Source organism: Hetaerina americana, unplaced genomic scaffold (genome assembly GCF_022747635.1).
Source record: "Hetaerina americana unplaced genomic scaffold, ioHetAmer1.1.p SCAF_10, whole genome shotgun sequence".
Taxonomy (NCBI): domain Eukaryota; kingdom Metazoa; phylum Arthropoda; class Insecta; order Odonata; family Calopterygidae; genus Hetaerina; species Hetaerina americana.
The window spans coordinates 72,282,234-72,354,322 of record NW_027286070.1 but is presented as its reverse complement, the minus strand read 5'-3'; the positions used below and the strand labels follow the sequence as shown (position 1 = coordinate 72,354,322).

The 72,089-nt window shown below is 41.4% G+C and overlaps 2 protein-coding genes across 2 annotated transcripts in view; both read right to left on the bottom strand.

Annotated features, from left to right (window-relative positions):
- The window catches only part of LOC139700365 (pancreatic triacylglycerol lipase-like), a 43,006-nt gene extending 18,230 nt beyond the window's left edge, over nucleotides 1-24,776 (bottom strand). The window contains exons 1-2 of the mRNA XM_071599005.1: nucleotides 24,602-24,776; nucleotides 12,854-13,025 (exon numbers count right to left, since the gene is read on the bottom strand). Of these exons, the coding sequence (XP_071455106.1) occupies nucleotides 12,854-13,025; nucleotides 24,602-24,776 (347 nt within the window). The remainder of the gene's footprint in view (nucleotides 1-12,853; nucleotides 13,026-24,601) is intronic.
- A 17,690-nt stretch (nucleotides 24,777-42,466) lies between these two features.
- On the bottom strand, nucleotides 42,467-64,310 carry LOC139700364 (pancreatic triacylglycerol lipase-like). The gene is made up of 7 exons (XM_071599004.1): nucleotides 64,256-64,310; nucleotides 62,005-62,182; nucleotides 60,286-60,434; nucleotides 53,423-53,671; nucleotides 47,145-47,342; nucleotides 44,110-44,410; nucleotides 42,467-42,530 (listed from the first exon to the last, which is right to left on the bottom strand). The coding sequence occupies exons 1-7, from the start codon at nucleotides 64,308-64,310 to the stop codon at nucleotides 42,467-42,469; spliced, it is 1,194 nt and encodes a 397-aa protein (XP_071455105.1).
- Between the last annotated feature and the right edge of the window lie 7,779 nt (nucleotides 64,311-72,089).

The following is a 72,089-nucleotide window of genomic DNA, read 5'->3' as shown; positions in this document are numbered from 1 at the left end:
GGTGAAATATTCGATGGCAATTTTCTGCATAAAATAACAAATTCCGAACGTAATTAACGTTCTACAATCCTTAGCTAACTAGCTCCTACGACTTTTTCCGTGCAACAAATCTTTGAATTAAGACGTTACGCCTCGGGAGTGCAATGCTCTAACGATGTCTCGTTGCTTACATCTGTTGTAAACGCAATATAAACTGTGTGCATTGCATAGTCCGCCTCAGCTAACCGCTAAGAATATTTTGTGGATTTCATCTTTTTGCTTCCATCTTTCAATTCCGTCCTCGACCAAACCTCCTGAAACCAACAGTTGGAACATTAAAATAACTGACCTCCTGCCACTTATACAGCTTGAAGAGCACTAAGACTGATTTTGTGGCAAAGCTCAACCCACCTAATCCGAGTGATTTGATCCTACTCCAACCAATAGGAGCGCCGCGGAAAATTCAATTGCATTACTTGTGGAACGTACCCTGTAGGTCGGAGAAAAGATTGTTCTGGGAACAAAAAATGTCAATTGCCTGCCGCTCTTCTAAAACTACTGTCTCCGCCGCATTGTGCGAAAATTGTGGAAATCTTGAAATCTTGTAGGACCTTTTTATCGATGTGCACCCGCAGAATCCAAGCTCAGCAGGACCCTTCAAGTGCATATCGATGAAAATTACATTTATTACTTTTCAATGTTAATAAACTAGCTCTCTCTTAGTATTTTAAGTAGGTTTTTCACGCCCCGCTTCAAGTGGAGGTGCTTTCCCACCGTGGTTTTGTCGAAGGATATCATCATTATAAAATCCTTACGTTTTCCACGAACCCATATATTTTGTACTTATATATTTTTTTAGGGTAATCTACCGGTTAAGGTAGGTTTTTGGATGGACACAACTACCAAACAAATATTTTATTACTCCTAACAAAACACAAAATCCATCATCCTACTCTATATCAGGTCCCTCTTCATCTCTGAGTACTTTCTTCCTCCCTTCATCCCGTCCAACATCCCTATCCTGTTCCTTCCCTTTCCTCTTTTGCCCAAAATTCTACCCTCTATCACAGTCTTCAACATCCCACTGCCGGTCAATACCCCCTTCATCCACTTTTCCTGCCTCCATAGGATTTCTCCCAACAAACCCCTCTCTTCTCCCACCATACCAAGTACTTCCTCATTTGTTTTCTTCTCTGTCCATTTCACCTTCTCCATTCTTCTCCACACCCACATTTCAAAAGCCTCCAATCTACGTCTATCCTCCTGCTTCAATGACCACGTTTCCGCACCGCACATAGCTACGCTCCATATCAGTGTTTTTACGAGTCTTTTCTTAACATCCTTACTCAAAGTCCCCGTCATCAACTCCCTCCTCCTTGTGAAAGCCTCTTTGCCTAGCGCAATTCTTCTCCTTACGTCCCTACTACTTTGACCGTGTTGGTCCAAAACACTTCCGAGATACGTAAACTGCTCTACCTGCTCTAGTTTTTGCCCTCCTATTTTAATGTTAAGCTTGGCCTTTTTCTTTCTAGAAAATCGCATAACCTTTGTTTTATTAATATTGATTCTCATCCCATACCTGTCGCACTTTTATAGGAACACACATAAAGGACGAACAGAAGAGCATCCGCCCGGCAAGTGGAAAGATCCGAGGTTCGAGTCCCGGTCAAGGAAATATTTTTACTCTTGTGATCCGTTCGATTCCGCCTTCACCACCTCTATTGTGTTCGTCCTTTATGTGTGTTCCTATCCCTTTTCCTTATATCTGTTTCTGTATATATGAGTATTTATTCGCCGTTTGACGGGATTTCGTGTTTGAATGTATATATATATATATATATATATATATATATATATATATATATATATATACGATACGATACGATAATATACGATATATATATATATATATATATATATATATATATATATATATATAATTGATTTTTGTGTTAATTCCAGTTTATATCGATTTATATTTAAAAAATATATATTAGTCCGTTCATCAAAGGATTTTTTCATGATAAGTTACAGAAAAAGGGCTTTGGTGGAAGAAAGTCCTATTTAGTCTCAATCTCGTCCCAATAAAGTCATTTTCTCAAAATCATTCATTTCCTACTTCCGGCAGGCACTCTCCACCCCTCCTTCCAACCCACCCAAGCCCTTTCTGCGTTTTTCTTTCTGATCTCGGTGTGTTGTCGCAATTGCATATTGAAGTTGTATGCTGAATGGGAAAGGAAATATATTTAAAATATTCCGATGCAAATCAATCCTCATTTGAATATTTTGCGCGGTCTCTCTCTCCATGATTCACGCAAGTTTTCTTCTTCATTATAAAGTTTTTTTATACTGACATACCTGTATATAACAGCGGCTGTTTTTCGCTCTTTAGTAGGATTGCATAACTTAAAAGAGAACAAAGGAAAGTATTTGCACAAAATATGCGCAGGTGAAATGCAATTTGGTCCATTTAAACTTTTTCACGAGCCCAGGAAATGGCGATGTCGACCATCTTCGAGCTTACTTGCCGTCTGCGGATTCAGACAATGTTTTTCTAGCCAAGGTTCTCCGCTTTCTCTGGTCTTCTTGACCAAAAGAAAATTTAATACGCCCATGCGAGATAATTAGCGTCGCCAAGGCTGTTTACACACGAATGATTCATTATTTTTTTATGAAAAGCCTGCGAATACATATTGGTGAAAGTTCCAAATGAAAGTCCTTCGAGGCATGGCCCTAAATACAAAGGGCCAGGATTGCTTCAGAGTTATCTTTTGTTTTCCAAATTGGCGAGCGAATCACTTAAAAAACATGACTCCGGCTATATGTTTGATATTATCCTTACCGAATTATGTATACTAATGGATAGGCAGATATGTTTTTTAATATATCACATGGTGGACCATAATCAACTAATATAATTCCTAAGATTGTTTTGTAAGTACTTTCCAGGGCAATCTTGTTACCTGATAGTATCATCTTCTTCGTAGTTTTTTCCTCTGACGTCCACCATTTGCTGCCACCCTTTATTTATCTTTGTTCCTCCCAAGGAAATCTTTCCATCTTCAGTGATGCGAAGGAAATCTATTAAATCTGACGTTTCCAATCATTTTCCCCTTCTTCCCGAGTCATTCATTCATTGGCTTCTCTCTTCACCCACTCCTCGGACGAATTCACATTCTATTCCTTTTCTACCCATTTTAGAATAGTCAACACCGTATATGGTAGGTGTATCCAATAAATATGCGAACTGGTGCAATCTTGTGGCAATGAAACGGACCATAGCACCACCCAATAGCGGTGCTGAGGCCCAATGAGCCGTCTGTGCTCGGCGGATCGTCGATCTGTGCGCATGGTGCCAGTTAGGTTAATTTCCGTTGTCGCTGTTTGTCGAAAATGGAAATTCACGAAATCGTGAAGTAACGAATCAACATAAAGTTTTTTGGTCAAGTGCGGTAGAATTTATCAAGAAATTGCTGAAATGTTTACAGCTGTTTACGGAGATAATGCTCAGAAGAAAACATCCGTTTACAGGTGTATTAAATCAAACCAAAAAATCAAGAAAAAGCCGATCGAAAATCAAAGTCATGCTCCTGGTTTTCTATGATACCGAAAGTGCTGTTCATCGTGAATTCCTTCACCATGACAATGCACCAATGCACATTCAGCATTGATTGTTCGCCAGTTTCTGGCAACAAATTCAATCACCTTGATCCTTAATCGTCCACCTTATTCACCAGATCTCGCCCCCCCCCCCTGCGACTTTTTCCTATTCCTCCAAAATGCAAAAATGTAATGATGGGACATATCACTGGGAATATGTGGAAGACACAATAAAGCAAGAAACAACGAGAAAACTAAAAAGCCTAACTGCCAAGAGGACTTCCAAGGGTGCTTTAATAAACAGTAGAAAAGAAGAAGATGAAATAAGTGCATAGCCATACGAATGGAGAGTACTTTGAAGAAGGGGACAAAATCGATGTAGACTAAATTTTGCGAATAAATTTTTTATGGCCTCAGTTCGCGTATTTATTGGGCAGACCTCGTATATGTGAGTTTTTGTGAACCGCTTTCTCATGGCTGTATACTCTGGTTACACTATTCCGGAGAAAACTGGAAGAGGCCCAAAGGTCTTGCCTAATTGCAATATCCGGGAGCTACAATACGGTCTGTAATGAAGCTCTACAAATAATAAATGGGATACAGCCGATAACGTTCTCAATAGAGGAAAGAAGAATCAAGGTACGGATGAAACAGATGGAAGAGGCTACTCTGGGAGATGTAGCATTGTCTCCAACTGAGAAATGGAGCAGGAACAGGAATTTTATAAGAGCGTATTTCCTGGATATGTGGGAACGGGAATGGGAAACATTAGAAAAGGGTAAAACAACCAGACAATTTTTACCTAGCGTGAAGGAAAGAATGAAGATCAACTTTAAAACTTACAACGGTATTACGCAAATTTTAACGGGCCACGGGGAGTTTAGATCATACCTCAAGAAAATAGGGAAAAAAAAGGAGGGGACGTGTGAATGCATGATGGAGGAGGACACGGCAATACATAAGAGTCCTTTATTGCCCAATTTATGCCGAGGAAAGACGCGAACTGGAAGCTATCCTTGGATATTTGCATAACGTCCAACAAATTGGGAAATATCTACACGAGGAACCGATTAGGAAAATATTGGAAAGATTTATTAACAAAAGATAAAGTAAGAACGGGGAGAGTAACGGAAAGGAATGGCATGTAACTCATATTTTGTATTTTGTAAAATTAACGAAATTGTATTGGGGGTTTAAACATAAGGCACCCCAAAAAACAAATTGAAACAATAAATGCCCGATCGTGCTCGAACGGGCCCAATTATTATTATTATTATTAGTTTCTTGCCCGAGAAAGGCTTCTTTACTTTTGCTATTCTAAATGTTATGATATATTCCGCTAGCTTCATCGTTAGAGTTAATGGTGTCTAAATAGCACAATTATTCAACTTATTCCAACGTGTTTTTTACCCATTCTATGTGGTGATTATCTCCCTTACTTCGACTCTAGACTTTTACCTTGCTTTTTATTCTTGTTAATCTTGAGATTGTTATCGTTCACTTCCATTCTCCACTGAGGTTAGTGTCCTTGTTCGGGTATTCCCTCCGCTCTGTCGTCCGCACCATAAATATCATTTTTCCATGACGTGCGCCAGTTTTTACCTTTCCCCTGATCTTATTAGTTGCGCACTCAATGGTGACCTTGAAGATCAGGGTCACAAACGAGCAACCCTGCCTTTTCTTTCTATTTCCTCCCTCTGCTCTGCTTCCTCTCTGCTCCCACCACTGAGTCTCTCTTTCATGAGTTTGTGTTTAATCTCCTGTCTTTGTCCATTCCACTTTTTTATAGGATACGGAGACATTATATCCCATTTCACGTCACCAAAAGCTTTCTCCGGATCCACAATTGCAGTAAGGTCGGTTTATCCTCCTGTTTCATATTCTCTACGATTATTTTGGGAACGAAAACATCTTGTCTTTTCTTGAGCTACTTCTGAATCCAAATTGGCCCTCGTTTAGATAATTTAGGAAAAAAGTAGAACTTTTCTCTCCATTCTTTGGTAAATTATTGTTGCCATAATCTTCGACGCATGGACTCTCAGGTTAACTGCTTGAAAGTTTGCCTATTTGTCTAGTCTTTCCTTTTTTGGTATACGAACGACTGTATTCATAATTTAGACCATCGATATTTCTCCTACTTTACGTATTAAGATCATATCGTATTAAGTACTCGTATTAAGATCATAAGTTGTAGATTGGTCTTGTTTCCTGATTAAAAAAAATAAATTCCGTCGGCGTTTCGTCGATCCTATGTTGCTCTGTTCTCCCCTCATTCCTTCATTTCATCCTCAAATGAAAACAAAGTACGTTATGCATCTCTCAATTCCTCATGAGTAATATTTTATTCTTCCAGTATCCTGACCATCATAGTTTTTGTGTATGTGATAAAATAACTCCCATTCATTCTTCCAGGTTAGGCCGAAAACATTTCATCTTTGCATATAACTTTAATTTTTCAGTTTGGAGCTACATACCCACCAGTGGTTAGTTCTAAGCTTGAATGGATGCTGCCATCCACCCACGCATTCTATTGGCTAACACATACAGGCACATTTATTCTCTTTGCTTTTGCCATTGCTAGTTGATTGAGCAAAAGATGAGATTCCATTGCACATTTCTAAGTCATACGCCAGCGGAGAATATAATTTTCTTACTTTTGGTATAGTGATTGAAATTAATATCTCCTGTATCAGCGAAGCATTGAAGTAAACAGCGGTGAGGTGGGGGACAAGTACTAGAGTTTTGTCGGTGATGATGCCGGTGCTCTCATCTCGGTGACCGAATCCATAAATGTAAATTGGTGCCATAACAATTCGCCTTGTGCCGCAGGAAAACTCGGGTGCTTGGTACCTATATGTGCAAATCTTGCCTGCTCTCTTATTCAATAGTGGGGCTGCCAACCCAACGAAACCCAACTCTTACCCCAACCGAAAACAGATCTCTACAACTCAATTAAAATCTTTCCTTTCAACAATTTATTGTCTCAAGACTTTCTATTTCATGGTTTAATTTTACCCCGGAACGACCCCGAAATTTTTATTAACCGAATTTTTACGAGACACGGATATAAAAAGTCTTTGCGGTCCGAAATTTAGATCTACTTCAGGAAATGAGATCTTACTTCCCAGTCCGTCGATACTATTCATGCGATGTTTGACTTATATATCTCCTAGTAAAAATGTAGCTTCCATTGTAAAAAGTTGAAAATACATACTGAACTTACTCGAACTATTATAATGTTTATGAGGGTCGGATTTATAACAAGGTAGCTTAGTAAATTACGATCTGCGGTAGTGAATGGTCTTATTCGTTGGAAACATCTGGTGCCTCAGTATGATTTTAGCTTTTTCCCCAGATTTCTTACTTACAAGCCAGCATCTTCTTAGTAGTAATGGATATTGGTAGTTGATATGCCTACGGTTACATGGGTAGTTTTTAAATGAAACATACATGCTTAATTATGAAGTCTCTTTTACCTGCATTACTTGTTTTGGGGACTTCAGAATAATACACGTTAACTTGCGGTCAAGACATCCCGGATACTCTGCTGGTTTTACCTAAACACGCCTAACATCCTGAGTATTTATATACAATCCGCAACCATTCCTCACTCTGATCCCATTCCCCGGAAGCACATCAGATGAATTTTTTGTGCTCGTGAGCTCGTTTGATGCAAGTAACAGATTTTGGTACGCAATGCGGACGATGCGAATGAAAAGCGTTTCAATTATGCGACCTTTTTGAATCCTTATTCAGAGTAAACTTAATAATTCCGCGTGGTTATTTTCTTCATCCGCGTCTTGAAGACATCCCACGTTGACGCAAACCCTTTTGCAGGCGATTCACTCGGTTTATTTTTTCCCACGAAGGATTTGTGGCATTGTTTTGTAATAACTAAAGTTAACTTGTGGATTATTGTCGATGATAGCTCGGCGTTTATGAGCATTCAATCCTCAAGGCCTTGGCCGCATTTGGCTCATATCAATAGGTCCCGATTTCGTCATGGCACCATAGGTAATACTCAGTGCCTCTTGGTAATATATGTTTACTCAAATCTCGTGGTGTTGCGTAATTTGTCACGTTGTGGTGGGCTCTGTGGTCTCAATTACAAAAAATCACCGGAAAAAAAAGCAATTTGGTCCCATGTATATTCATATTCCAGAAGCCGGCAAGGACTAGAATGACGAGATGATTAGTTTTCTTACTGAATCTCTCTACTGTCAATTGTTTAGTTTAAATGTTCGTACACTATAAAAAAATTAAGTGCGTAATAAGTGTTGTATAGTGGAGGGGATAGAATTTTTTTACTTCTCTATGTGTATGGACCATTCAAGTGTTGTAAATGATTAGAACGTAGTTCTACCGATGAATATACGAGGGTGGTCTGAAAAATTTCCGACTTAACAAAGATACAAGACATTTTTTCCGAAATTTCCTGAGTCGGAAATTTTTCAGAACACCCATGTATGTAATATGAAATTAGAATTTGCAAATACATGCTTGTAAGGTATTTTTATCCACCTGAAGAAAAGAGAAACTCTTGTTCATGAGCAACCATTGCATGCCATTGTGTATCGTAAACGTATGTTATGAAATTTAACGTCTTCAAGTTATGAACTGGTTCAGAAGAAGCCAACAGGTGCTGGCGATAATATCGCATATATATATATATATATATATATATATATATATATATATATATATATATATATATATATATATATATATATATATGTATATATATATATATTTTTTTTTTCTTGAAGAACCTCAGTTTCGTAAAATGATATCTGAATTTATTCTTAGGTTAAAAACCATAAACACAGTAATCAACCCGAAGGTCGGTTTAGTAGGTGATGGTAGAGTTCACCCAGTACTAAGCCCGGTGTATGAAATTCACACATCAGGGTAGGGGGGCCAAATCCTTTCCCTGTGCCTATGGTTTCCCAGGAAGACCTGGTACCCGAAAAATCACTTTAGCTTGGGTGGAGCTGCGTGTGTACCCAAAGAGTGCCTTATTGGCCGGGAATCGAACATTCTTAGGTTATGAACTTGTATTTGCTAAACCTATTTTAGCAAAAATTAACAAAAAAAAGTTCATGATGCATACTTGTGACCTCAATAGTTGCAGACGCAACTATTAGGTCACCGGGTACACCTTCCGTTACTTCAACCCGTTTCGCATTATATTAAAAAATAGCATTGAGTAATTACTCACGTTTTTGAAGCTATTTAAGGGATTCACATTTTCACGTAACACCATTAAAAAAATTATTATCTATGCTTGATCGCTTGAAATCCTGTAACCTCACCTTGAACGAAATGTAATAGTATAGACAATTACACTGGTTCGATTTAGTAGATTTGTCAACGTGAGTGTAGTAAAAAGGAGTATGCCGACCCCACTTGACAAACACGTGATAGACTCAAAGAACGTTGTTCTATTCCCGAGACGGTTATGTTTAATTTCAATGATAAAATGACCTCGACTGGAAAGTCTGTCCTCGTTTCGAAAGATGCCACGGCTACTCTTCATTTTCATTTCTATTATCGCCGATGTACATTATTGAGCATGTAAACGCAAGAGAGGTGGAAATGACAGATTTCATTTGAAATTCCTTTTTTAGAGGTTGACCGATATACTTACGTCCTATATTCTGCTCGCCATTTTGGTTTCCACTCAAATTCGAGGCATGACTGAATGGCGCAATTTTGATTTTCTGAATTTTGGTGAAAGAATAAGGGAGAATGACGATTTCACCGACGACCCAATTTGAGTCACCGCTATCTTATGTTTCCCTGCTGAAAAGAAATTACTTCTCTCAGGGAGATTGACTTGCGGTGGCCTCACGGGATCCATTCACAACCCGCACACACGGTCGAGGAAGATCGCTCAAGAGTCGCAGGTTCAATGCGTGATTTTCCGATGCATTACGATTCTCACTCGCGTACACACTCCCCACGAAGCAGTGCAAGCACCTGATGCGTGATAAATATTGTCGTTTCTGATCCGCACGCACTCTCTTCAAGTGAAAGCTTTCTTATGTGGAAAAGTGACCATGCATCGTACAAACTCTGGCCTACTTCGGCGAACCTTATTTTGGCGTAGCGATACTCCGTCGGGCATTGGGTTGAAGGGTTGTTTAAGTGTAGACCAGCATTACGAAGTGCTTCTCTCCGGATGAGTGGAATTATGCACAAGTGAGGGTTGTAGGTGGAGAATTGGGTTGGGCACAATAATTGGTTGAGGAGTGAGGGCTCTTCGGCCGAGCGCCTAAAATATGATACGCCGATGGAATTGTTTTGGGGCATGAGAAAGGCTGGGGGGGGGGGTGAAATTGAAAGAATTAAGTTATTAGATTTTACGTTTAATAACGGCATTGTTGCATAATTTACGACGCAAGTAAAATATAAGAGAAGATTTGATTACGAAGATTAATGTTGCCTGGTTTTGGTAACTCTTTTAGGAAAGAGGTTAGGTTGTAAGTAGAAGTAAGTAGCTTTTGAGGAGTATTTATGGAATTTATAGAAGAGAATAGGATTAAAATTGAGGAAGACAAATGTAAGGTTATAATATTAAATAGGGAAATTTAGTTAGTTGTTGGAAAATATGAAGGATACCGAGCTAGTTATTACCGGAGCGAAATATTTACTGAAGAAGAACGGTTCTCTGGAATATATTATTATATATTTTATTGTTTTATTGAAAAACACAAAAATATATAATCTGAGAAGTCTTAGTCCGGATTACGCTCGGAAAAGTCTCGAGTTCACCAACTCAAGATGTGCGTGGTCCTAACACCTTTTGTGTCCACGGCGACGCGAGAACCGCCATTTTTAAGCTGCAATGTTGTTTTATCATAAAAATCGAATGATAGTATGCGTACTTTACAACTCTGGTGTCTCATGCAAACTAATTACATATAATTAAGAGGACCGGAAAACATTTAATCAGGCGCTAATTACCAATGTGTTGACGAACCTTGTAAACTTACGATCGACCAACCAACCATTAGGAACGAAAAACACCAAAGCAAACAATAATTAAAATGAAATTTTCAGCTTGGGTTTCTTTGAAGTAAATGCCGCCATCGTACCCGTTCTCCATTGGCTCATACCTGATTATTTAAAAAAATCTTTTAAAATAAGTTTTTCTCTAAAGCCTTCAGAAGAAAAGGTGGCCGGGTAGTAATCCATTTTCATATTCTAATTTTCTCATTGCCTCAAGGTAAATAGGAAATCCTTTTAAGACCTTCTAAAGAAAAATATCTTTCTTGTGAGCATACCGAGGGAAACGCCAGAGTCACTTTCATTAGTTTACGAATGCTGTGGGAGACTGAACCTCTTTCCAAAGAGGGTTACGCACATTTCTGTTGCCATGGGGAGGAATACAGCACAGGTATATGCGGTGTGCGTGAGTACTTCCAACTTCCAAAGAGAGTAAGTATTTCGCAGAGGGTATAAGCCCATTGGTTGGCCCATTATTCACGTTCCGCGGAGCGTGGCTTGTCTCGGCCTATTCGGACCGCATTGCCCATTAATCGTTCGCGCGGCGTGCTCCTCTGCCCAAAGCGGTGGCGCGTGTCCGAGTTCTCTTTCCGTCGCTTCATCTTCCAATTTTATTTTCAAAATAAAACAATTGCTGATTGGAACACCTTGCCTGCAAAACTATTCGATCCCTTTCCTAACAGAGTGCATACTTTTAAGAAAAGATGCAAGGAACATATGTAATAATTTGGTTGATGTGTGATGTAAAATTATATGTACGAGCAGTATATGCGTGTATATGTCTGCTCGTAGCAGTTTAATTTTTTTTATTTATCTTTTTTTTCTTGTTGATTGATTGATGTTAATGAGATGGGGATTTTCTTGTTCCGTGAAAGTGATTTGTGTTTGGAAGTTTCCTTTAAGTGTACTTTTGTTTTACCGACTGATTTTATCTATTATCTTTTGTGATTACTTGGGACTTGTGTGCCACCTGACACTGTCTATCTGCACATGTGGATTTAATAATAATAATAATCATAAAATGCGTTTAAGTTATTTTTTGTCATTACACATACATTAGTTGAATACAGGGTGGCACCCAAAAGTGGTAGGACTGATTTTCTCTGGCGCGAACGGAGCGGTGGAGGGGGGTCTGCCTGGCAGCGTAAGGTGGAGGGGGCTCTTATAGGGACACTGCCTTAAGCCGTTCCACAGTATTTGAGTGGCACAAGTTGTTTAAAGAGGGTAGGGAGCTCGTTGAAGACGACCATCGCTCCGGACGGCCGTCGACGGCAAGAACCGACACGAATGTGGACACAGTGAGGACACTGCTGAACACAGACCGACGCTTAACCAGTGAAGAAATGCAGACCATTTGGGTCTGTCTGCATCCAACGTCCAACGCATTATTTCACAGGATTTGGCCATGCGCAAGGTGTGCGCCAAGATGGTGCCGAAAATTCTGAGTGTCGACCAACAGGCAACGGCCAAATACGGCGTTGCCACGTTGCCGCACCCGCCCTATTCTCCCGATCTGGCACCACCGGACTTCTTCTTCTTCCCCCTGATGAAAAGACAGCTCAAGGGACGACGTTTTGACTCGATAAAGGCCGTTCAAGAGGCTTTGACGAGGGTCGTCAACGGCATCCCCAAAGAAAATTTCCTGCGGGCGTACGGGAAATGGGAGCAACGTTAAACTAAGTGTGTAGCAGCTCAAGGAGCATACTTTGAAGATTATTAAGTCGATGTAAGTACATCGTCAATAAAATTCTTGTGAAAAAATCAGTCCTACCACTTTTGGGTGCGACCCTGTACACTTTGGAACATACAAGAGATTCAGATTCATCGAAAGGTTGACTTAGAGTCAGAAATAAAATTCTCGTTTGCCCTTGGGGTCCTTTTCCTTGAGTTTTAAAAATATATATGGTGGTGGGTGAGGATGAGTAGGTCAAGCATCATTGCGGCGAGTTTTCGGCCAGGGTAGGGTGTATTTAGATGAAGAGTGGAGGCCGGTGTCTGTGTCATCATCGCATTTCAGATTTCAGCCATTGTTGCGTCATTTGGAAACCTCACTTTCCAAGCGATCTCGTGTGGTGGTTAGGGATGCTTGTCGATGATGACTGCAGTGTGAGGTGTAAAACATTCGACTGACGCCTGAGATTCCTGAGAAGTACCAAACTGATAACCTACCAATGGTACGTCTTGGCGAGTAGGAACTAATTCAGACGAATGTTTGGAAATGAGTTTGACTCCCGCAAGCAAATGTGGGTTCCTCGTAGGCTCTCACCTTGTGTAGAGGTAGAACTCTATCCTGGGATAAGGGCACCTGTAGGGTGGGTCCGCGCAGGACGAGGTGTTGAATAGGTCGGTGACGGTTTTGGCCCTTCCGGGCCTCGCTGCTTTCTTCGCCACCGCCGGCTGCTTGTTCTGCCTCTGGGGTTGCTGACCCAACGCGTTGCCTGGGAGACCATCCCGCGACGAACGGGTTGTTCAGTAGAACACACGTGACATGGAGAAGATGAAGAAAAGAGAATGTTAACAGTTGACATCGAGAGAATTGTCAAATAGGAGAGATTTGCTTTGAGATCGATGAAGGGGTAATATGCACCACTTAAAGTGTACTTGATATTTATAGAAATTTGCGATTAGACAGCAATGACCACATAACCATTTTTTATGTGTTCTTTCTATGAAGCAGTGTTTCACGTTAGAAGGACAAATGGATTCGGAGTTCAAATCCATTTGGTAGGTTAGGACACCCGAACATTTATTATTTTGTCACCGATTGATACCAAAAAGCGAGTCAGTAATTACAAATGTCGTAATTCTGCTCTTTTTAATCGTGAACCGTGAATGCATACTGAGATGGAGTGTGCCATCGTCGATTTCACGTCATGCTTAAAACTTAAAAGGGTGTTTTGAGACCAGTAGGATACAATTTTCCAATTGTCGTGAAATATCGTGTTAGTAATTTTTTTAATAGCCATTAAATGAAATTTTGTGATCATTTAAATGCAATTTCCCAATTGCCACGAAATATTGTGTGGACCATTATTTCAATAGCCAGTAGCTACCCGTAAGTCGTTATGGTCACCAGCCATTTAGCATGTTAACCAATAAGCAAGGAGAAAATTCCCTCTTGCTGTCTGGCATCCATGGTTCTTAGGTTCTTCTTAATGATGGCAACACGTAGAAGTCTCTAAAATGTTAACGGAAGTATTAATGTAAATGCCCTGTACTATACCATTTTGCTAGGAGTGAGTGTTCCCTCTAATCACTAGCTATCGAGAACGAATTGGCTGTGGTCAGACCGATTCTCGTCCACCTGTCGCCTGCGTATTTAAGTATTATTTCCTTTGCATTATTTATGATCGTCTTATTCAGTTCTAAAATGCTTGGCTCCCTTCTTACAACGCACCCACGCACGAAATGCGAAAAGAAAGAGGAAACAAAAGAAGACATTGAATGACTTTCACATTGAATCGCCGTTGCCCCACTTCCCACTCCACGTGGAAGCGCAGCATGACGCGTGCCGCGGCTGCCGAGGTCAAGGTTCATTAATTTTTCTCTTGCGTCGATGCCTCCGGCCCGCGCCGTGGGTGATCAGCTTTTAGGTATGCGTTTTGACGGCAGGGGAGATTGACCCAATGGGGCACGAGTGTATCTGCAGTGTTTGTGCGATTGCTTCTCAGAATCATGCAAAAATATCCTCGCCAAAGGCTTGGTTAGATGACCTGAAGAGGGTAAGAGGGCAGTGGAAAGTGTGCTGTCGGATTGGTCAGTCATTGCTTTCTTCGTTGGCCGTTAAAGAGGCTAAGTGACTCTTGCGATAGCCGTATGCCGTGGTGTTGATGGGGTGGTCGAGCCATTTTGTTAGTTTGAAATGAGGCTCTTCCCCGTGCCGGCATTCTGTTCCCCCCGGATTCCGTTTGCTTCTACGAGTACCTATCACTCGTAGTACGATTGTATGGTCTCGTTTCGAAAATGCGTGAAATGTAGCGTGCATTAGAAACCGGTAGCCTCTAGTCAATAGCCGATTGCTCTTTCTACTCGACTCTGAAACGTGTAAAGGAATGTTCACTCCAAATGGAACCCAAACTTGCCTACGTCTACATAATACCCCGCAAACCGCCGCAAGGGCGTGTGGCGGGGGATGTTTGGTCACGACCCGTAAATAGGGACAATCCCACTTGCAAAATCAACAACATGAAAAACTACACCACTACAGCAGCGCACACACTCATGCAAAAATTCCTTCACCCAACACTCATGCAAACACATATACCACACCAAACTCTTTGATAATTAAACGATAGCTTTACCCATTCGGCCACGAAGACCACACTAGATATTTATTTTGAAGTATTTTTATGAAAGTATGATAATATTCCATCTCCTGCTGATATTTTGAGGGTCGCAGCAAGGCATGGAAGTGGATCGGGGGAAAAAATGACTTCAGTATTGATTCGCTGTTGATTTTTAATTAAAATGTGTAAAATCTTGACTACTGGTGAATTTTTCCTGTTTTCTTCCACACTGACTTTGGAATTGAATTCCAACGAATATATTAACATTAGCGGGGAATTGTTATAGTTTGGAAATCGCAAAATTTTGATTGAAACGGAAACTTATTTTGGAATGTCGTTTCACCGCATGTCTTCTTTATCTCCTCTATTTTATTTAGCTCTTTGTTTTTGTGTTTAATGGTATGAAAAAAATGCAATTGTGCTTCCTTTTGCTCCCGGGCTAAATGCTTCTTCGTCACGTCACTTTGCATACTTTTGAACATTTTTTTTTCAAATTTATTTTCCATTACATATATTTGCGGTTATTAATAAACGTGTTTATTCCTTTCACCATTCTATAATGCTATAATGCATAAATAATAATGGTATTAAACGGAAGAATCATTTCGCTGATGGGTACTATTGCATTTCTGCAATTTCATTTGGTAAATGCAATACAAAACTTAATAGAAGAGAATTTAAAAAAAAATTGAAAACCAAATAACGCTAAAAAGTCTTATTCATTTATTTATAACCATGCCGATGAAGTATTACTGTAATTAATCCGCATGATTGCGTAGATATGTCCTTGACGAAATTCATACTGCAAATTAAGCACGTCGCATACGTAATGGTGTAATTGTCTCCAAAAGCTTATGCTTTAGCATAGTGAAGAGATTACTTAACGAATTACATGGGAATCGAAATTTTGGATCTGTTACAAGCAGTTGTACTTGAAGACACTCCGATACATCTCGTCAAAGGAGTCCATTAAAATGTGGAAGAACTTTAGAGAAACCAATGGCTCCGCTTTCGAAGGGATCAGTTAAATGTTTAAACTTTCGAGTAAATTCAATTCAACGTCTCTGACTCTTACGGATGCAAAGTTAAATTGCTTCGAAAAGGACATAATTCCTTGGCCCCTGGCCCTAAATGGCCCTTGATCGTACGGGAAAAGCGCAAATACATAAGATTGAGTTCAGTGGTGTTGATAGGGTGAAAAAAATAGCGTTTTACCGTTCTGGGGTTAAAGAAAGCTCGTTCAAAAGAAACCGGCTACCTTAGGAAAGTTTCTTTGGAAAATGATGACATGTCTTTAGTGACATCATTTCCATCCTGGTGTCTGTGGGTGAAAAAATCACTCGCCGCGGTGTTGATGGTAGTTTTAACATTGAGATTTCAATTTGCAAATGAAAATAATTATAATCGACGCATATCTTCCAATCTAATTTGATTTGAATTTTTAAATGACAGAATCGAGGGACGCGTAAGCAATAACCTGATCAAACTTTCGAGTCATGGCGATTTTTCAATTTGGATGTTGTTCAAGGAGGAATTTTTTACGTAACGCGCCCTTGCCATGTTTAAAATCAGCGCACCAACCTTGCTCACGAGTTTTGCATGAATTACTAGCTTTGATGGCCGCGATATGAAGAAAGAAAAATGGCACATGTTGAAAGTATGTTTTTTCTTCTCTTTTGTGGTCTATGAGATACGTTCGATATAGTAGAAATGTATCCCTCAAGTATTTAAACTCTTGCTATAATTTTGTCACGATTTGGCTTTTTTATAAGAAAGATATTTGGTGAAGACAATAGGTAACAGGCGTATTATCACGTACCGCGAGATGGGTTAGTGAGGAATGATTCTATGTACATTACACTTGACTAAAATCATGTATTTTGATCGGATATCAGCATGTTTTGTCAAAATGAAATGCAATGGAATATCGGTTCCATTGACGTTGAAAATATCTCATTTTGAGGTTTTTGATTTTTTTAAATAATCATTCTATGGACGGGAAATAACTTTCAGCAGGGCCCATTGAAATATATTTCGAGGCCTTTATATAATTCACTATTTTGTTGGCTAGACTAAATATATCCGCCTCACAACCAAAATAAGTATACCTTCAGTAATTAAAGTAAGCGCGACGTCAACGTTGGCATGTTTCATTTCGTGCCAGTAAATGTTTATTACTTTGCTACCTAATATCGTATTCACAACCTTTCAATTCAGGAAATGCGGCCTCTCCTTCTTTATCAACTTGTTTCCTTTACCCAAATTTAATTTATAATTTATCTGTAATATTAACTGGTGCCCTTTATTTTCAATGCTAAATTCTAAGAGAGATTAATTCCGAGGAAAGTTTATAAGCCTTAGATCTCAAATCCCTATACTAGCTCACATAATTTGACTCATTTCCATCCGAGAAAATTGTTGAGGTACTGGGAATGGTTAACGATAGGTTAACGAGTATACAGTACGACAGAACTTCCTTCCTGGCCATGGGAACTAAAAGAAGAAATATTTATCATTGGGAGTATATCGTTGGAATTGGAACGTTCCCTTAGGGCATTATGAGTTCGTGTGGATCTCTAAAATTATCCTGTGAACATGTTTCGCCCCCTGCTATTCCCTTCTGCTGCTCTTAATTCTCTGCATTCCCTTTTCTTCATATCTATGATGCATTAGCTTGTCCTCGTTCTTACATCATATTCCTCCACCGATGGCAGCTTTCGGTATGCCTCTATTCAACAAATCATACATTGTAATCGAGTTTTTCTGTCTTTTCGAATTTTCTCACAGAAACTTCTCTCTTCCGCAACCCTCCAAAACCCTTCTCCATGATTCGTTCTATCCATTTAATATTAAAATCTTGCTTCCAAATGTTATCTAAAATCAGTAAAATTACTTTGCGTGTGTTGTATATAAAACGAGTAGTATTAGGATTGAGAAGTCTTGGGCGACTAAAGACGGAAACATGACTACAATATCACTTCCTAAGTCGCTCCAATAAGCATTTCTCTTTTTGTCTACCACTTCCGTCGTGTTTGGAGCCAAAGAATGCTTTTTATTCGAAATTCTCGCTCTCTTTTCCGGTTAAAAATGACTCATTCAAATGAAGTATCGAATATTTTAACTTTCATTCATAAATATCCCTTTCTCTCGGATGGAACCTGGCTCTGCCCATGTGGTACACCGCTTCATGTTAATATACCCCTCTGTTCAATGTTCAAATTTGAGGGAAATTTTCGACAGATATTGAGCAATGTGGACATCATTGGCAGACTACAAATAGAAAAAGATTTTTACATCTAGATGGTACCCTTTAAGCCACCAATAGGGCGTGTGGCAGGGGGTGATTCCACATTAGGCATGCAATATTCAAATTCAGTTTTGCTTAAACGTTAATTGCCAATAAAATGCGAAATATTTCATGAAATTGAGGCGATTTCAATTTCAGTTATATCTATTGAGGTGCAAAATTCTTCTCTACGAATACGGGTCGAGCTGCTGGTAACAGGAAGAACAATAATATTAAGGTTAAATTATGCAGTGACGATATTTTGAGCTGCTTAGAATTTAAAAAATAACTTTTCCCCCAAAGTGTGGTCGCTTGCAGGTGGGATAATTCCTTCAATTGAGATATTGCTGAGGAAATGCATTGGCCGCTTTTCGAGGACGACCCTGCAACGGAATTCTGAATCATTTGGGTATCGCACATATTCTCAGTAAAATTTTTATCAATGATAATTGGTGATTTTCTCGCATCAAATATTTGCCATTTTTATAATTCCCTTCTCCATTCATCATTGGCTTAATTTGTCTTTTTTTTTAGTATTACAATCGTAGAATTGGTGTACTGCAGCCCTCCATTCCTTCCTATCCCATATAATAGGTTTGAGTGCAGGGCTGCATCTACTCGGGAGTTTTAATGCGGTGGTTTCCCGTTGCCTTCCACATCGCAGTACTTCGGCCGATTCCGTGAACTTCACTAAAGAATAAAAAATACAAGTAAATGTTACATTCTTGTTGTTTTTTGTTTAGTATTACAATCCTAGAATTGGTGTATCTCCTCGGGAGTTTAATGCGGTGGTTTCCCGTTGCCTTCCGCATCGCAGTACTTCGGCCGATTCCGTGAACTTCACCCGAAGCTGTGGCAGTTGATGCCGGGCCGATCTCCTTGATCTGCGCCATCATTGCCTTTTACTGAGAGCTGCTTCCTCTCAGTAGTGGGGTCATTTTGTGCTGCGTGTAAAAGTCGTCGACCGCTGAAAAATATTCTCCCGCATAATTTCCAGAAAAATATTCTCCGTGCAATGGTCTCGAACCGGAGACTCTCGGAATGAGAGTCGAATACGCTGCCACTGGTCCACCCCGCCCCTTTGTCATTTAATCGTTTTAAATTATCCATTCATCCATAGTAGGGTGTCTATTGGTTTCCCACTCCGAGAGCCCGAGGTCGAATCCCGTCAGCGACAGCTATTTCCAGTAGCAATCGGAACTAGGTTTTGGGTGTCGAGTGGAGGGTCGAAGCTAATACCTCAAACCCTTCCTCCCTCGTTCTCCTTGCATTCCAACATTTGTCGGATCACCCGCCCATGTGCGATATCCCCACAGTCGCCTACAACTGTTTTCGCCCACCGGCGTTAATTCGCCTCAAATATAGACTTCATCAGTGAGCATTAATTCTGCTTAACATGTTGCATCTACATTCCAGAGTCAGTTCGTGGTTTCGACTCGGAGTGGGGATGATAGACTTTCCTTCCTCCGTCGATTTTATTGAATTTCACCGAGCGCACCTTCGCGATTCCACGGATGAAGATACTGCTTGTGAGTCAGAGTGTATCGGATGTGCGTGCGAGTTGGGAAGAGAGAAAGAGATGAGAGAGAGAGAGGGAGAGTGGAAACGCTCCGAATTCCCTTGAGGTTACAGAGGCGATAAATTAAACATTTCTCGGAAAGAAGGGAGGAAAAAAGTCGACGTAAACACGTGGAAAGTGCCCGAGAAAGTTTTAAAAGATTAAAAACGGTGATTTCTTTTGCACCCGAGGATTTTTGGTCGAGAAGAATTCCTTCTAGATTCGTTGATACATAAATATCTGCCATCTCCTTTCCCGTGAAGAGTAAGGCAGCTGGTCGTTCGCAGCTCTGTTTAGCTCAAGACTTTGAAAATTATTCAAACAAATTTTCGAAGTTGACGCAACATATTGTACGTTGATAAAATATTTGTGCTAGAGTAAAAGGTTTAACCTGAAGGCGTGTCTGCATCGACGTGGAATTCTGATTTGGTTACATTTATGTAGACTACCATGCTGATCGGCATTGCACGGCAGTGATGATCATTTAAAATGTTAAATACCATTCTATTTTTATTGACTTGGTTCCTAAAATAATTCACGCTGTTTCACAACTTAATCATTAAATATTTCTCGACAGGTAGTCATCAGAGAAAGTAAAATTGATATCTCATTCCTCCGGGAAATAAAACAGAGATTGCATAATTCTAAACGCCACTACGCCAAATCCAAGTTACACATCACTTTCATCTATTGATTCTATTTGTGCCCACTGTACATAATGGCGGAACGTCTTACCGAATTTTATCTCCAAGCTTAATGACTCTGGTTAATATTCAACGTTCCACCTTCGACTATAATCTATTAATCACACTTTTGGGATTGATTTCGTGGGAATTTGAATGAAACTGAGAAGGGCTAGGGTTGGTCATTCGGATACAGCGTTGGGATATTAACGAGAGGGCTCGGGATCGATTCCGGTTGACGCATATGGGCACCCTCATCTTCACTCATACCTTGTGATTTGTTCCAGTAACAGATCTTTCTGGATATTGGGAGGTATTACGGGGAAATGAGTTTGCCCCCATGCATTAATTTCTATCGTCATCAGGTGAACTGTACGTACTCCTAAAAAACCGATCTTTGGGTTAATGGTTGACTGTTTGGGTGATTAAATGTCTTACTAAGATTACGTTAAAATTGAAGTATTTGTTCACAAAAGGATTGTCCTTAACACAATGCACTTATACTAATGGGAATGTTGCTGTAAAACGTACTAAAATATAATGCACACATCGAGACGTGTCTTTGATCAAACTTTATTTGCGTTTTTAATTCGGATTATAGATAATGGCTTCATTCTTCTCCCGGAAGATTCCGTCGCGTCATTTTTTTCTCCTGGCAACGGCTTCGTCCTCGGTCCTGGAAGCGTCTTTAGGTCGGATTACGTTATAGATTATTCTCATTTTTTATTTAATCAGACCAGTATTTCATTAGTTCTCAATATGACGGCCGAATTATCTCGATTGGACTTTCGACGACGTGAAAATGAAATTTCGAAATACCATTTTTTTAGTCTTTTGTTTTTTTTTAATGCGAAAGGACATGTAAAATGTTTTAAATATTTTTTCTTAAATGAAAACACTAATAATTGGGATCAGAATGAGTTTTGAAAGCTCCAAAATATTTTATCATGCGTGCAATTGTCGGACTTTTTTTTCGTTCTTGTTCGTATCAGGGCAATCATCTTCTATTCTATCACATCGTATTCAGAGTAGCCAGGTATGTAAGTAGCCCAGATAAACCTAGCAGAGTAAGTCCAATTTGTAAGTTACTGCCATGTATTTACAAATTAAGGGCCGTGTCATCAGTGCCAATGTTTCGCGAAAACATTTTCTTGCACACAAAGTCTTGCATTGGCTTTACAAACCACAGTCAGTCTTGACCATGAATAAAAATATTTCCAAACTGGAATGCCCAATATAAATCGATAATATGAGGAGGCCTTGGCTTCAATAAATATGAAATAATTCAAAATAACATTGCTTCTAGTTTGAATTCGACACAGTTGTTGTTTGGTCATTGAAGGCCTTGGTATGGGGTACACCTTCTTAATCTTGGAGATGGTTTACTTTCGTTTTGCGAATCGAATTACCGTCAATTTCAAAATAGCGCTCCTTCTCCCGGGGACTTCTACCTTTGTATTTCCTGGTGATGCTAAGAATGCCGATGTCTACCGCAAGGTGTGTAACCAGTGGTACTCGATTATTTTAGTTACCTTGGATCATATTCAGCAGAAATCTACTTTGCATATTTTTCTGGTAAATCTTACAGTGATGTGATGGGTGAAGCGGAAAAATCATGCAACGTAACAATCATTTCAGGTACCTTTAGGCATTATTTTTAATTACACTTTATATGCCAGAAAACATCATAGGTTTGTGGTCTGTAAAATGTTTCCATTCAGCACTTCACGAATCACTCCGTAATGAAGGAGTACTTATGCTACTATCTATAGGTAATATTGCATTAAACATTTAGTTTTATACCCAATATATCTTTTTTTAGTTTAGAAAGAAAATCGCAATTAGCGGAAGTATATTTCCCGATTGCAGCGCAAGTATGAAGCTTACGATCTACGGCCACTTGAATCCTTCGTGGTTCATCCTTACTTATCGTCACCAGTTTTATTGCAATGTTGTGGTAAAAAAAACTTTTGATGCTTAAAAAATCTTTGGCTTACTGACGACTGATCCTTAAATATACCCTGCATCACTACGCTCACCACTTCCGTTCTGTTTCCACCCGCCCATATTTTATGGTTTCAATTAAGACAGTAATCCTACATGTCGCACTGCTCAACAGTTTTCAGTTTTTTGCGTCAGGCCTCTTCCGTGTAAAAACCTTGAGTTTCGTTTCTTTTGGAGGGCAATTTGAGTTCTCCTCACGGAAAATACATTTCCTCGTGCAAGCGTTGGTGAAAGTAAGTGAGTCAGTTCTCGAGGGCATTTAAATACGTCCGTGCAAATGAAAAAAACGAGGGAGCTGATGGAATGCCACGAAAAAAAATGTTGCGGCTATCCACGCGGACGCAATTAGTTTGCCCAGTGTATGAGTCTCCTTGGGTCATCCTGAGAGATAATTTATGGGAGATTTTATTAGCGAGGAGTGATAGATCAAGTATATAATACAACGAGTGAGTGTTTAAACTTAAATACACCAATTTGGGATGGTGAAGCGAAAGCGAACCCAAGAGTTGCAATCTTTACGACGAGCAACAGTTTGGAAAAGAGCTCCATCATGCATGCGAGGAGCGGTGAAAACACACGTCGGAATATCGCATTGTTACTTTTAACCTTTCCCTTTGCCAAGAAGAAACATTTTCTAACTTACTCTCTCTTGCGATCACATTTTTCGATGGATAGGAACCGTAGTCACGTGAAGAGGGACACGAAAATATATTCCGAGAGAAGGATTCAGTTGTACTGTCGAAAATACCGCTTGATAAGCTGACCGTGTTCACTCGATTCGAATGAGAAATTTAAAAATATATAAAAATCAATGGAATAATTTAAGTTTCTATTCGTTGCATAAGGAAGTATTTTTGGTGACCATTGTTTGCTTTGGCGGAATGATTAAACACTTATTAATGATAGTTGACATCATTATATGACAATAGGGGATCATTTTAAACTCGTTTCCGGTATTTTTTCCGGCATTTGATACCTTTCTCGCTGATGCCTGAGTGTTCAAATCATATCACCTTTCGATCATGAGTCCCCCCAGTCTCCAGTTCACATGTTCATTGCCTGGCTTTTTAACCCCCCGAATTTGGTTATTCCATTTGTACAAGAATTCTATACATGTGAGTAATTAGCTCTGGATCAGTGCTGCTGGATAAAAACTTTTCCTGAAGAAAATGTAACAGAATGAATATCTTAGCTTCCATGTGAGATGCGTCGGAGAAGTCTCAATGTCTTGATTTTTTGGTCAGTTTCTCTCGATTCTTCCACGCTGTGAAATACTGTGTTTAGTTCTCTTCTGGGCGACGCGAAGGTCGAAATCACCTCGCAGCTTGGTAGTTGTCCCTCTCCATGATTGCCTCACACTCCATAAGAACTATTCCCTAAGCAAGATGTTAGCCGGTGACCTTCGAGTAGGTCCAAGAATGTACCACCTGGAGCCAAGTGGAACTTCACCCGACGCACAAACTGTGATGCATTAAATGTGTTGTGGTACAGAGATGCTGGATCAACACTGGCCTGAGAGTTCTTCCCACTGGATCGCACCTCTCCATCTTTTCCGGTAGTTTTTCTTCGACGGCTCGTGCATGATGGATGTCCTTGCTATGGCTAGAATGACTAGATGCGGAATCGCCTCCACTGGTTGTCAAATAGATTTAGCTAAGGAGAACTTGTGTTCGAACCGTTGCCGGAATGACATAGAGTTCCTATGGGCAAGCACCAGAATAGGTAGAGAATAGTTTGATTTCAGCTACGACCAAGCTGAGTGAGTTATTCTTGATGAAGAAAGCTTATTCATGAGATGTGATTACAACACGCGATCTTTCGGTAGCCAGGCAGTCGCCTTACGTACATGATTACTGCGGCTGATTAGTAACCGGTAACATTCATTTCCTTAATAAACAGCTGTAATATATAACTTTAAAATTGTACGGACCTGCCTCATCAGTGAATATTAATGGCATTTATGAGGGATGTTGGCTTCTTTATCCGGAGATACCTCAATAGTTCAATGAAATTTTATTCACGTGATTTATGTTTGCGACAAACACCGCCGTCAGACGTCGGGGAAGAGACGGCTCGCCGTCACTGCTCGTCCCCTGCCCCTCGACATCCGAGCACGACCCCCATCAGTGATGCCCTCGAAACACGACGATTCTCCCCACCGACGGAGACAAATGCCTCGCTCTCCTCCGGGACTCACCCGACAGCAGCAACAGTGGCAGAAGGATCGACAGGAGAAACAAGGGGGTCGCGGCGCCCCTCCGGATCGGACACACACCATCTGACCCGCGTTCTTCGCCCCTTCTCCGGGACCCCGGAGGTCCCCTGGCGGTGAGCACCTCGGGGGTATTCGCGCCCACCTCTTCCTCTGCCATCGGAACGCCAAGTCTCTTAGCTGGCGTGGGGATGGGAGAGATATCAACGCACGACGGGATGACTTTCTCCCTTGAGCTCGGGATGTGGACTGCGGGGTCAACCGCGGGGGCCGGCCGGGAGAGGAGTGAAAGCTCTGGGACGTGTAGGGGTGGGGTGGGAGGGGGGAGAGTGATGGGGGAAGGGTTGCGTACCTCGTGTGTGGGGACGAGGGGGCGGTGAAGGGTTCGAGCGGAAGGACGGGTCACTTCAGCTTTTTGAAGGTTATGGGCGCGTCTATTAATACCATCTTTCACAGTTTGCTTTGGTTTACGAGATATCTCGAGGTTGCCGGGACGATAAAGAATTTTTCGAATCTGACTCGGACCTCAATTACGAGTATCGTGCATATCTCATATTAAGCCAAACTCCTACGCAACCCTTTGTTTCGTTTGACGTACCAATTTTCTGCCTGAAAAAGACCCTAAAAACCCTGCACCTGGTCTTTTGTCCATAATAAATATTATAACTATGGAGGATCTTAAAGTGAGGAGTGACTATTTTTAAGTTTAGTAACCTAAAAGCCCTATTGAAATAAAAATTTTAGTGACATTGAAATTTTTTGAACAGAATTTTAACCACAATTTTTCAAAACAATTGAACTCTCTCTCTCTCTCTCTCTCTCTCTCTCTCTCTCTCTCAGAGCCTAGCCAGTAAAATTCCAGAAAAACTTAAATCTCTAAGACTCCGATTTCATCAATCCCGATGTATTTCGTCCCAAAGAACCTGGACTATTTTGGAATTAAAATTTGACTTACTTTCACTGTCATTATTACTATGAGTTAACAGTCCTTGGACTCCAAAGGGTAGCAGTATGGCATTTAAGACCATCCGGCAATAAGATCGTATCGAATAATTACAATCATGTGTCGTTGATTATTTTTTGCTTGCTCTGTTTTAAGCGTCTCAATTTTGTGAAAACTACTTTAAATGATGAATTCAGAGGAACTTAAAATAGCGAGAATGAAACCGAATTGTGAGTAAAAGGAGGAATATTGGTGACGAAAGTGTATAAATGAATGGTCATATTGAATACTTAAGGGTTAAGACTAGGGTCGTAAGGTTTTTAAATCTCAATTTCTTTATTGAGATGCAGTCTAAATTTTCTCACAATGTACTGTGACCACTCTAAAATATTTATTACTGCGAAGAATACCGACGAAGTGGGCTTGAACAGTAGTTCTTTGGGAATAAATTGGGCACAGGTCATTAAGCCAGGTAGTATAACGTGATGTTAATATTTTCCAGATGTGATTCGCCAATTTTTTTTTCTTTGATCGGTTTGCATTAGATCTTAGAGGTGTTGTTAGTGTATTTTCGTTGCTTCCTTCCTTCATTCCTTTGTTTTCTATTCTTGGTTTGAATTTTGCTTGGCCAGCATTAAAAACGTTGCTAGTCTTCCGCCAAATGTGTTGCTTCGTTTCATTTGCGTGGAATTCTTTGGCAAGATGCCAAAGCTTACGGCCCCCAAAACACATCTCACCAGTTTTCACTTGCCCTGAGGCATGGTCACTGGCTTGCGTAACGCTCATAAGTTATCGTCATTTCCAGTAACGCAATGGCCAGGGAAAAGGCAACCACCGTTCCTCAAATTTAGCGCTACAGTACCGTAAACCCATTGCAGCGAGAGTCATAGGAAAGTAGTAATAGTACTTAGGGGAGGCGACCGACATCTGAGGTCCTTTTCGCCATGAGAGATGGTTGGGGAAGGAGAACTCACTCTGAAGTGGCCTCCACAAAGCACCTCAAGTAGGAATCGGAACACCACTGAAAAATATCAGCCGCCGCCGGGATTCGAACCCGGGCAAGCCAGGACTTTAGCAACCGCACCATCCCGCAGGTGGTGCGGTTTCTATTCTTCGCATTAGATAGTAAAGGATCTTATAGATTGTCAATATTTTACCAGCAATTCAGGATGATAGAAGAACATAGATTCAACTGAACTTTGAATCTTTTTTAAGAACGGGCTTAAGTGTAGTGAATAGTTCACTTTCCACTGGCACTGGAACTGGCACGTAATAGCCTCTCGTTCCAAATGAAAATGGGAAGAAAATTAAAGGAGCTTGCCCGGGAGCGCATTGAGAACAAATGAAACAGCGTTGAGGAACAATGAAACCGTGGCTAACTGACAGTTATCCCTTCTATAAGAGAGCAGTCGTTGAATCGTCGTTGGGCTGAACAAACACAGAGCTTAGCGTTATTTGGGGAGCATGCCCGAAGGAGGATGGTGGGCTGATTGCCTTGTGGAACCCGGTTTCATCAAACGGGCCCTAGCATTAACAAGCAATGGAAGCATTAACCGAGGTTTACAGTTAAAAATGTTCGGTACACCATAATATGCAAGCAGAAATTATTCGGTGTACATCGATGGAAATGCTAATTAGGGAATAATTTATCGTACCCAAGGGTATATAGTTAGCATTTGCGAGATCGTTTTGAAAAGAAATTGTAACCGGGCTATTAATGGTACTAAGATGATATTTAATCCTGTTTAGAATGGTCGTAGCCGGGAGAAGAGTTGTAAAATGGTGTTTGACTCCTGCTTATTCAAGTTATCCCTTGGCAACGAGGGACTCATCACGACCTCACACCATAGCAATAAGTTAGATCGCCAGAGAAAAATAAGGGTAATATATTCTATCACGTAAAAAGATTTATATTCATTTTTTCTATTCACAGTTTGCCAAACCGACTTCGAACCTCCTGGTACCTGCGATACATGTAAGATAAGATGTTTTTCTTGACTTGAACATTAGTAAACTACGAGTAAAGTATTAATATACACACAGTTATATAATTATAATCAGGTGTCACGATGTTCATATTGCTGCATTCAGGTTTGGTTGCATTCTTTTACATTAGGTATGAATGAGGAATTGGGCAGTGAATTCATGCAAACCAATGTGCGGTGAGAATTCGTCAATGTTTCATTCTGATATATAATCGTTGATTTACGTTAAATCAAAAAAATAAAACGCATCCATGTTAGATGGAAGTTTTCCTTGTATTAGGAACGTAGGTGAATGGGAACAACCTCCATGTGCTTACTTCATGGGCTTGCGTTGAGACTTATGGGCAGTAGTTTGCTTTCTTAATCAATAGTGATTCTTAACGTGAACTTGTCTGCTGAACATACGCATGTTTGACTTGTTTTTAACGATCAGTGCGAATTTTCATATCCTTTCGCCCAAGCCTCGCAGGTAATGTGAGGGGGAGTGGAGTTGTGTACTCGACAATCAATGCCGATGGATTGATGTAATCAGAGTGCCGTGAAATGAAGCTAGCAGTCTATAATTCTGAGTCTACAGTAAAGAGGAGTTATTTGAACAGACGTGCGCGTGTCTGACGCGAAGTTTTCCTATAATAAAGCGACTCAGCGGATCCATCAGAAGTGTATTTACATCTCAAGGCTCTCCCTCTGCAGAGGAAGCGAGTGTTTCGTAGATTTTATTCACGGTAGGGCCCAAGGCATAGGGATTCCTCCTTATAGAGTCTGGAAGAACGCGAAGAGTCCCTGCCTGCCAGGTCCGAGTCATATGCGATGCTCGACTACTATGATTGGTCAGGGCCGATAAATTCCCTCCCGATTCCGCAAACTTGGCTGGAGCAAAACGTTTCAACCTGAATAAAGACAAGCGAAAGCCAAGTGAACAGACGTTTACCAGCAAAATTAAGGAATTATCGATTAGAGATGATAGTGCATTTGTGAATTATCGTTGTAACACCAGAACTATCGGAAAAGTTGTGGATGGAAATGGCTTCTGAGGTATCGTATGAACTTGAGCCGTCAAAAAACCTAAATGAAGTGATTTTAAAAAAGAAGCTACGCTAGTGTGGTGTTCTCACACTTTTCAGTGATAGTCATTTAAAAAAAAAAATGAAACACAATCGCTGTTAGCCTTGTGGCGTTTTGAAAATATCCGTAATTAATAAATTAATAATGGAGTAGATAAAGCTACAATATTAATACTGATTGTATAAAGAGATTATCATAAAGGTATTGATGAATGCATTTATTTATAACGAATTTATTATTCACGTATAAATTGTTAGAAAAACAAAGAAAATTCCGTTGTATCGGATGATTAAACTAAATTCTTCGTCTCCAGGATTCATGCTTTATAATTTACAACTGTATGAATAAAACCACAGTTCTATGCATCAAATATATATTATAGTAAGAAATAATGAGCTCTACGGTCTCTCAATTAAATAAGAAAGGGGAAGAAAACTCCAATGGCCGTAAGAATTAGTTGCCAATCTCTCTTCAGACCAATTGTTGTATTGGTTTAACGGGAATCACGTCAGGGACCAACCACAACCTCTCGACCAGAATACCCTCTGTGGTGGTTTACGGGAAATTAATCCGCGCCAGGGACCAACACACAGCCACACGCACACTATCCTGACTGAAATCCTTCACGAGGCTGTGAGACCCTGTTAAAGAATTTCAGATGGAGATGGAATCCTTCACGAGGCTGTAGAGTAGACCACGTTCAAGATTCCAGGATATTCTCAAGCACACGCTTTGTGACTGGTACAGCATTTCCACGACGCATTTTCAGCATTTTCTCGACGCATTTCCTAGTTGTTCTTTACCTGTGTCCAGATTCTCCCAGAAGTTGGGCCCTTTTGAGTGTGTGTTTCTTGAGTGCTTGGGTGTGCGATTGGTCTGTACCAGTCACAAAGCCATTGGAGTTTTCTTCCCCTTTCTTATTTAAATATATATTATGACAATTACATTACTTATTTCAATTATGTGTTTATGAAATATGTAGAAATACCGATATAATTATTGATATCGTCTTTCATAGCATCCACTTAGATTATTTGGGGCAAGTTGTACTCCCGCGGACAAAAAATGTCGGCAACTCGTACAGAACTAAAGTAAATACGATAGATAGATAGATAAACGTCTTTATTCAGCCAAAATTGAGACCATCGGGCCCCTTCTCCCATTAAACCCTAGACGAGAAGGTTGTGTCTTTCACTTGCCATGCAACGCTGATGCTTCGGCACTTTTGCAAGGTTCACTTTTAATCACTCGCACCCAATCGGGTTGCAGGTGCCCATGTTAGTGGACGAGAAGTGAACCCCATCGGGCGATCAGTCCAAGGTCCAGTCCCACGCAGGTCACCGTGCGAGGGAGAGAGGAAGGAACCGGAACCGGAGAGGCCAAGTCGCGGAAGAAGAGGCCAGGGCGGGATAGCAAACTGGGTCCATAGTGAGGAGCTTCCCTTTGAGATGCGTGACTTTTTCCAGAGAATACTCTCTTTTTTCAAAGGTTTCTATTGTTGCTCCGGGCGAGGGTGTGAGGTACATTTTGATTACGCGCACCCTCGGGCATCTTATATTCGGTGGACATTCATCGGGATCCCGAAAGCCACCCGGAAAGTCAACTGAAAAATGTTTAAAACGAGTGCATTTTATGCAGAAGGAGCCTTAGATATTTTTAACGTGGAAGTGGCTTCGTTAGCCTCCCATCATCGACTGTGACAGCCATCCCCGTTATTGGGAAAACCTCCCTCTTGACGCCTCCGCCCCAGGGTCGGCTAACTTCCGGAAATCAGTTTTTACAAGTCATCGCAATTTGCACTTACACATAGTCCGCTTATGTCGATAAATAGCAAATGACCTTTTACTGACCTGAAATACAAAAAAATATAAATTTTAAAGTTTCATAATAAATTTTAGACTGTGCAGCGGAATAGTAAATCGAAATGTAGCTTTGAGATGATATTGTCTCATTGCTGGATAACCACACATCGCCCTCACGATTGGGTGCTCTTGACTCTGTGCATTCAAAGGTTTTAAGGATAGTTTAGGGGTCAAATGAGGACATTGTCATTCAAAATTCATTCACTCGTTGGCACAGCATTTTTGTGTCAAGTGTTCCATATTTTTTCATGCGTTTCCGCTTATCTTGTAATATTTGCAATCGCTCAAAATGTCCGGCGCTCTCATTTACGTCAGCAGGTTGGGAGGATGGTGGGCTGTGTGTTTTTTAATCCCTTGCTTCTTTTGCCTTTCGGGGAAAACCAAAACATAACACCCTCCCCACCACCTTCCCCCTCCCGCCACCGAAAGCCGGGTAAAAACGAAAGTTGTGACGTCAGTGCGTGCGGGGCTCCCCACTGCTGAACTCGTGGTGGAAGCGATTTCCCTCCGCCCGCGAGAAAGGCGTCGAGGAGGTAGCGGCGGGGGGGGGGAAGGGGAGGGGAGGCACTTTCTTGGAGAGGCGAATGGTCTGGCGGGGGGAGGGACGGAGAGAGGGCTTTGTTGAAGTAGAGTAATGGGGTGCATTTGCGAATTGCATTCGTGAATGTCAAGGCTCCTTGCTGACCGGAAATCCGTTTAAAACATTCCTCGTAAAAAGGATAAAAATAATTGCTTAGGGTGAAATTGTGATGGCAAATGTTAGAATTATTTACTCAATTTCCTAGCCTCCCTTATCGCATAATAAGGTGTGTATCCCTCCCCCGTGAGAAGCGTGCGCCGGAGGCACTTGAATGCTCACTGAACATCCCACCATGCTAAAAAATTCGAAAATTGAGGAGTTCGAAGATGGTAGAGAACCTCAGGTTCCTCTAATGCATGCGTTTCTTAACGTGCTTTCGGCTGGCGGTCGCTGAATAATGTGTAATAATTTGATAAAGACAAATGATTCATTTCATATAATTCACGGACTTTAAAACTACGGTGCTCGTGTTGCTGAAGTTTAACTGCTTCTCTCTCAGTATGGGTTTTAAACGTACGATCTGCTCAGGGGTAATTCTATTTGGGGAGTTCCATGATGGTCTCAGGTCCTCACTTCTTCCAATTAAGTTGTTTATGGGCGCCTAATCTACGAAAGACTTGAATCAACAGTCATCCTCAAACCTATCTTTATAACGTGCGTTTCCGGGCATCATCGCTCTATTTCCTGCATCGAGTACCGTGTAAGAAACTGACACTTTAGTACCCTGAAAGCCACCGCTATGGTGTGGCAGGGAATGAATACACACCAGAATGATTTTGACCCGAATATTTGTACCCCTAGCGCGGTCGGACAAAGTTATTCTGATCCTTTATCGTCCGTGGAAAAATGGTATCTTAAATCTATCTGTTATGCACTTAATCTTTCTCATTTTATTTGCATGATCTCTTCTACCGTAATAAGATTGGGGTAATAATATATTTTCAGCATCCTCGATAGATCCTTCCGATTCATATGCAAGAGCTTCAATCTGTAATTTGACCTTCGCTCCATTGAGTGATTCCCAGCCTAGCTGCTCTAATATTTTGGATACGCTACTAAGTTTATCACAACAACGTTATACAAATCCAGCTCCTCTATGCTGCACGCGATCCAATTCAGCAATCAATCCAATTTCGTGAGGATCTCATATACTAGTAGCCTATTCTAAATGATATCTACCCAACGAATAAAATAACATTTCTCTTAGACCTTTTCGTCACATTTACCCAGTACTCTTCAAATAAATCCTAATTTTTTGTTAGCTTGTCCACATATTCCCCGTATATACTATATTTCATCCAGGGGAGATCGTGAGTGAGGGTAACGCCTATGGTATTTAATCGAGTCTACACGCTCCATTTCGGTGTTCCCAATATAGTAAGCGTTCGGGTGGGAATTGCTCTTTTCCCAAATATTCATCACTACGACCTTTTTTAAGATTAATTCTATTTTCCAAGTTTAGCAACGGCATTTTATAGCATAGAACATTGACATAGGCATCGAACGTACGAGTACTTGGGACAACTCATAGATAGGTTGGCGGTAGTAGCGAGGCCGTCAGCATGTGGAAATTATGCATTGCGCATTTGTGCACTAGTACTAATTTCTCCCTGTAATGGCTAAGGAAGTAATCTACTCTGGATTCATTTCGTTCCCCAAAACGCCTCCATCGTATGAACCGCGCAAACAGTCCGCAGCAGAAAACTCAATTTTTCACTCAGCGTCTGATGGAGATGAACTTATAAAACTGGTATATTGGCTGTGAAATAGGAAACTTTTTTAACAATTTTTTTCCTTCCAGTTCATTGACAAATTTTTGCGAAAAAATATTCATAAATCATCGCTTGGTCTCGTGTTGGCATCTAGGTTTGATTAACGATATTGCGCTTCACGAATGAAAGAGGAAGTAAAATATTAAAACAAATAAGAATGAGGTTATTAATGATTTAAGCATGGTTTTCTGTTTGCTAGAAGACCTTTTCTTACGTCAGCCTGGGCCAGTTATTGAGTAAATACACCTACAGATAATTATAATTGTATGGAAGTATGTCACGTGGATACATTCTACTATGTCAATTACGTTAAAGGGAATGGAATAGAATAACCATTTTTAGGAAGAAAATACTAATATATTAAGGAATGGGAAACGGTTGTGCTGTTGGAATGAAGTGGTAGCGAATGGAGTGGTAATAAAACAACGGGTAGTATTCATAGTCACACGAAGGAGTTTATTTTGTCTTTTGATGTAATCCATTGGTAACGGTCTTAGTGAAGTGCAGAATACTTTGTGGTGTACAAATACATATACGAATGTTTGTGTGCTTCATGGCTTTTGAGAAGCAGTGTAGAGTGGGTAAAGTGAATGGAAATATTGCGAGGCATGGTAGAGAGGAGGCACCGCCGGATGGGCGACCTCTCGTACGGTGCGCGTGCGAGGCAGTGTCGATGCCCGAGGAGCATTTCGCCCCCGAGTCCTTCGCATCGGGCAGGACCGCGTCCGTTTACCCATCGGGCCAACGGACTCGTCTCTCGGGGTGAACGTTACACGGAGATAGAGTGGCCGGCCTTGAACCAGTGAAACCGAGATGATTAAATCGGAAATGGGACATGTACGTGAAAATGTTGGAGATTTAATTTTATTTCGGGAGACAATTAGATGGGAGACAATAGAATGAAAATTTATCTAGGCATTTTCATCATTTGAATTTAATCTGAATGGGTAGCGTTTTGAGTGAGTGAATGTTTTTTCTTCCGGCTTTCAGTGTGTTTCTCATTCTGCCAGGAGGTGCGTCGCATATTGAAGGGGCGCTGTCGCAGCTGATCAGGCTCTCGCGTAGGGGAGCTAACCCCCTACCTCCCCACTACTACTGCTGCTCTCAAATCGAATTAGCAGTAGGTACTTCTTTGATCAAGAATACGATGAAGGACTAGTGCTTCGAAGTTGGAATAATTTTTGCCCTAAAACCGTGAGCCTACTGATATTTTCCCGCATAATTAAGAAAGTATAGGATATTTCCCGATTAATAAAAATGCATTTCAAAGTTTTCATAATTTTGCCGTTTTTAAGAGTTAATACTCGAGGAAAGCGGTTCCTGGCAGGGTCGCGATGACTTCCTATTCAAATGAACTTGCGTAAATAGTTTTGTGTGTTTGTATTTCCTGGGTGCTACCAATTGAAAATAAAAATGGGTGGCACGACACGGTTAGCAATCACTTATAAATTACGTAGTTCTAGTAAGGTTTTGTGCTTCCCTTCCCGTCCTTTACTCCTCCCTTAAATACCCTTGGTCCCTCTCCGCCCATAAATTCCTCTACATCACACTCCTACCCTACCCCTTACAATTGTGCCGCTCGGACAAAGTGTTCTATTTTATTATTATTTTTATTTATTTTATTTTCATTTATATATACCCTGTAAGCCACCACCAGGGCGTGTGGCAGGGGGTGAATACACTCCAGAATAATTATACCCGAACATGACCCTACTGCGGTCGAACAAACTTAGTTATTATGATCCCCTGTCGTTCGTGGAAAAATTGACATCTTAAATCTATCTGTCCTACACTTGATCTCTCTAATTTTATTGGCATGATCTCTCATACCGTGGTACGATGGGTGTAATAATACATTTTCAATATCACTGCTAATTTTACTAACATCATGTCTCTTACCGAAGTACGAAGGTATTAATACATTTTCAACATATCGATGCTAAAAATACGCCCTTCCATAGTGAATTGTCACCAACATCCAGATGATCCTGTAAGCGCAAAATTTCCAAGGATTCTCCAGCAATCGATGGAGTCCTGTGAGTTACAATTTCCCCATTCAACCCTCTCCCATCTCTCCCTCCTTCTCTCCTCACGTCCCCATAGATGACTTTCCAAGTTATAATATTTCCATTTGTCCAAAATAATGTTCCTTTTCAACGGTAATCTTGACGCTCGAAAGGTAAAACAATTCCAATGTAATACTTCATAACTACATGAGTGGCAATCTCGCGACCGAGAGAGAGATTTTCATTTAGGCAAACTTTGGAAACTAATGTTATTCATTATTAATTCACCCATGTCTAGTCTATGCTCCTTAGGAAAATGCAGAAATATTTGCAAATGTAAACGTGGCTGCGTCTGTTGGTTACTTTTGGGATATAAAGTAGGAAAAAAGGCAGTACCAAACCTTAAAAAAAAGGATTTTTATCCTTGAAAACTTTAGGGAAAACCTGAAATCAGAAGCCGCCTAAATTGAAGCCACTCTAGGTGACAGGCAGTAAGGTAAGAAATAAAGTATTTTACAGTAAAGAAGTTATTCTAGATAGCCATAAAGTGGCGAAGATTAAGCTGCTTTGAGGCGAATGCTAAATGTTTCACACTTCTAAGTACTACATGAAGTGACATTTTTATTTATCTTACTCCTATAGAGACGCCTCTGGGTCGTCTTAAATTCACCCTAACTGTGTGATCTTCCTAGGAACAGGATACGTAGGAGGCACAGGGGATTAGGAACAGGTCCCTTTGCCTAATTTGTTGATTTGACACGCCATTGAGCCTAGAAATGGGTGAACTCTATATGACAAACCATCGGGTTGATAACTGTGGTTTTTATAAAGTTATTCCACGCCATAGTATACTGTGACATATTTTTTGCTGCGCTGATTCGTCATCCGGTCATTCAATCAAGACGATAAGAGTAGATTGTAGGCTTTGAAAATGTAGGAGTGGAGAAGGTTACCTGGACGGAAAGGAAAACAAAGGGCAAGTGCCCGGATGTGAGGTTGTGTTTTGTTATGAGGGGCAAAGAAATGTATCGTTGTGTAATGAATGAATCCAAAATCCTACTTTAAGGGGTGGAACACGATTTACAATAATAATGTAGTGATTTAATGCTTATAATCAATTGGCATGTCGGATTACCTTGGATAAACGAAGAAAATGGACTTCCGAAATGAAAAAAAATGAATTTCTCGCCAAAGGAAAGATTTTTTCCATGTCGTTAACGGAGTAGAAGTGGAAACCGGTATGGGCAATCTAAAAGGCGACTGTTTTACATTATTTCGAAGATGATGTGCTTTTCGTTCTTCCCAGAATCTATTTGTGCCGTCATCTGTGCATTTCGATCCATATCACCGATTTTTCTGTGTTGCCGAGCAGGTGAGGATTAATAATTGCAATCGAACTTTCTTTTGCAAACCAGTCACTCGACGTGATTCTCTGACTACGACCCCTCCCTCTGCCATTCCAAAGGTTCCCTGCACACGAGGGCCTCTGAATTCCACGAACGAAAACAGCGTCCTTTGAGGAATCGAACTCGGGTCGCTGGCATGTGAGACCGTGCAACACCGGCTTAGTCCACGGCCGTGTCGTCGACGAAAGCAGGGACGCGGAAATGCGTCTCTCGACTGACGGAACTCCTTCGACGCATCCGAGTGAGAGTGACGGGATTCCTTTTTTGCTCACTCTCGATCTGCGAGAGCCTAACATCCACTCCTCCTCTGCCACTGCTTCCTGCAACGTCTCGCATAATTCCTTGGCAATGGAAGACGTCCGAACTCAAAGACTGCTTTCTCATTCGCTGTCACAGAAATTTTGGCGACAGAGAGAGAGAGAGTTCGGAAGGATGACAATTCTTTCGCTGAAATGCCGGCGTTTGGCACAGGCGGAGACCGGGTGATGTCCCCCCCGGTGCCGTCAGATTGAACCTCCACGGTTTGTGGACTTCGTTTTCCTAATTATCCTCGCACGTAATTATCTTACCGTCTGTAATAGCGACTGATCAAGCTAGTAGGTTCCATGAACCGTAAAACTATAATTACTTTATATATATATATATATATATATATATATATATATATATATATATATATATATATATATATATAGTATATATATTCGGTTTCGCTTTTGGGATATGTCGCTGCGGTGATTTTTCTCACGTTTTCGCCTGCGAAAAGTGTGTGGTAAGGACCTTTGCTATACGCGACGAATGGTAGATCATAAAAAAATCACCCCTCTCTCAACGTTCCAGTTCGACCATTGCAATTATTAAACCTAATGGTACTTATTTTGTCAAGGAAAACGAATCATGTCTTTTGTAGAGCAATGTTCTCATATCAACAGTGTAAATCCTGGTTAGACGGTCAATATGCAAGTCATGGAATGCATAACACCGATGTACCCAATTACAAGACGAGGTGGAATAAGTTTCATCAAATTAAAATATCAGAATTGAAATAATAATAATATTAATTTGAAAACTTTAACGAAAGATTCACAAAAAATGCATAAAATGGTGTCATGAAAAATTTTGAAAATTTTGTGTGCAATTGCAAGCTTCTTTTAATGTATTTTATCGTAGAAAGCATATCCATACCTAAATCGTTTCGATTTCATTTGTACGCGAAAAAGTAGAGATCTTTCTTTCAAAATAAACTACGCATTAAATAATTGAAACAAATGGATCGGTAATGAGAGTACTACGCCTTTAGACATTTTAAAAGCGTAAAATAAGTATGGCTAAGAAAAGGGATCAGGAATATGTCCATCGAAAACTCTCTAAAATCCCGTAAAGACTGTGAAATGTGACTTGGCCAAGAAAAATGTAAAACAAGCTCCCGGCAACAAAGGCAGGCCTCCCTTAGGGTGTTGACTAATCGAAAAGGAGCCGGTGGGTGAATTCGAGGCAGTCGATGTCGAGTCAGAAAGCGTTCGTGTGTGCACGGGGCGCCTCCAGCGATAGGGGTCCGCCGATACGGCTGTCTTGGGGAGGGTGGAGTGGGGGGGGGAAGCTTTGTGTTCCTGTGACCCACTTCCCCTCCCTCCTTCCAACTTCACGACTTCCCCGCCCGCCACGTCACCATCCCCCCTTCCACATAGAGGGGGTGTTGGGTCGTACGTACTTTGGAAGGGGAGAGTGCGAGCGAGCTCACTCTCAGCAGACATGTCGGTCGTCTTCTCGTTCATGCGCTTTTTTGTTTTATTTTTGGCTCTCGGAGCAACGGATTTCCTCTTACTGGGTCAAGATCCTCCGACTGGAGGCGGCGGCCGCAGTGGCGGGTTGGGGTGAGGAGGCGTCTTCGGCGCGCTCGCTTTCCTTGGGTGTCTCTTGCGTACGGAATTGGTTTCTCCGCGTTTCCCGCCGTGAGATATGCGTCGGGAGTGATGTGCGGTGTCCGACCGGCTGGCGCTTGCCAAGAGTTGGAACGCAACGGGACTTTCACGTAAATGCGTGTTCCGCGCGGCTCTCGGTTTTAATTTGCGATTCAAATCGGTTATCTTGGGCAATTTCCAGCGTCTCATTTTGAGTGCCGATATTAAAAGGGGGGATAGGGCCCGCGCGTACCCTAATAGTCGTCGACATTGCTCAGGATGGGGGTACGGATGTTTTATTCGTAAACCGCCGTCACCATAAACAGCTGTCAACATTTCAGTAATTTCTTAATAACTTTTACCGCATTTCACTAAAAAACTTGATGTTGATTCGTTGCTCCGTGATTCCTTCAAATTCCATTTTCGACAAACAGTAAAAACAAGGACAGCACAAACTAACATAACTGGCACCATACGCACAGCTCGACGATCCGCCAAGCACAGTCTCGGGCAACTAGCGCCGCTAGTGGGCGGCAGGGCTAATTTCGCAAGCATTGCTATGTGACCCATAGAAATCGTGATATATGCGCTAAATTTACATACCACTGTGATTTTCAGAGTCGAGACCGAATGCTGCGGTGAATCCTTGCTGACATATGTGTGGGCCAATCGATTTCGAGAAGAATATGGCAGATATCTGTTTAAGGAGTAAAAATGAAGCACCCTGTATCTTGCGAGAGTAGTAATGAGTGAGTTTTCCTCGTCAGATAGGGAGGGGGGTCATTTTTACTGTATCGTTAAATTATTGCTGATCCATAACATGAATAGTATTTAAAATTTCCATTTTTGCTCGTCATCATTTCATTACCTTGTGACGCAGTTATTTTTATTTTATTGATTCATTCATTTCACACACACACATATATTATATATCCATCGCAAGCCATCACCAGGGTGTGTGGCAGGGGGTGAAAAAGTGACGTGGGTGAACAAAGTTAGATCCCACTCGTACATGGAGTTTCCGCTGATATTATTGGCCTGGGAATCTCTTGTTCTGCATATTCTTAATTAGTAATTGCAGATGGCATATTCAAAGTATTATGAATGCCGACGACCGTTCCTGTAAATATGTGCATTTGCCTTTCGTCCACATTACATCGGAGTCAAGACCTCGATCATCAAATCGAGAAATTACTCAAGAACTCTATGCCGAATAATTGCTCGCGGTTAGGTTCGATTGAAGGGCCGAGGGAAATTGAGAATCGTGAGAATAGGGCGAGGAAGGGCAGTGGAGGGAATTCGTGGCACTTGGACAAACGTCCTCTTTGTTCACTCCGAATCTACGACTAGTTAGGGTCTCTCTGCGAGTTGGTTGACGAATTAAAATTCGCGCATACAAACGCCCCCGTGGGATGTATGTATTACAGAAACCCTTTTTTTTGGGAGAAATTGGCAGGCAGCTCTTCAAAAACCTCTTGACTATAAAATTTGGGCATCCCTCACGTATTTCTCCACATTTTCAAATCCGGGAAAGATAATTCAGATGTGCAAATTGGATGTTGCTCGGCGAAGAGAAAGACAGAACCGAAGTAATTATTTGACTCGGGAGAGGCCCGTGACTCGGTGATGGCCGTTCAGTTAAGTCTCATCGGAAACGGGATTGTCTCGTTTCGACCGTCCACTGGAAATTCAGTGAAAGGTTTTAGAGTGCATGTTTTTTTTTAAAGTTGCCAGATTACTTCGCTGTCATTCGCACCGACTCAGGGAGTCACTCCGTGGAGAGGGTTGAGAGACAGGCGAACTGCGAGGCTGAGCCGACAGAAACTGCAGCGTCCGAGGACAAAGAAGGACACTTGATCAGCAGGAACGGATATAATAATATCATCGTATCCGAGAAGGAAAAAATGGAATGGGGCAATTAAGACGCATTACGCTACATCCCATCCCATAATTCCCCCATTCATATACAGGGTTCGTCCGGAAAATAAGTGTACTGACTCCTGGGCTGGGCGCGCCGCTCCAGGCGCGCCCAGCACCGCTCTGACGGGCTGCGATTGGAGGGGGGTATGTTGGCAAGCGACGCTGAAAAAGGCAGTCGGATCTGAGCTGTGGTGTAGTGAGGAGCTCCGTTAACGCGAACCTCCACGCTCGACCCACGTCACGGAACGCGATGCCGAAGCAGCGTTATTCCATCAAATTTGCAGTAAAGCTTGGGAAATCGTCTACCGAAACTGTCGGTATGATTAACCAGGCTTACGGGGAGTCAGCCATGTCCAGAAACATGATCTTTCGGTGGCACAAGATGTTCGTGGAGGGCAGAGAAGAGGTCGACGACGAGTCTTCGAGAGGTTCCCGATGATGCCTTCGCGGGAGCGTTCCAGGAATGGGGACGCCGCTGGAACAAGTGTATCGACTCACAAGGGTCCTATTTTGAGGAATATTCGCTTAAGATATGTAAAAGTGTAATAAATTATTTTTCCTGAGCTCAGTACACTTATTTTCCGGACGAACCCTGTATGTTATTCCTCGGTTTTTTCCCAATCTGTTGTTGTTGTTGTTTTGACACTTAGGGGTTTGAATAGCACAGGGGTCCATGAATAGTCTATCGTGCTACAGAGCCAAGAACAAACACACTTCACACGGAAGCACGGCTTTCCGCTCAGATGGCTCGGAGCAAACTGCCGACCGGCTGTGTTGGAAAGGCAAACCCCCCTCCACATTTCATCACCGGTTTTACCGCGCTGCCAAGGATAGTCACGTCTCAATACAATCATGCGCACTACTTTCATTTTGAACCATGTTTATATAAACGATTTCACCTCTAAGGTTTGCAAAGTTGAAGTATAGCAAGGTTGTGATTATTTTCCAGTTGATGGGACAAATTCCTAAAGCAATGAATCGTTTTTAAATGATGAGAGTTTTTAAAAATTCATATTTGAATATTTTTTGGCAGAGCAAATGCCCACCTCCATGGATATGGGTATATTAGATATCTTTGATATAGATATTGAAAGTGGTCTTATTGTAACATAAGATTATTTTTGGTGTCGGCTACTTCCGGTTGATTGGTTTCCGTAACTGTCGGCTGAGGGGATGAGTGAAGGATCCCTTTGTCAAAGACGCGTCTTTTTGCGAGCTTCATGGTGAGTTACTCACCATTGCAAAGCGACCCCCGGAGATTACCGCAAGAGATGAGATTTCACAACTGACGAGGATCCACTTTTTGCTCACGTCTTCCTCTCTTATGCCATCCAACCAGACGGAAAAACTGAGTTAAAAATGCATTGATCTTGCCAAGGTGTCAGTCTACCTCAATAGGGAACCAATCGGAAGGGCATTGATGAACATTCTCTCAATGGGTTGTCTTCATTTCTCCTCCCACAAATTATTGTACGAACTTTGGGATATGCTTTTATGGACACATAAATACAGTTGTGGAATTCATCTGTAAAATTAAATTTTCCTTTAAACTCCATAGAAGAACATCTCTTTGCTCGGTGATTCCAATGCATGAAACATTGATTCATACGAAGAAAAGTCTTCGAAAAGGAAAGCGCAAAAAAAGGTTTACAAACTTAAAGGTTTATCTTTTATATTCTCATAATTTTGGATGTAAATGATTTCTGGGTTTTAAGATTAAATGTAGTTTATTGTTAACAAAATAGCAGGTGGAAAAATGAAACAAGTGCTATTGAAAACAATGCTCAGATGAGCCAGATATATTGAAGTCGCAATTTTATCAACAATTTTTATTGCATTTTATTTCACCCTTTCGCTGCGAACACAACATCTGGAACAACTAATGAAAAACATTATTATATGTTTATATATTTTTTTAAGCCTATTCAAATTTATTTGTATACCCCTACGAAACGTCTCCGTACGTTTCATAGATGTTTTATTTTAACATTGATTTTTTTGCTTATTTTTGTCTTCATGTCGACCTAATATTGTTACGAGGATAATAGACAACAAAGCCTTCCTAAGAAGGATTATTGAAAAATGGAGCATCTAAGTTATTTTAGGTCCTTATCGAATAAATGCTGCTGTTATTTTATGAGCGTTCTCTGGAGGAAAAGTTACAAAGAGGAAATGACTACCAGCAAGCGGATTTTTACTATTTAACAGGAAATTTCTGTTGAATTACTTTAAATATTCGATAATAATCAAATTTTCGAGCTCACCACTCATAGTAGAGAATGTTTTGCTTTCACTTCAAAACTGTGAGAGTGCTGAAGATTCACACTTTCCTAAGGTAATTATTTACTTTTCACCTTCCATAATTTTCCTCTCTCTAAACTAGCTTTCACTGCCACCTTTAGGAGAGGCCTCAACTCTTTCCCATTGCGAAAGGTGGCGCCGAGTTTGTATTCACGTAGTAAGTTCCTCTGGTCCTGAAATTGAAAGAAAATCTTATTTGAATTTGAAATATTTTACGATATGCGGATAATTGTTTCCTCCGTAAATAAAATAAAAAATAGTATGGCGAAAATTGGTCACTGGCCATTAAAATTTCTTCAAAAATATTATAGCTAATCAGTCAAAGTAAACAACCGATATATTTATTTATTTTTTTAATTTCGCTCAGCGGACATGGTTACCTTAATATGAAATATTTGTTAACCGCAACCATTTTTTCATAAAAAATACTTTCTGAAATTTTGTGAAAATAATTACTCAATCATAAACAAAATTTGTTTGAATCGAAACTTTGCAGTGGATCTAGGAATAGTCTAGAACAGCGCTAAAATAGAGCGTTGTTACATCAGTTGTGCGTTGAAGTTAGTTGGGGAAGGTCGCAAGGGGGGGGGACAGTACTCTACACCCCTTTCGTTACGGTATGTCTCGTAGCGACATTCAAGTAGGTGGGTACATTTACGGACGGGTCCCAATTACATTTTTGCTGAACACGATACTTTGGGTCACATTTTAGCATTTTTAATGTCAGGGAAGGCGTGAAGCAAAATGTTTTTGATGCCACTGACTTTCATCCTAAATCTTGGAGTAATAGCACTCCTCATTTCCATTCCCTCGCTCCCTCCCCATAGGGGTTTTATCCTTTCGGCAGGCTGTACGTATCGTGTGGAGACATCTCACATTGTGACGAGAAGGGCTGAAATGTTCTGCGATCTTACGTTACCATGGGAATTTTGATTTCCCGCGACTTCTCGAAATCACCATATATTTTTTTTCACATGAATCCGAACATTTCAACATTTTTGTGCGTGAAGTGTGTGCGTGCGAGAAGAACTTTACCAGAGGAGGACATGATATAATAATTTTTTACAATAGCTTTCCGCGTATATTTATGATTTTGAGAGCAGAGAAAATCAGGAGAGAAAGCTGACTACAATAATTCGAAAGCATTTAGCTCTTATTGTTCATGTTACAGGATTTACTTCCTTGAATAGTTTGCTTGGCATTATAAATCATGGGCAGAATTACAGTTTATAATTCGATCGCTATAGTTAGTTTCGCCTTACATAGGCAGAACCACTTTTAAATGGACACCCGACTACCAGTTGGCCCAAACGTTTTCCTCTCTGGTCGCGGGCTCGATTCCCGCCTCCAACTAGGGCTTGGGTGTGTTTGTAAATGTGACCATTGTTATCATTGTGAAAAGTTCGATGTAAAGGCCAAAATGTGCTATTTTCGTACTAATGCTGAATAAATAAAACAATATTAATAAATCAGCAAACATTATTATTTTAATTTTTTTTACTTTTTGATAAATTATTGCATAAACTCGGAGAATTAGATTTTTTTTAATTTTACACCCTAGACATCGGTTTTTTATGCATACATCCTTAAAGAATTGCGCGTTAAAGACATACAAATTAACCGATGATTACGATGCTTGTAAAACATTAACCAAACTCTTCCTTCAAATCACGACACATGAAAATTTTGACGTCGTGCTCATCTCATCGAGTTTCAATTGGTGGTGCACGCTGTGGATTCGTGCGCCCTCACCTGGGGTTAACGTGCTCCCCCATGAGCACCATTTCGCCTTCGTCGGCGCAGAGGCCGGCCACGTGATCCATCCAGTTGGAGCATTGGGTGCCCCAGAAGCCGCTCTCGGACGAGATGGACTCGGCGAAGACTTCGGTGGCGCGGCTATGGGAGCAGCTGTGTCGGTCTGCCCGGGATAAGGGAAGAAGAGGGTGATGAGGGCGCGCGGTCAGGTGGGGTGAGTGACACGGCCCGGGTGAGCGCACCCACGGGCGTTCTTTGTGGAGGCTACTGGAGCCCGGCGCAAGTGTTTCAACACCATCTATTGGGAGAGACACTTGTCATGTCCGATTTTATCTCGAGATGGGGGATGCCCGGCGTGCCTCGTCACTCACTCGGGCATTTTCCGACCGTCTCACCCTCCAATGTAATTAAAACTAATACATACTCTCAATCCCAACGTCACATTTGCCCAAGACACTCTAACCCCTTATTTATTTTTTTATTTATATGTGTATACCCTGCAAGCCACCACCAGGGTGTGTGGCAGGGGGTGAATACACACCAGAATAATTTTCCCCGAGCATGACCCCAACGCCTTCCAGCAATGCTATTATGATCCTCTATCGTTCGTGGAAGAAATGACATTTTTAATCTATCCATTCTACACTTAATCTCTCTAATTTTACTAGCATTATCTCTCCTACCGTAGTACGATGAAGGTAATAATAAATCTTCAACATCACTGCTAAAGAGACTCCCTTCCAATTTATGCGAGAGATTTTATTTAAAATTTAACCTTCACTCCATTGAGTGATTCCCAGCCTATCTGCTATAATATTTTGGACACGCTATTAAGTTTATCATAACAACGTTTTACAAATCTAGCTCCTATACACAGCACGCGATCCAATTCGGCAATCAATCCAATTTCGTGAGGATCCCATATGCTTGCAAAAGTATACCCCCTTGCTGGTTCGCAAAGGATTTGTTAAACGGTGGCACAGAGAATCAGAATTGTCAACGGCGAGTGTAAGTCCTTCCTGAAGTTAACCTAAAATTGCCAAATACTTTCGTTCTTATCTGACTCGGGTTTCCATCAAAATTCTGGTTTTCTTCGAGAAACGTCTCTTTGCACCTTCTTCCTATCTCTCCAAGTATAACACTCTGAGGCAATCTCCCCTTTTGTATGTTGTAATACACAGATTGTTCAGTGGTGAAAGTTCCTACGCCCACTGCATTCCATGGAACCTGACCAGTGTCAGCGATGCCGCCCTCCCTACAGTTTTAATTGAAGTCACTCTACGTATCGGGAAAAGGCTCAGCATAAATTATGCTTCCACCTCCTAAGTTTGTGTAAAGAGCCTTTAATAACCTTTCGCAACGTATCTCGGATTAGTATCATAATCTTTGTCAGTATTCCCACAAGAAGATTGGTTCACTCTAGAATTCTTTCCCTCTGTTATCATTAATTCAATGTCGCCCTAATTTCTCTATATTTCACATGCATCGCTAATTTTTTTTGATTGCTAGTCATTGTCGCAAGAACTGTGAAGAAACTTAAGATTTAGATGTCTCTGGGGTGTTATTCGAACTCAAATTTCGATTTGCCTGAAGAGGATTGAAGCGTTATTAAACGTACAGTATTGATAAGGGAGAGAGATAGCTGAGGCCGATACTCAGTGGAATTACATTGTAATGAACAAGGAAAAATGAAATTACTTTGAGTTTCCGCATGGCAGAAGTTTTATTGCCGGATATTTGTGGCATCATCTGGACTCCATCAACGGTCAACGTCATCACGGAGAGTGCAGATTATGCTTCAGGGCAGCGACACTATTCGGCCGTAAAAATTCTATTCTGTTGAAACGAAAGACTTTTTAATTCTTCCTTATTCATTGATAATTAAGGGTGAATTTCGGGTAAAGTAGTCGTTCATAATCATGATATATCGGTGCATTCTCAAAACAATAATTTACTTACTTGTATAATTTGTGAATGCAATTATCTAAACGTATTCAATCTTCAGTTGGTTCAATTTTACATTTTGAGATGGATTAAAGTTTCAATTTCACATATGAAAAGCTCAGTTGACTCTTTGTTTAATATTGGCTAAGAACAATCCTTACGGCTCGCCAGTAGTGATATTTCATGATTAGCAATGATCTCCTTTGGAATTTCTTTGGTGGTAATCTTGCTGGCAGTTATTATTATTAGGTGATCCACTGACTAAGTTGGGTTTGGATGGGCACATCTTCCAAACGGTACGGCGACGATCCCACTGTCTCTCATTACAGGCATAATCAAGAAACCTACCCTGCATCAAATCCCTCTTCATCTCTGTGCAGTACTTCCTTCCTCCCTTCATCCCGTCCAACATCCCTATCCTGTTCCTGCCCTTTCCTCGCTTGCCTAACATTCTCCCCTCTATTGCAGTCTTCAACATCACATCGCTATTCACAACTCTTTGCATAAATTTTTACTACCTCCTTTGGTGAAAAAAGGAGGCATTAAATACCCCAAAAAGTCTCAAGGGTCATTAAAACGCGGTTTTAATTTTCAACTTAAATGATCAACTTCAACTGTTTTTTGAAGACTGTAATAGAGGGGAGAATGTTAGGCAAACGAGGAAAGGGCAGGAACAGGATAGGGATGTTGGACGGGATGAAGGGAGGAAGAAAGTACCCAGAGCTGAAGAGGGACCTAATGTAGAGTAGGATACTGGATTTTGTATTTTGTTATGAATCACAAAATATTTGTATAGTAGCTGTGTCCATCCAAAAACCTACCTTAACCGGTAGATTACCTAATAAAATAATAATAAATGATCAACTTGGAAAAATTGGTCGGAAAAGTGAACTTCCGAAGTAATAAGTCTGTACTTTCGGGTCATCGGTGTGTTTTTTTGAGGATTAGACCGGGTACCCCTCTCCCCTCCATATTTTCCCTTTCGCGTGTTTTCATCGGCTGTGTTATCGCGTCTGGAACGTGCGGTGGAGTGCGCGGCCGGGAGTTCCACGCACAAAGGAAGGTCAGGGTAGGTGGAGTCCACGTACCGATGAAAGTGTCCCCTTGACTCTCGCACCCCGGTTGCATGAATCCGCCGTTGAGGTAGAAGTCCACGTGTCCGTTGGGTCCCATCTTGCCCTTGTTGCCGGCGTTAGTGTGGATCACGTCCACGAAATCCGCATCCGATGGGTCGAGCACGGAGTCGTCGAATATCGACGCAAAGAATGGCAGGGCGGGGTCGAGTCCTAGTCAGGAGAAAGCGGAATGATGCATGTGAATCGGGAGCATGGGTTTTAATTAGGGAAGAGGTATTTTTGTCTCGTGGAACAGCTGAAGAGTGATGATTGTCAAGTGATTTTGCTCCGCGGACGCTTGGGTACGTTTATCTGTTTGTTTATGTACATTTCAGAGTTGGTTTTGCCATCGAGAAGGCAAATCGAGGGAAGTTCACCTGGAGATAATACCAGACCTCCAGTTATGAAGATGGGAAGACGCAATGCCACAAGGCCTCAATGAAAAAAAATACAGTTATCAACCTGAAGGTTGGTTTGATAGGTGAGGGTAGCGTTCGCCTGGTACTAAGCCCAACGACGTGTGAAATTAACACGCTAACAGGTTATGGAGACTGGTTCCTTACCCTGCGCTGCCTGTTGTTTCCCAGAAAGACCTGCTGCCCAGAAAAAAATTACGTAACTTGGGTGAAGTTTAGGGTGCCCAGAGATATCCTGAATCGAACCCCAGCCCTCCCAGGTCAATAGCCTAGTGCTCCCCAGACTTCGTGAAGGTAGAATGTAAGTGAGTTTACTATTGACACCGCGTGTTCTGAAATATTGTGAGGTTAGGTTACCTGGTTGAATTAACATAAGAAGAAGACAGAATCAAAGCGACACGCGAACTGACTGGCCTGGTGTGACCGACAGCAGCTTGAATTGAAGGACCCGGCCTTATCATCTTGGGAAACATTGCTTAAAGTGAGCAGAGCATGCGGGTATTGACCGAAGGATCCTAGTTTCAACTCGCAGTCATTGACTAGGGCGATTTTCTAGGATCAAGAACCAAACCTTTTCCGAAGAACCACGGAAACGGCCGAGGGGGGGGGGGTAGGAATGGCCCATTGAGTTAGAATGTCATCGATGTCTCGTAGACGGTTGGGGTTCATTAGGCGCCGACGTGACTTCGTGAGCGCCGGAGGTAAGTTTCATAGGACCTTTCCCTTATTGATATACATTAAGTGACCTAATTCCCCAAGCAATCAGCGGAAATATTACATTATTTTCAAACGAGACAGTGATTTACTGAGAAATGAGGACATCTCAGGAGAATGCTACTCTCAGATAAAGTTTTCGAATGAAAGAAAAGGTGAAAGAGACGTAAATGAACAATAGATGGAATCGAGTGAAGAATTCCAGAACAGTTGGGTGTTAAACTTACATAAACCAACGTTTCAAGTGTTCCCGAAATAAGAAGAACATCCGGGTCAGCCTTAAAAAAAGCTAGGTTTTACAGTGGGAGTTACAATTAAGGGTAAGAGAGAGGCGACAGTACCCTAAAGTGAGAACACATTTGAAATTGAAAGGCAGTTAAGGTTAAAAATGATACGATAGGTTCGTATAAAATTGCTACGAGATGAGAGTAAGTATGTGACGAGTATACTGGAGGAATAAGGTTGGGAGCGCGCTGATTTTTCAAAGGAGCAGGCAAGACTTTTAGAAAGTTAGTTTTGTTTTCTTGCGGCAGAGTGGCAATTTTATTTATTTGTATACCCTGCAAGCCACCGCTTAGGTACATGGCAGGGGGTGAATACACCAGAATAATTTTACCCGAACATGACTCTACTGCGGTCGGACAATGTTATTCTGATACTCTGTCGTTCGCTGGAAAAATGACATCTTAAATCTATATCTTCTACATTTAATCTCTCTAATTTTATTGGCATGATTTCTCCTGCCGTAATGCGATGGGGCAATAATACATTTTCAACATCACTGCTAAAGGGACCTTCTTCTAATTTATACGAGAGATTTAATCTGTAATTTGACCTTCGCTCCGCGAGTGCTTTGCAAATCTAGCTCTTCTACGCTGCACGCGATCTACTTCGGCAATTAATACAACTTCGTGAGGAACCCATATTATTATTATTTAGGTAATCTACCGGTTAAGGTAGGATTTTGGATGAACATGATTACTAATTAAATAACTTGTGACCCCTCGCAAAACACAACATTCTACTCTACATCAGGTCCCTCTTCATCTCTGAGTACTCTATTCCTCCCTTCATCCCCTCCAACATCCCCATCCTGTTCCTTCCCTTTCCTCGTTTGTCCAACATTCTCCCAATATCACAGCCTTCAACATCCCACCGCCGGTCAAAACCCCCTTCATCCACTTTTCCTGCCTCCACAGGATTTATCCCAACAAACCCCTCTCTTCACCAACCATACCCACATACATACATCATCATTTGTTTTCTTCACTGTCCATTTCACCTTCTCCATTCTTCTCAACACCCGCATTTCAAAAGCCTTCCGTCTGCGTCTATCCTCCTGCTTCAATGACCACGTTTCCGCGCCGTACATAGCTACGCTCCCAATCAAACTTTTTACGAGTCTTTTCTTAATATCCTTACCCAACGTCCCTCTCATCAACTCCCTCCTCCTTGTGAAAGCCTCTTTGCCAAGCGCAATTCTTCTCCTTACGTCCTTACTACTTTGACCGTGTTGGTCCAAAACACTTCCGAGATGCGCAAACTGTTCTACCTGATCTAGTTTTGGCTCTCCTATATTAATGTTTAGCTTAGCCTTTTTATTTCTTGAAAATCGCATAACCTTTGTTTTATTAATATTGATTCTCATCCCATACCTGTCGCACTGAATTTCAAATTCACTAAGCAATGCTTGCAACCCCTTGGCTGACTGACAAACTGAAGCTTGGTCATCAGCAAACCTAACTGATTTTACGAATTCCCCGCCCACTTTCATTTCTACCTCCAGTTCTTCCCATGCCTCTTTGATCATTTCCTCTGCATAGAGGTTGAACAGCAACGGTTTTAATGGGCAACCCTGCCTTACACCTCTTCCTAACACTGCCCAACCGGACTCCCAGTTCCTCACTCGCACCTGCGCTGTCTGAGACAGCAGGCTGTCTGGTTGTGTTCTATATTCCTCTCGATTAATAATCTCATTACTGCAATGGCATCACGCGTACCTCTCCCCTTCCTAAACCCAAACTGATCATCCCCTAAGTAATACTTTGCCCTACTCTCTATCCTTTTGTTTATTATCCTGAGAACAACTTTAGCTGCGTGGGATATCAAACTTATCGTCCTGTAGTCCTCACATGATGTAGCCTTTACCTTTTTCGGAATAGGAACTAAAACTGATCTCACAGTCTTCCGGCCAGATTCCTTCCTCAAAGATACAACGAATCAGCCCATATAGCCTCTTCCTCCCACATTTTACTAAGCATTTCAATAGTTCCACAGGAATGTTATCCACCCCCACGGCCTTATTTAGTTTCGTCTCCCTTAATGTCCTTTCTATCTTATCGTCGAGTATGCCTGGACCTAATCTGTCTTCCTCTACATCATGTTCATTTTCTATGTCTAACTTTGTTGGTCAAAGTTCTCTACTATACAGTTCCAATATATATATTCTTTCCATCTCACTTGGATCTTCCCTGCGTCAACGAATATCTTACCCGCCTTATCTCTAACTGTTAGCATAGATCTTCCTTTCTACTTCCCGATAAAGATTTAACTTTTATGTTCAGCGCACCAATTTCACCCTTCCTCTGCAAACTTTCCATATCCTCCCACTGCGTTTCCACCATGCTTCTTTTGCTTTATTTGTTGCCCGCCTCAATTTATCATTTAACCCTTTGTACTTCCTTCTGCCCAACTCCGTGTTTACATTCCTCCATTTCCTTATTTCATCTATCTACCGAATCATCTCATCCGTGATTTATGGTTTCCCAGTCCTTTTCTCATGAACATTTCCTATAGTTTCTTTTGCCATTTTCGATATCTCTTTTTTGATATATTCCCATTTTTCCTCGACTTTACTCAGTTCTTTAACTTCATTCATGATTTTTACTACAGCCAAATAATACTCCTTTCTTGTCAAAATAGTTAATGCTTCTAAATTCCATTTTCTAACTCGCCGCCCTTGCCCTATTTTTTTTTAGCGGACGCTACATTTCATAACAACTAAATTGTGGTCAGTGTCCGCATCCGCTCCCGGGAAGCTGTTTTTATCACCCTGTTCCTAAACCTGTGTCTAACCAGGATATAATCTAGCTGATAACTTTCTGAGTCACTTGGCATTTTCCTGTACACCTGCGTCTTTTGTGGTGTTTGAACCAAGTGTTGGTGATGACTAGCCCCTGTCTCCTGCAGAACTCAACTGCTTTCTCCCCGCGGTCATTCCTCGTGCCTAAACCGTAGTCCCCCACCTCATCACCATCTCTTCCTTCGCCTACCGTCGCATTCCAATCCCCCATCACTATCAAATGTTTCCCTGCAAGTGTTGGTGATGACTAGCCCCTGTCTCCTGCAGAACTCAACTGCTTTCTCCCCGCGGTCATTCCTCGTGCCTAAACCGTAGTCCCCCACCTCATCACCATCTCTTCCTTCGCCTACCGTCGCATTCCAATCCCCCATCACTATCAAATGTTTCCCTGCAGGAACACACGCGATCATGTCCTCTAACTGATCGTATATCCTATCGACTTCTTCTTCCTTATGGTTACTCGGTGGCATGTATACCTGAATAATAACTAAGTTCGTCGGTTCTGCTTTTATCTCCACTAGTAGTATTCTATCCGTTACCTGCTCTATGTTGACTACGCTTCTTCCTACCTCTTCATTTAATACTATGGCAACCCCTCGTTGGCTCTCGTCCCCGCCGCTGTATATTATTCTATACTTATCACTCCAGTAATCCCCGCTATCTTTCCATCTCACCTCGCATAGACCTAAAATATCTATATTTCCCCTTTCCATCTCTCGCTTAACATTCTCCAATTTCCCTGTCCTCATCATCGTCCTAACATTCCACGTTCCTATTCTAACTAATTTGGTCTTCTTCTCTTGCGTCTTCTGTCCTGCTGCTGCTGGTTTTCCCTTGCAAGGGTTTCGTGGGATGACGACCGCGGAAGCCTTGCCTCTCCCACTGCCGGGCACGACACACGGCCGATTGGGCCGAGCCCCGTGGTTGCCAGGACTCAAAATATCTGTATAGTCCATCATGTAAATCTTGGGAATGATAATTGAGGTGGTTTCCCGTTACCTTCCTTGATAGTGTTTTTAACGTGACACCATCACTTACTGGCCGCCCCACTCGGGTCAGACGCCATTGCAGCCGCCTCACTGAGGAACAGACGCTGCGTGGACTACCTTTCGTCTGGCTCCTAACCTTCGACCTATCTGGCATGGGTGACCCTACCAGGAGCAATTTTTATTACTCCCGCCAGCACAGCTCTAGGGGTCATCGGAACGCACAAGCCCTTCCACCACGTCAAGGTTGTAGTCGCGGGAGGGGATCCCATATATTAGCAGTATCATGTACACATAAATGAGGCCCAACCAGCGAAAGATACTCTCTTTTACCTTTTCATCACATTTACCCAGTACTCTTCTTATAAATCCTAATTTTTTGTTAACTTGTCCACGTGCTCCCCGTTTTCCATAAACTCCTTTTGTTTCAACCAGGAGAGATCGTGAGTGAGGATGACGCCTAGGAATTCAATTGAGGTAATTGCAGTTATTATGGCATCAAATTGTTTTGGTGAATTCGACCAACGGAACGAAATATAAGAAATAGAAGTCGTCACATGTACATTCCAATAGTCGCTCCATCGTTTCGAAATCATAAGAAAATACAACCCAAGCCCTGGAATATGCTTCATTAATGAACAATATTAAGCACCGTCTTCCCATTCCCAATAGTGTTCGGTGGTTTTTCTTTTTTAAAAATCTTAGCAGAATACTTATATTAGAGCATTGTCATTTCAAATGGTAAAAGGATAATTTGAAACATTGGACAATGTTTCAAATCATTTACCTTCACACACGTTAATTCTCGTTTTTAATTGGACGAAATGAAATCCATGCCCGAAAATGGAAACGTTGTCAAGATATAGAAAAAGATGTTTGTAGGAACTTAAGTATAATGCACAAGGTAATTAATCGTCTATACTGTGGCATTGAATGAGGAAAATTACCGTAGTCCGAGGGCGTGTAGCAGTTTCTATGGAATGTATTAGGGTTGAGGTTTTTAGGTTTCTGGTCTTTATCTTTCTCTTTCCCCATGCTCTTCTCTGATCTCACCCGAAATTCGTCCAACGCGGCCTTTAGTGACGAACTTGTTGACCTGGCCGGACACGTGGGCGCCAAGGCTGAAGCCAACCACGTGGACTTCCTCGGGTGGGACGCCGGCCGTGGCAATGGTGTCGATCAGCTGACCCGTGCACGACCCCACGATCGGCACGCCTTCTGCCGCCGAAAAGTAGCACGGCTCCTTCGCCATGGGTGACCAGTCGACGGAGAACACGTTGTAATCCCCGGCCTTCAGGTACGCTGGAAAACGCGGGAAGAGGTCGAATTTCGGCGGTTGAGAAGTTGTCTAAAGATTGGATTCGAATCAACTCACTCGCTCGCATTGTTAGCTGTCATTCATCAGCATGGTTTGACCGTTTTTTTAGCCCAGAACCCACCGCGTCACAATTGTTGCAAAGTTACAATCTACAATTATTTCGTGGATATCACAACAAATATTGTTATTTTTTAATTCCCCAGATAACATTCATTCGATCCATATTTTTTTAAGGTAATCTACCGGTTAAGGTAGGTTTTTGGATGGACACAACTACCAAACAAACATTTTATTACTCCTAACAAAACACAAAATCCCTCATCCCACTCTATATCAGGTCCCTCTTCATCTCTGAGTAATTTCTTCCTCCCTTCATCCCGTCCAACATCCCTATCCTGTTCCTTCCCTTTCCTCGTTTGCCTAACATTCTCCCCTCTATCACAGTCTTCAACATCCCACTGCCGGTCAATACCCCCTTCATCCACTTTTCCTGCCTCTATAGGATTTCCATCCATATTAACGTATCCAATAACGTATTTTATAGGATATAATCGATGACTTTTTAAAAATTTGCAAAAGCCTCCGTTTTCGTGCGATAACTATGCGAAATAGTTTTTCAGTTTTGGAAGTCTGCACATCTCTCCCACGTCAATCATTCAGTATGACTGAAAAAACCAAGGAAATCAGGAAATTTTCCGCGACCAGGAATGGTAAGGAAAAATTTCGGGACTTTCGCAGAAAATAGCGGATTTTTCCATTGTGCTGTCACCAATTTACTGTAGAATTTTTTTCCCGTTGAAAAAAACAGACGAGGAGAAATTTTGTTGGCGAAATCTTCCTCCGTATTCCAGAGTCCGAGGCCTTCAGGATAAAATAAAAAAGATGAAAAATTCGTGACCACCATTGACAAATTCATGCGCTCGCTTTTCCATCGCACGGTACGCAGTCATGAAAAAATCAAGAACGCCCATGTTTATGATTCAAAAAGGGAAATTCAATGCTCTGATCGAATACCTCCATTGTTCCACCAAGTAGTTAAGCGTGTACCGTACACGAGTATACGGTACACGCTTATACTGCGAGTAAGTGCACGTGCCTTTGTGTATATTTTCAAATATATGTATATACTCATATTTGAGCTTGACTTCTCACGCATCGAAAATACTTACTCGGACAATCAGCCGACGAACAGAAGGAAAGTTAGAAGAAAGCCTCTTGGAAAACCAATTGCGATTCAGGAATAACCGAGGAGCAAGAGAGGCAATACTCACCTTGAGGGTACTGGCCGAAAAGTTGATCCATGTGAACAAGCCATTACAGGTCGCATTCGTGAAGTTGGAGAAAGCCTTGGACAATTTCAAATGGAATAATATTTTGAAGATACTAGAAGCGCTTGGAATACAACGACAGAAGAATAATCCATCACCTCTACAAGAATCATATGGCAACTATGTAAATGAACAACGGAAGGAGAATATAAGCCAAAATAAAAAATGGAATAAGACAAGGATGCAACCTCTCGCCAGCACTATTAAACGTGTATCAATCGAAGAGGCAATGAAGGAAGCACAAGAATTGGGCATCAAAGGAGTCGAGGTCATTGGCGAAGAAATATAGATGCTGAGGTTCGCAGACGACATCGCAGTAGTAGCAGAGACGCGAGGGGATCTGCTAGGAAACCTGAATACTATGGACCAAGTACTGGGGGAATAAAATATGAGCATCAAAAAGAATAAAATGAAAATCCTTGTGTGTGGAAGAGTGGAGCTGAATGGAGATATCCCAATTCGAAGAGTGAAACTATATCAAGTGGAATCCTTCATCATCTTGGGCAGCAGTATAACTTGGGATGGAAGGGGCTCGACCGACATCTAGCAAAGAATAGCCCAAGCCAACGAGGAATTCATTGAGAAGAGGCAACTACTATGCTCAAAGAACATGATATCGCATACAAGAAAGCAGTTTGTCAAACATTCGTGTGGAGCATGGCACTCTACGGATCGGAGACATGGAATGTTGGAAAAGTGGACCAACGAAGAATAGAAGCAGCCTTTGAAACATGGTTCTGGAGGAGATTGCTGAAGATTAAATGCACAGATAAAGTGAGGAACGATGAAGTATATGTGTAGAAGAGAAGAAGAGGAAAGGACCATATGGAGAGCTCTACGGCTAAAAAGAAGAAATAGATGGATTGGACACACATTGAGGCACAATGGATTAGTTATAAATGTAATAGAAGAAAAAAATGAAGGAAAGATCCTGCGAGGAAGACGAGTACATAGGGCAAATTAAGAAGGACGTAAAATAGGAAACCTATCCGAGGGTGAGGGAGCTAAAACTAAGTAGGGAAGAATGGAGGGCTGCGGTAAACCAATCTTACGATTGAAATACTCTTCATGATGATACTCATATTGTGTATAGATATCTCACGATAATTACAATTAAAAATTCGTTTACAGACAGATATTCAAATTACTTCCGTTCATCCACTGAGATAAAACTACTTGAATGGGTACGACACAGGCTTACGAAAATAATGCCAGGACGTTAATGCGGTTGACTTATTCTCGAAGAGCCCTTCGCGTATGCTATATCATGTGGCTCCCCGGAACTCATTACGATACCATTGCGCTGCTTCGGTGCTTTCGAATTAAATCATAGCCATGAACCCGAAGGCGGTTTTCGGTTTTCCGCAACGTACCTACACTGCCACAGACTTTGTAAAAGACACAAAAATTACCGTGGCACGTACGAGTTTCAAAGCTCCGTATGTTGACCCTTAAACAATCAATCCATTTAGTCATAAATATGCACATTCCAAAGAAACTGCGGGAGATGCCGCGACAGTAACTTTTAACGGAATCATCCGATGATATGCATTTCAGTGAAACAATTTCAGAGAGTAAAAATCATTCGCCTTGACTGGGATTCGAACTCAGATCCCTCAATATCCGATCGAGTGCTTTAGCTAGTTAAGCTATCGAGCCCAGTCAAGCCGAACGATTTTTACACTCTGAAATTGTTGCATTGAAATGCACATTAGCGGATGACTCCGTTAAAAGTTACTGTTGCGGCATCTCCCGCAGTGTCTTTGGAATTTGTCAAAGTATAAACACCATAAGTGTTTAAAGTTGGCTTTAACCTCGTGGACTGTGGCGCTTCTCGCACGACTACGAATGCCTGTGACATTGTATGTACGGTATTTCGTCACAACATCTTGTTCCTTTAAAAGCCCCAAAATTTCAGAGTTTAAGAGGACGCCTCGGTAGCTTGAGTGGCTAAAGCACTTGACCGGATATTGAGGGATCTGGGTTCGAATCCCAGTCAAGGCGAATGGTTTTTACACTCTGAAATTGTTGCATTGATATAAATATGCACCTTCGCATCGAAGTCATTCAAGGTACTCCAGCTAATTAAAAGCAGGTTTTGGACGTTTCCTAACCACTATTTACTCGTAAATATTGCGAGAACTTCCTCTAACTTTCCCCTGCATCAATTCTTTCGTAATTCCTTCGTAACTTCTGCCTGCCTGCCCTCACGCTATCTATAAAGCCTACTTTCCACCGTCCTCCAATCCGCTTACCCAACGTTCTCCCCTCCAACGCGCCCTTATCACCATCCTTCCTTTCAGTATTCCCTCCATCCACTTAGTTGGCTCTTTTTGGATCGCCCACAGCAATTTCTTCTCTTCACCAATCCTACTATAAACCTCGTCGTTTGCATTTCTTGCTGTTAAACTTATTATCTCAGTTCCCCACTATATGCGCGACTAGAAAACCTCCAATGCTGCACTCAAGCTCTTGGCCAAAGAAAAAGGTCTCACATTTGAAAGTGCCACGCTCCATGTTAGTTATTACTGTTCTTTTGTTCGCATCTTCGGCCAGTGCAGCCATCGAACTAGATCTTCTTCTTGCAAATTCCTCCTTCTCTGAATCCGTTCTTCCCTAATGGCACACATTTCTTGGTCCCTTTTCCCCTAAAATACTGCCCGAATCCATGACCTGCTCCGGCATTCATTCAAGGTTTTCTTTCAGCTTTCATTCATTCACTACCTGATTTATAAGGTAGGTTTTGGAGGGGGACTGTTATTCTCGTAAACCTGTGTCGTATCCGTACACGTAGTTTTATCTCTGTGGACGAACGGAAGTATTTGAAAATATCTGAAAGATTCATGCTATCGGGTAGTTTGTTATTTGTGCCCCATTCCTCGCAAGAATTACATTCGAGCGAGGATTGTTGACGTCGGGAAGCACTTCAAAGGAAATATCTATGGATCAATTATTCCATCATTTAAATGCATCGATGTTGTTGATACCGTAAACGATGTGCGAGTAATGAATGCAAAGTGACCATGGTAAAACAATGGTGCTTTACTGGCATTTCACTGAAGTCTGAATTTCATTGGCACGGTAATTTGGTGTTGAAATCACTTACGGTTGAAAGGTTCCGAGCTCCTTTCTCTCTCACGCCAATGTATGATGGATTAAAAAATTCACAACGATTCAGAGTGGAAGAATCGAAATTTCTTTTCCAGTAGTAAAAATAGCAAGGCCGTGGCAAGGCAACAGTTGTTCATTGCCTGCTTGTCGTCACCTACCCTCAGGCAAGAACAGACACGTATTCAATGGCCATTCAAAAAAATCCGTTCCTTAGTCGGAACTTGCTTTGTTGTCAATTATACTAACCATCCGCTATTTAAGAGTGATACGGCGTGGCAAGTAATAATGTCAGTACTTTACTTGCCGATAAGATATGTACAGATGTTCGCATTTGCAATATATTCTCTCCGATCGGCTGATTTCCCTGCCGTCTCCGTGATTCTTCTCTCCGGCTAAAAGGTGGCGTAAATTATACGACTGCGTAATTTTTATTTCTAAGTCTACGATGCAAACACAGGTCGGACGAATTATTCTTAAACGAAAATAAATACAGTGAATACGCCTGTTGTGTGAAGACGCGATGCTTAGGGATAAATTACGAGAGGAAAGACCCCCAACCCACCCAATCCCCCTTTTTCATATTTGGGGTTTTGGGGAAAGAAATACTCGTGGTGTAAATTTCTTCTAAATATATATTTATATTTATTTAGGAGAAATTTATGCGTATAATTATCTATATGTATATTTGGCTAACATTTCCGAATCTTGAGAGTTGCAACTTCTAGATACATAAATAAATATTTGAAAACACTTCGACTTGGTCTGTATATCCTAGGTTCGGCACCAGGAAAGCCGTACTATTCGTGGAAACCTATAGCACGAAAATTTTTAGCTGTTCATTTTATGGTTGATATTCGTGTCAATATAATATGCTGTATTTTCTAATAGATTAAGCTTTAACGGAATACAAATTTAATGTTACTAAGTTTTGGGTTATTTAGTTCAATGAACTAAATAACCCAACTTTAGTTCCTCTTCTGATTTGCCCGAAAGAATTCAACCGTTAGTATTTTACTCCAGAATGTAGTTAACTGCATATCTTAATTTTTTCCGCCCAATGCTAATTACAGCATAGTATTAACCATTCCGTCTCAAATATTGCTTTTCTTGGCTATCGCATTCCTCTTTCTCGTTGAATTTCTCATTCCGTTTTTTCCTCTTTTATGTTCCTACTTAATCTATTGTGCCTTAACGAGTGATTTACCATTGCATTTGGTTTTTTCCATACAGTACTACATATTGCATTTTTCCTCCTTTTGTTTTCATTATACTTATTCGTCTTTCACGGTAGCACTCACATGTCTCGTCAGATCTCATGCATCTGTCAATCCTATCTTCAGAATTCACCTCCGGCATCATTTTTCAAAATATTTTACTCTATGCCTTGTTTTTCTTGCTACGCATTAAATGCATAGGATGCCGCATTCTAAAAAAATGTTTTCACGGAGGGATTTCTTTTTTTCAAACTTTTGGTCTCTGAGCATATCGGTAGTCCAATTATGAGAATTGTGATCATATTGTCTTGTTTTTAAAAGGTTTTGAGAAGTACATGTGGAATACCCTGAACAAGCAAACAAATGTTACCCGTTATCGAAATGCGTCTTTTCTAAGGGTTCATGATCTGGGGCAGGAATAATGGAGGGAGATTCTTTTTCTTGTAAATAATGATAAAAACCTCGTAAGCTTTTTCGAATTAAAAAAAAATAACCGAAAAACACCGACTCCATTTGTACTCGATTCTTTCCATGCTGATATGCTTTGAAGGTGAATGGCAGTCCCTGTTTCAAGACAAATATATGACATGAAGGTGAAACATTGTTCGATGTTATTCAACCCTTGCCTACAGTTGTTAAAGCGCTGGTGTTTTCTCTTCGTTGGGCAACATTTTAACTCAGAAATATTCTCTAGGATATCTCAAGTTCCTTGCCAATGTTTTTATGATTTCCATGTAGATCTTTTTAAAGAATCAAAGGAGGACATTTAATTGATGTAATGAAGTTCACTCATGCTTCGCCATTCATTATATTTTCAGTACTGCAATACTTTCGGAGCACTGCATTTCGTTTCCTCAGCTTGTGCTGCCCTATGCCGTTTCCCAATCAGTATACCTACCTTCTCGAATCTCCTGCGTCTTAGTCGTCCGCATTCAACGCACTCACCTGGTCTCACTTGTGGGTTCGGATCATAATTCCGGTTTCCCGTGTATCCGTGGATAAGGACCTTGACGGGTTGTGAGGGGTCGAACCCGGCTTCCCGAAGAGATGAACCGTCTCCCGGGTAAACGCGCACTCCGTCGATGGGGCCATCTCTGGGAAAAATAATTCATGGGTGAAAGATGGATTCAAGATGGTACCAAATGCATCCTCGGCATTGTAACAAGAGACATTAACGCCGAGCGAGATGCATGAAAAATAAGTTGGATTTTTAAAGCTGTTGTGGCAAAAACTGCGCTCTTTCACTGATCTTACATCAAAATTGCATTAAATAGCGGATCGCTATCAGTGGCGTAAGGAATTAAGTCATATTCCTTCCAGTGACGTGAAACCAGATACACCTACTACAATCTACAATCTCCTCCATTTTTCCCGTAATCTTCAATTTTTTGCCTCTCGCCGATCTCAACTCAAAAAGTACCATTCTCCGACACTGTTCTCCTCAGCAGGCTCGTAATACTGGTGTCGCTGGTGATTGCTATGCTTTCTTAAAAATTTATGAGAGAGCCGGAGGGTCATTTAAAATATTTCCTCCCCCTTACATGGGAAATGAGAATCTCAAACCATTTCTAGTTTAAAATGATAATGTTTTTGCTTTTTACGTTCTTCTTCATATTTCATGTAAAATTCAAATAAAAAAGAGCAAGAAAATCAATCTAAACCAGCACAACCCCTGATCATCTCATATTTAACTGTTAACATCAGCACATACGAGAACGTTTTCAAAGAATTTCAATTAATATCAATTCGTTTTGTTGGCAAACATTAATTTATGGTAAAATCGTTGAAGTTCTCCCATTAAACTTTGTTCCACCGTCGCCTTTGCTTAATTTTTTTTCACAAGCACGTAACAACGTAAAACATCAGGTGGCTTTTTTTTCATAAGCTAACGACAATTATCCACGAAATAGAGAATGAAAATGAAAGAAATTGCGGGTTAAATTAGCGTAAATATTAGCATGAGCTAATTGAAATCCAGCTTTTCATGCGCTCGCTCAGTTTTCGATGCCGTTGTCTGGTTTATATGATCGTAATGTTTTTAATGCGCTTCTCCCCGCGGATATTTCATAACTTTGTCGTTGAATTTTCTCTTGAGGGTTCGGTTTTTTAATATTTAAGGGGTTAGGAATGTGCAATCATAGAAATCTGATGTGAATTGCTTTCTTTCCTCGGTTTTACTTTCATTCCCGATGATGACGTCAGCATAGAGCAATTGACGGTCACAGAATGCATTACTGGAGCCACTGTAATGATTTCTTTTGTGTCCATGCCAGGCAAAATGAAGGAATATTCTCGAAATAATTTTCTTTAAAACTAAGCGGTCCTCATGTCTTGTGTGTTTTGATTATCGTGTTCACCAAAAACCATATCTCATACCCACGAGCACGATTCGGTTAATGTTCAAAACCTGTTCATGAGAACTCAAAACGTGTATTTCTCTTGAAATTCCGAATTGGAATTTTTTCATGACAACAACTTTACCCCGGCATATTACGCATGTAGAAAACATTATAAAAAAATCAATATTTGAGTTTAGTGATTCAAAATTATTATACCAAGAAAATCACTCAGTATCGTACCTGTTTGAATATGATCGTCGGAGATGAAAATGAAGCAAAAGATTGGTTGATTTTTTTTCGCTAGCTTTCACGACGGAGCACCCACCTTTTATACAAGTAGAAAGACACATTGTCGCCGGGGCATCCGTCCATCGGGTCTGCGGAAGGCGAGGGGCATCCGATGGAGCCGCTGATGAGCGCCAAGAGGGAGGAGAAAGATGGCCATTGTGGCATGAAGCGAGCCTCCATCGAGGTGTCCTCATCTCCATCGCTCCCTCTGCACCCTGCATTCCATAGTGGAGATGTGGGAAAATGGTGAGGGCAGTTCACTAACAAATGCACTTTACTCGTAGATTATCGAGCTGTGATTGGACTTGTAGATGGTTAGCAACTTCAAGGACGGAAAGTCAAACCAAATACAATGATTGAGAGATTCGCAGCCCGGATGACGAAGAGAGTCATCGCCGCAACTGTTGGTTTAAGGAGGTTTGGTCGAGGACGGAATTGAAAGTTGGAAACAAAAAGATGAAATCCACAAAATATTCTTAGCGGTTAGTAGAGGTGGACTATGCAATGCACACAGTTTATATCGCGTTTACAACAGATGTAAGCAACGAGACATCGTTAGAGCATCGCACTCCCAAGGGGTAACGACTTAATTCAAAGATTTGTTGCACGGAATAAGTCGTAGGAGCTTGTTAGCTGAGGATTGTAGAACGTTAATTACCTTAGGAATTTGTTATTTTATGCATAAAATTGCCATCGAATATTTCACTCATCCAGGACGCTTGTATATTTCTTCTCTAGACTACAGGGTACCTTCCGAAAGTAATGCAATTAAATTTCCCGCGTCGCTCCTATTAGTCGGAGTGGGATCGAATCAGTTCGAGTAGGTGGGGAGGGGGGGACGCTAAGCTTTGCCACGAAACAGGTCTCAGTGCTCTCCAAGCTGTGGAAGCGGTAGGACGTCGTTTATTGTACGACCGTGTCACGAAAGACCAACCGAGCGGAAATTTAAAGTGAACTTTTGCAACGTATTGAAAATTAACCTGATTATTTGGACAACGTAATCACTTGTGATGGAACCTGGGTTTTTGAATACCACCGAGAAACAAAACGCCAAAACTCTGAGGGACAAAACGACCAGTGCCCCAAGCCCAAAAAGGCAAGGATGAGCAAATCAAAAGTGAAAACAATGCTCATTGTCTTTTTTGACGGTAAAGGAGTGGTCCATAAGGAGTTTTTTCTTCATGGGCAGACAGTCAACGTTGCCTACTTCGTGGATATACTGAAAATACTCCGAAAAGGGTCATCAAGACGAAAGAAAAGACATTTGGCTACCTAGCAACTCCATCACGACAACGCGCTACGATTCCTCGAGTTCCAGGCCAAAAACCAGGTACCAACGCTGCCTCACCCCTTCTATAGTCCTGACGTCACCCCAGTAGACTTTTTTCCCCTCAAATTATTATATATGTACGATCTCGTAAATTATATATTATTATTTCATTATGTTGATAAATAATTATTTAAAATTTATTTTGCCCGACCCGAAGAGTTACGGCAAATGAATTTACGCTTTTTATGCATTTCGGGGGTAATATTATGCTTCTTGGAAATCAGGTGGGTCGTCCATAGCCCTGTTCTCCGGATAATAATCTCAAGTTTCCTGGAAAACGAACCGGCGAACAGAACTTTTCTTACCAGAGCCAGAACTCGAGTTTCTCTGACTAGAGGAACGCGAGAGCGCATTTACCCCAGGATAAACCGGATGGCGATTAGAAATCTAAACTGATCGTAAAATAAAGCTTTGCCCTAAGTTACCAAGTTTGTTTATTACGGATGTTGGGGCTCTTTACTTGTTTCTTTTATGACCGCGAATTTTGCTGAGGAAAAATAAATATTTAAATACATCGAGTCAGGTTCCTCATTCTCTTAGACGTGGGTCATTTAGTCTACATTTACGCAACTACTATTCGGTCCACCAAAAAGATGTGTGGCAGGGGATGCAAGCACTCGATGAAAATGGATAATAGCGAGCGAGTGAGGGTGGTCGTACACACACACACACACACACACACATACACACATATACACACATTATATACATGTTAGCGGAAAACACAGCTTTAAATAATTTTTAAATATATCTACCGCAGATGTTCTCAGGTATATTAATTAGGAGGGAATAAAACGGGGGATGGGGAGACAACAGCTTTCGGGCGTACGGGGGAGTTAGAGAGGAAAGAAGGGATGGCTTCAGTTGACCGATTTTCAGATTGAAATGACGACGGAATTAGGATGAATGGTGGCGAACTCGGGCGACAACGTTAGAGGCCATCTCTCGCCGGACTTACCGTGTATAACGCAGAGGAAGAGGAAGGCACATTCGGCCACCAATTTCTTCGCCATCTGGTGGATGAATGCGACTTTTCGCTGGGCCAAAACTCCTCTAGGGCTCCCTCCCCTTCCCCTCAGCAGGCCATTCCCCCTCGCCGGCCACGTATCAGGCTTTGGAATTCAATCCCGCTTTTGGGCTCGTGATATTTCATGAAGAATCGTGTTCCGAGATAAGGTAACAGTCAAACAATAATCGTGGACAGGTGTCATTATTTGGTCGGAGAAATTTGATATCCGAACACGTTTCCACCTGCATATGTATATTTCCTCCCTTTTCCCCTCGCAGGCACAGGAACGAATGTCATCCAATGGCATTTCCACGATATATGCACAATTGATTTCTCTCCACCATTTGAAAACCGATTTTTGAGATTAGTAATAACGGAAATTACTGTTTGCTGGTAAAGTATCATTTCCTAATATTTTAATAATGCCTTGCCTCTTTTAAGGGAATAAAATTGCTTTCCTTGTTAACGCTACCTTTGGTACCTGCGGCCCTGTGATAGCGATAATCGTCTGCTTTGTCAACACGTGCCCCAGTGACCGAGCGGGGCGTTTCCTTGCCATAAATGTCGTCGGAATTTTTCACTTAAATACACGTTGTTATTTACGAGAATATATCCAAATGTATAATTTCGAACGATTTTCGAAACATTATTACTGTTGAGAGTATTAGTTTGACTTAAATAAAAAAGGGGGAATTTTCCAATAATTTCATTTAGTGTAATTACGTCATAGGTCCGAAACAAAAATAGGCCAATTATTTTTTTAATTCCGAAGGTCCTGACTGAAGTTTAACACTAAATTCCATGAGAGAGCCAGAAACAGATAGAAGAAAAATGGACAGTGTATTTGAAAGGGTTGTTTGATATCTCTGTTGAAATAGTAGCATATATTACATTTCGGCGGTAGAATTATGTTACATAATAAGGGGAAGACATTAGAATTTTCTCAGTTTTAATAATTTTTAATTGTAATGCAAAGAAAATTATACACCATGAAAGTCTTCCAGAAACTTCAAACCAATCGCTATGCACATTTCCAAAAGAGTTTACGTATAGAGAAATACGTATATTATTTCAGAAGATATCCCTCGGCGTAAATGGTTTGAAGGACGGCAGAGCGAATGAAACTCGCTTTGCGTGAGGACGTCACTGCGATCAGAATGGAGAGGCCTATGAATCCAAAAACTCATTAAGCTTTGTCATTGGTGGTTATTGATTCGTACAAGTTGTCGCTTCGTTGGCCACAAGCGACCTTCCGTGTGTGCTTATCATCCTAGATATGTATGCATTTCCCCATGGTTGGCTACCTTAACTCACTTACAGGGTGCGGCGTTGAAATCCGGACTAGCACGCGTTCCTCGCCGGGTTAGCGAAACATTCCACAGACTTCTCCGAAGCATTACAACTGAGTGATAATATCGATATATGCAAAGTTGATCTTGGATACCCGAAGAATCAAACTATTCCACTGGGCGAACACTTCCGATAATAGATTCGGGCTCTTCGATTGTACTCCGCACTTGTACGTAACATCTCGGCCATTTTGAAGTTACGACTGTTTACTAGATGCCTATAGCCTTCAAGAACGCCAATCGCGACCTCCAATAGAACTACGATATGGTGGGAAATTCAGATTGAAATTTTTCCGGATTTAAGCGTTGCACCCCGTATTTACGCATTTTCAGCGGAAGAGCATAATTGTATTTTAAATAGAAAATTGTTTCGCAATTGAATTTAATCATTTCATTTGGTCACCTTTGGAAATAATTTCTTCAGGTGACCAAACAAAAGTCACTTATACCATTCCATGGCATTACCAAAGCGGTGGATTATTTCTTTTTGATTTCATTCGAAAAATTCTTAGGAATGCAATTTCTGTCGTTTATTTCTTATTTATGTCACTTAGATTCATCAATCATCAATTCGCAGTATCGTTTTCCTATCTGAGAAACAAATCTCATATCAAAGTTGTTTGGGTTTGAATATTTTTGTGGAAAATACTATTCAGGTCGCTATTTACGTATTCATCAAAAACCTCATGGCTCGCAAGCAGAATTACGAGATTGACATTTTAAAATCGCGGAAAAACATCTAAAGCCATTAACTCACATAAACCATCACTCATATCTGTCCTAAGCAGCGAAGTCATTTGCTGTTTAGGACAGTTATGTAGCTAATTTAAGGTATTGTGCTTGTCTTTCAGATATCGTACTCTTGTGAGGATGAGTTCATTCCTTCTTGTTTCTTCTTAATTTTTTGAGGCTGGTGAAAGTACTCGTGGAAAAATTCCTCAGCCCGCAGTGATTAATCGCCGTCTATTATGACATGGAAACTTCATTGCGCATTCTCCGAAATAAATTCATCCGCGACCCAACGTTTCAATTTTTATCTGACATTGCGTGAAAGAACCTCCTGTAAGAACGTCGCCCGAGAGCGGAAGTCTTCATTATTCCGAAGGACATGTGATACATTTGGACGGAATTCAGCAGCGAAGGAACGGAGGGAGAGCGCCATCATGTCTCATGAAAATACCGAGCAGAACTACGGAATAATAGGTCCATTACTATGAGATCCCGAGAGAGAATTCCCGGCATTATAAAACGGCTTCCTGGTAAATTTATTTAACCAGCGGAAATGCGTGTCATTATCAATAGACTTAATAATGAAATAGTCAAAACTTTGCGGTATGTACAGTAAAAAAGCCAGTTACTTTTGGGATGTTTCCGTGTCTTTCTTTAAGAAAATCGACGTTTCTCCTTTGATGCCGAAGGTTTCCTCCGAGGTTTGCGGGTGTGGCGTTTGTGGAGTACCCTTCATTGACTGTCTGGGAAAAGGAGGCTGCGAAGAGGTCTGCAAACTTCGGAGAACCACTGTAATCCACGCTTCCCTGATTCATGTAATCGATTTCTGTTGCAGTTTTTCGGGTGTTATGTATTTTAACAGCATCCCTAATGAGTGTTATCTTGTAATATTTCTGCTTTTCTGATGCCTTAATGCTATTCATAGCGATATGGTCCTCTTCTGATGCTGCGTGCTTGGCTATAATGGCTTGCTCGTGTTCTCTTAATCATTTTCTAATGATCCTCCCTGTTTCTACAGCGTAGCATTGGCTGGCGTGTCTGACACGACGTCTGGTTGAGTCCTTCCCTATCTAGGATATCCCCCCCCTTTCTATCTATCTCAATTTGCTGGCTTCGATGGCGGGGGGGTAACGTCCTCGTCGACCTACCAAAGGGTTGCAGGTTCGATTCCCGTCAGCGTGGGTTTTTCCTACACCTAGGGCTTGGGTGTTTGAATTTTTTATCCTTGTTAATCCGAATTCAAAGGACAAAGAGTGCAGGTTTTGGACAAATGCTAAATAAATAAATTCTCCTCTTATTTGATGTCAATATTTGAAGCAGTATCTTCATCGCGTTATCCCATTACTATAACAATTCTTCCCGTCGATCCTTTAATTATCAGGAAGTGTACAAATATGCAAAGCCCTTCTCCCACAGCTATTTATCCCTAAAGGTAGGCTGAGGAATCAGGTGACAAATGCAGTTTTAAATTTATAAAAATAGAGGTTATCTCCTTTTTCGTGCGGAAATCAGAACTTACCACCGAAGACACCCAAACCGTCAACATATTCAATTACGACCATTTTCTTCATATTTCCAAAAAAAGTTAATTATGCTGCTTGACATTGATTGTTGTACTCTCTGAGATTACTTTGCAGCACTCCTGAGAATGTTATATTCCTGTCGGAGATGATATTTTATCAATTAGTCACTAGTAAGATACGTTTATAGACCGACGATGCAGTACATTACCGTGATATCCGTGATCCTGAGGCCAACGCAGCTTTGTCAGGTGACCTTAATGACATACAACACTGATGCCACACTTGGCAATTAGAATTGAACTTTTAATAGGTACGTAGTGATGCAGATTTGGAAAAATTGCAAATCCATCCTGAACGCCCGCTGAATTGGGAACGCCGAAGTAGAATGTGTAGACTCAATTAAATACCAAGGCGTCACTCACGCTCTCTCCTGGGAAAACCTACGGGAAACACATACGGGGAATATGCGAACAAGCTAATAAAAAATTAGGATTTATTAGAAGAGTACTTGGTAAATCTAAAGAAAAAGTCAAAATAGAAATGTTATCTGTCGTTGGTTAGGCCTCATTTAGAATATGCTGCAAGTACTATATGGGATCCTCTTGAAGTTGGATTGAATGCCGAATTGGATCACTTCCAGCGTAGAGGGGCTACATTTGTAAAACATTGTTATGATAAACTTGGCAGCGTATCCAAAATATTAGCGGGTCGTGGTTGGGAATCACTCAATGGAGCGAAGGTTAAATTACAAATTGAAACTCTTGCATGAATCGAAAGGACGTCTCTTTAGTAGTAATTTGAAAATGTATTACTACCATCATCGCACTACGGCAGGAGAGATCATGCCAGTAAAATTAGGGAGATTAAGTGTAGAACAGAAGGATTTTAGGTGACATTTTTTTACACGAACGATAGGGGATCATAATAATATTATTCGACCGCGGTTGGGTAATGTTCGGGTAATATTATTGTAGTGTATATTCACCCCCTGCCACACACCCTAGCGGTGGCTTGCAGGATATATATAAATAAATAAAATAAAAAATATAATTAGCGATCTGCCATTATTTTGGTAGTCCAGCTGCGATAAGTATAACATATATTTTGTTTCTCCGCCGTAGAGGCGAATAAATGAAGATTGAAAACAAAAATCGTGATAGCATATCCCTCCTCGTCCACCAGCATTTTTGTGCGCGTCTTTAATGACCCAAATATTACCAGGATTGGGTAATTACACTTCGCTGGTGTGACGTATCGGAAGTAAGGGACCGGGGGAGAGTGTAGGAAGAGATTACCTCTTAGCGCGACCATTTTGGAAATATCCAAGCACGGATATCTCGGAAACTACACCGTCCTCCGCCGTCTACGTGCCGATGCTACGTGCACGAATGAATTGGAAAGATAGCGCCCGCTTGGTCCGTGATATGCTGTTAATCTGTCCCCCCACGTTCCCCGACATGCAATGAGAGGATAAAAGCGGCCTTCAAGGGTTTGCGAAAGAGATCAGTGACAAATATGGTTGGCGGCAGGAATTGGGGGCAATGGATGGGATTAAGACGGGGGCGCGTGTGAAGAATTTATCGGTGCGGGATTTGGAAAGAGTGAACGAAAGCAAGAGAAATAATGAAGGCCCAAAATCAGGGCCGAAAATCTTAGCGTGGAATTTCGAATGCTGAATGAAATACAGGGTTCGTCCGGAAAATAAGTGTACTGAGCTCAGGAAAAAAAATTTATTACACTTTTACATATCTTAAGCTAATATTCCTCAAAATAGGACCCTTGTGAGTCGATACACTTGTTCCAGCGGCGTTCCCATTCCTGGAACGCTCCCGCGAAGGCATCATCGGGAACCTCTCGAAGACTCGTCGTCGACCTCTTCTCTGCCCTCCACGAACATCTTGTGCCACCGAAAGATCATGTTTCTGGACATGGCTGACTCCCCGTAAGCCTGGTTAATCATACCGACAGTTTCGGTAGACGATTTCCCAAGCTTTACCGCAAATTTGATGGAATAACGCTGCTCCAAAAACTTCGGCATCGCGTTCCGTAACGTGGGTCGAGCGTGGAGGTTCGCGTTAACAGAGCTCCTCACTACACCACAGCTCAGAGCCGACTGCCTTTTTCAGCGTCGCTTGCCAACATACCCCCCTCCAATCGCAGCCCGTCAGAGCGGTGCTGGGCGCGCCTGGAGCGGCGGGAAAAAATCAGTAGTCACTACACTTATTTTCCGGACGAACCCTGTAGTTTAAGCGAAATTGCAGAATAATGCTAATTTGTTATGAACCTAAAAATTACCATGATGCTTTGATTCAATAAAGGTTTCAGAGTCGTAATATAATGTTTATTCTCTTGCTGGTAGGTAGTTTGAAAATTCGGAGAGTTGGGATTACTTTCAGTGAGCAGTATTCATTCTGAAGCGAGGCGAGCCATGACTCGGTCAGTTCGGCCTATTGCTCTGTTTAACGTTCGTATGAAACAAGGCGACCGAAAAAAATGGATGAGAGGGAATTTCGTGTGCTGTTATTTCACTGAAAGTAAATCACCTCAGGAGACTGATGGGAAACTTATTAAGCATTATGTTGAGTCTGCGACTTCGATTAGAATGGCTTTTAAGAGGTTTTTAAAAAATTCGGAGGGGGCATATCTGCGAAAGGGACGCTGATCGTTCACGATGTCCTCACTACCACAGAAATCACTGATCAAGTCCATGATAGCCACCACAGACATATCCAGCGAATGGTTAGTCCAATGCATGCCAATACAAGCATATAAAATGCATACATTAGGGTAGGGAGGCCAGTTCCTTTCCCTGCAATATACCTATGGTTTCCGAAAAATCCCACAGCCTGGGTGAAGCTGAGGGTGCCCAGAGAGGCCCAAGGAGATTTAGCACCGGTCCTCCACACGAATGTTTTCACGCATTGTTTCCTCGTCTGTAGTTTTATCTTCTTTGAATTAAGCAGTTGTCTTTTCATTAAGAATGTTCTCTTAGCTGGAGCTATTCTTCGCTTGGTGTCAGTAGTACTTCTTCCGTCCAATGTGATGGTACTTCCGAGATAGGCGAAGGAATCCACTTGCTCTAATTTTTGTCCTTTCAGTGCTTTCTGCTTGTCTCTTCCACATACTAAGATTTTAGTCTTCGTGTTGTTTTTGTTCATATTGTATCTTTGTAGGACTTGATCCAATACCTTCCGCGACCTTTGAAGATCCTCCTGGTTTTCTGCTATCATTGCAATATCGTCGGCGAAGCGTAGCATGTTTAACCCTTTTCGGTTGATCCTAATTCCGTTTAATCCGATGCCGTGTGCTTCTCTCACTGCCTCCTCAAGGTACATGTTGAACAATGCAGCTGAGAGGATGCATCCTTGTCTAACTCCTTTGTTAATTCTCTATGTGTAATCAGAATACGAAGCTTTATAACCGTTTTCGGACGTTATCAAATAATAATATAAATGATTTGCTCCTCCTTTTAGCTTTTAAGTCGGCTCAAAAGCTAAAAGTTAGCACCGGGTGGGATTGGAGGCCAGCAGCAGCTCCATGAATACAAGATCAAAAGCTCCCCGATCAGAAGATCTATTCGAAGGACAGGATCAAGTCATAATTAGACAACGGGATCTAGAGATCTTGTTCGAAGAAGAAGAACCTGAAAAGTCTCGAAATAATGGAGGAAAAGTTTTCACAATTATCAGATGACCCAGCTGACTCACGCACTGGCTACGATGTAGCAAGCAATTACAGCATCGCAAACCATCCCCACCGTGCCGATCTTTGCAGCTCTCAGACCTGCCGCCCCGCCAGGATTAGATACGCCACCGGACGCAGAGGTACTTAATTTATTCACTTTGCTTAAGAATAACATATCTTCCGCGCGTCTCAAGGCCAGAAACGTACATGAGGTTGAATTTGTCCTCCACGTAGCTTCGGAGAATGAAACCTTACCATAATGATTTCAAAACATCATTTACAACGGAGCACGACTCCTACTGACCGTAGCCACCTACGGGTGGCAAGAGGCCCTCAGACTAACACCGGCCGTCCCAGCCGAAATCTCAGGCCTACCACCGGGCTATCAACCCCAACCACAACCACCGAGAACGCGGCAACAACCAGCACAACCGCAGGAGCTGAGACAGCCCTTTAGGCGAAACCCTGGCAGAACCCAACAACAACGCTCCTCCTAGT

What these genes read in the sequence shown, in the direction of transcription:
- LOC139700364 (XM_071599004.1), bottom strand. Translation starts at nt 64,310, where the DNA reads ATGGCGAAGAAATTGGTGGCCGAATGTGCCTTCCTCTTCCTCTGCGTT. An exon ending in GAACCCACAAGTGAGACCAG is followed by an intron (nt 53,672 to 60,285) that starts GTGAGTGCGTTG and finishes CGCGTTTTCCAG; the next exon opens with CGTACCTGAAGGCCGGGGAT. An exon ending in GGGGAGCACGTTAACCCCAG is followed by an intron (nt 42,531 to 44,109) that starts GTGAGGGCGCAC and finishes TTTCAATTTCAG; the next exon opens with GACCAGAGGAACTTACTACG.